The sequence below is a fragment of the Oncorhynchus clarkii genome, chromosome 8 (genome assembly GCF_045791955.1).
Source record: "Oncorhynchus clarkii lewisi isolate Uvic-CL-2024 chromosome 8, UVic_Ocla_1.0, whole genome shotgun sequence".
Classification (NCBI taxonomy): domain Eukaryota; kingdom Metazoa; phylum Chordata; class Actinopteri; order Salmoniformes; family Salmonidae; genus Oncorhynchus; species Oncorhynchus clarkii.
In genome coordinates, this window is record NC_092154.1 from 32,449,470 (window position 1) to 32,521,558 (window position 72,089).

General features: G+C 42.5%; 2 protein-coding genes across 2 annotated transcripts; one reads left to right on the top strand and one right to left on the bottom strand.

Annotated features, from left to right (window-relative positions):
- The first annotated feature begins 6,208 nt into the window (after positions 1-6,208).
- On the top strand, positions 6,209-28,887 carry LOC139415640 (potassium channel subfamily K member 10-like). The gene is made up of 7 exons (XM_071163754.1): positions 6,209-6,455; positions 8,842-9,227; positions 20,902-21,019; positions 22,398-22,558; positions 23,804-23,996; positions 25,461-25,603; positions 26,585-28,887. The coding sequence occupies exons 1-7, from the start codon at positions 6,401-6,403 to the stop codon at positions 27,263-27,265; spliced, it is 1,737 nt and encodes a 578-aa protein (XP_071019855.1). The 5' UTR covers positions 6,209-6,400; the 3' UTR covers positions 27,266-28,887.
- A 31,512-nt stretch (positions 28,888-60,399) lies between these two features.
- On the bottom strand, positions 60,400-63,165 carry LOC139415641 (B2 bradykinin receptor-like). Its single transcript, XM_071163755.1, has 2 exons — positions 63,074-63,165; positions 60,400-62,309 (listed from the first exon to the last, which is right to left on the bottom strand). The coding sequence occupies exon 2, from the start codon at positions 62,300-62,302 to the stop codon at positions 61,187-61,189; it is 1,116 nt and encodes a 371-aa protein (XP_071019856.1). The 5' UTR covers positions 62,303-62,309; positions 63,074-63,165; the 3' UTR covers positions 60,400-61,186.
- Between the last annotated feature and the right edge of the window lie 8,924 nt (positions 63,166-72,089).

Genomic DNA, 72,089 nt, shown 5'->3' on the forward strand with positions numbered 1-72,089 from the left:
AGCAGGGGACCACATGAACGGAACCTTGGGAGAGGTGAGTTTTGACAAGGGGAAGCCTGGCTGCTGTAACCCCAGATGAAGTGGCGATAGAAGTTGACGAAGACCAAATACCCATTGTGGCCACTGGTTGTGTTGAAGGCGGTCTTCCACTCATCCCCACCCGTATCCGCACCAGGCATTTCGTAGATCTTGCTTGGAAAACACGTGGCCCCCTGCAGCGGCTCAAAGGCCGAGGAGATGAGAATTAGCGGGTAGCGGTTCTTCACCATTATGTCATTGAGTTCCCGGTAGTCAATTCACGGATGCAGGTTCTTGTCCGTTTTCTCCACAAAGAAGAACCCTTTGCCGGCGGGAGAGGTAGAAAGACATATCAATCCTGCAGCTAGGGAGTCTGCAATGTAGGCGTTCATAGCCTTGGTCTCCGGTCCGGACAGCGAGTACAGTCATCCCCGGGGCGGATTGGTGGTAGGGAGAAGGTCAATCCCGCAGTCATATGGTCGGTGCGGCGGAAGCAAAGTTCCCGGGCCTAGTTGAACACATCCCGAAGGTCCTGGTACTCTGCGGGAATGGCGGAGAGATCCGGGGCACCTTCTGAGCCCCCAGGAAGAAGTCCCGGGGCTATTTGCGCTGACCTCAGACAATGGGAGTAGCAGAATGAACTTCAGTCCATGATGGTGTTGGGATAGATTTCTTGTTCCTTGTCAATAATTTTCTTATTGGTGAAATCAGCAATCAGACAATATCTTTAAGTAAATCAATCAAACCTTTATTAATGCAATTGCAGACAGAAGTTGACAACGGGAACATAGCACGCATGTTTCCGAGTAAGTTCTGCAAAATAAAAAAGGTCCTAGTTGCTTTAATATGCTTGCAGTCAACCCCTAGTGATGCAACTGACTACTTCAACACCTTCTACTTGTGAGAACAAACCCATGCATATACAGTTTACAAAATTGCAGGAGAGAACAATAGTTCCAGTGTTTTCTAAGGGCTCTGCAGTAATTTTCCACTTCCGTGTGGCTTACAGTGGTATGTCTGACTTGTCTCTTATCTATTTACTCCCCTGCAGGGTTCTGTGTCTATGTATCTCTTTTAGCCTTGAGGCGCTTTCTCACAGACACCCTGTTTTGACTGTAATTACTCACACATCTCTCAGACTGTTTCATATAATAGGCAGAGACTAGAAAATAACTTATGGAACAATATTAAACCTTATAATGCATATATATTGCTAATCTGTAGTCCAGGACCCTATAAATGTAGTGGTGGAGGGGTCGTATAGCCCTTCCCCTTCTATTAATTCAACATAAGCATAATCAATTATTATAATACATCAATCATTTGGTGCAGCCCCTATCATGACCCCAAGGTGACCCAATCAGTGGCACCAGTAGACGAGTTGATGATGGGATGGTGTCGCTGGAGAATCCCAAAATATGTCCGGCTGTTGTTCCCATACAGCAGTAGTCCAGGTGAGCGCCTTCCCGAAACATCAGCGTGATGAGATAGACTATCTTCGATTGATCCTGCGTAAGCAGGGCTCCTGAGAAGGTGGAGTGACCGATGAGATGGCGCTGCTAGCAGCTGGGTTACTGAGGAGCTGTGGGGTTACCACTGTGGTAGGCTGCCTCTCAGTCAACCCATGGAATTGCTCCAGCAAAATGTCCACTGCCCGGGTCATGGCATTCAGCTAACGTTTGGACCCCCCCCATAAGGCCACAAAGCAGTTCCTCGTGCCTCCCAATGGTAGCTCCTTGGGAGGAGATGGCGTTGCGCAGCTGGCCCGGGTCTGCTGGCTCAGACATGGCCAGTTCGTACGAACACGTTTGAATGTAAGACCCAGGTGCAGACAATGTCGAAGTAACAAAAGTTTATTTAATTGAAACATGGGCAGTCAACGGTACAGGAAGGAAGGCAGGCTCAGAGTCAGAGGTCAGTAATCCAGAGTAGTGGGGCAAAGGTACGTGCCGTTAGGTAGGCTCAGGGTCAGGGCAGGCAAAAAGGTAAAAAAAAAACTAGAAAACAGGCACTATAGACAGGACAGGAGCAAGGGGGGAAATGCTGGTAGGTATGATTGGACAAAACGAACTGGCAAAAGACAAACAGAGAACACTGGTATAAATACACAGGGGATAATGGGGGTGATGGGCGACACATGGAGGTGGGTGGAGACAATCACAAAGACAGGTGAAACAGATCAGGGTGTGACAGGGAGATTGTGGCATTTGAATTCTGACACGCATAGACATTACAAATAATACAGAGACCCAAATGTTTGTCATATTGTTGCAGGAATTTAATTCCTCTGTTTTAATTCCCAATTAAAATTAAACACTCTGTCAATTCATAAGAATTTGTATGACCCTTATTTTATAGAGATCGACAGAGCCCGGTCTTAAAGTCAAATAGCAGCCTTTATTCACGAGAGTACTGAATATGATACAGTTTACCACAGGTTATAAGTTGAAAATGACGTCATTAGTTTCAGCACCAACCCGTGCCATCTCCGTTCCAGTACAAAGGCAGTATCTCAAGTCTTCCCACCTCGTCTCCCTACCAATTTAATATAATTTATGGCTGAGCCAAGGTTTTCCGGTGTAGATAAGCATTCTAGCCAGTCTGAAGATTTAGTTCATTCATTTCTACCCAGGAACAGACCGTCATTGTTCTAATCCTTGATTCATTCACAAACATTATATTCCGTACTAAGATTAAGAAAGAAAATTCATACATATACAGTAACATAATAGTATTCTGATTAGTACATATACAGTAACATAATAGTATTCAGATTAGTACATATACAGTAACATATTACACATGCCCGGAGGCCTACTTAGACTGTAGATTGAGCAGAAAACAGTATAGCTGTAGAAAGGCCCATGGATTTGATGAAATCAACCTTTAATTCATGGACACCTGCTCAGCTGGGCTAGGGGCACTTTAAATAGGTCAGGTGGAAATGTCCAACAGATCTCAACCCATTAAAAGTATAAAATCGCCATCGCCCACCTCGCTGCTTTCTCTTCGTCAACTCCATCCAATCCAGACATTCTGTGCGTCCATGAATCAACGTACCTTTCGTCTGAACTATCTGTTGCGATCACGAGAGCGGGCCATCGGTTATTGTTCATAGATTTTACCACGGAGCGCGGCTTGGAAGGCAGCTTCAAACCTATTGTGTTATGTCAATGGGTGGCAGGGTAGCCTAGTGGTTAAAAATAAAATGTTGATAAATACAATTGTTAGACATGGAAATATACATATTCCTCTCTTTAATGCAACCGCTGTGTCAGATTTCAATTTTTTTTAACGGAAAAAGCAAACCATGCAATCATCTGAGATGGCGCTCAGAAAATAAATAAAATGATCCGCCATGTTGGAGTCAACAGAAATCAGAAATCAGAAATCACAGTATAAATATTCCCTTACCTTTGAGGGTAGCCTAGTGGTTAGAGCGTTGGACTAGTAACGGAAAGGTTGCACGTTCAAATCCCCCGAGCTGACAAGGTACAAATCTGTCGTTCTGCACCTGAACAGGCAGTTAACCCACTGTTCCTAGGCCGTCATTGAAGAATTTGTTCTTAACTGACTTGCCAAGTTAAATAAAGGTAAAATATAAAATGGACAATGATCACGGCCCTATAGATCATTACAGGCCAATTATGCCATTGACATATGGTTGAAATGAAATGACATGTACAAATGAAGACTAACCTGGAAGGATGAAGTATGTAATGCAATGATTTGCTGAATTGATAAATCCATGTATCAAACTGATTGAGATTGTAGATTGAATAATTGATAAGTGATTGATTTATTTGTATTATTATTCTCATTATTCTCCACTCCAGTTATGAGCCTAAATGACTCAATCACAATTCTTATTGAATTGAATTGCTGAATGACCTAATTATGTTAATAATGAGTGATTGTTATGATTTGACTTTTGTGATTATGAATTTGCTTGGATACATGTTATTATGTTTCATTTGTTATGCAGCACAGACCAACTACCCAGTAAATATACCACTTTGTTGCAGTTAAAGGAATTCCTGCCTCAGTCTCAACCATTCCTCTATCACCTGTTCACCTCCACTATTGTCAGTCATCCTACCTGTCCAGCTACCCACACAGATTCCAATAATCTTTCAATAGCTTTGTCTGAAATTCAAAGAGGTCTTTTTTTATCACCACAGATTCATTTGCTTTTTGTTTTTTAACTAGGCAAGTCAGTTAAGAACAAATGCTTATTTACAATGATGGCCTACCGGGGAACAGTGGGTTAACTGCCTTGTTTAGGGGCAGAACGACAGATTTTTACCTTGTCAGCTCGGGGAGTCAATCCAGCAACCTTTCGGTTACTGGCCCAACGCTCTAACCAATGCTGCCCCACATTATAGCACTGAGTAGTCATTATGATCACTCTCTCCACTGTGCTCAACCTGGTCTCAGAGCATGTCGTATTATTCTGTAAGTAAATCCGAGACCCCGAATTACAATTCGTATAAGTTACGAATTGCATAACGTACAATATGTTATTTTACGAATTCTAGCTAGTAGTAGTTAGGGTTAGGAGAAGGGTTAGCTAACATCCTAAGTAGTTGCAAAGTCGCTAAAAAGTAGTAAGTAGTTGTACAGTTGCTAATTATCTAAAAAGTTATCCGTGATGACATTCAAACTCCATACCTTTGGGTTGCTAGAAGTTAGCGTTATATCCACCCTACTTTAGTTTTTGCCTTATGGTACCATCTGTGTTATGTAACCATTACAAACGTAACATATGATACTAATTTAAGTCTCCTGGATTTATGTGTACTATGTTACATCTAGTCTGAGACCAGGTTGCTGTACTTGCCAATTTTCATGCACACTTGTCTCGCAGGACATTTGCATGTGAAGTACTCTGAAGTCTTTTAAGCTATTTAAAGACTACAAAGAATATTTAATGAAAAGCCCATGGTTCTGTGTAGTGCGTGTGTGTGTAGAGAGAGAGGGGGAGATATTATGAGAGAGCGAGAGAGGTTTGAACTACAGTATGAAGGTTCCACATCAGCGCACCATTCGCCCAACGCACGGATGAACTGTCCATGGTGCTGAAATAATGCGGCGGCATGTCCATTTCAGAGTGCTCATATTCGGTGTTCTACTTGACGCATGTCAATATACACAATCATGTATATTTCATGTATATTTAATGTAGTTACAACATAAAATACGCTTTCAAGTCATGAATTTATTAACATTGTGGGTATAATCATTGAGAAATATAATATATGCAATAGGCCAATAATTCAACAAAAGGCTCTAACATTTGTTATGCTTGTGACTCCACTACACATCAACAAGACAAAACGTGGTTTTAGGCACATGGAAAAACAATCCAGTATTTTCGGATCACAACATCATCCTTTTCAATTGACTTCCAATTATTTGCAACACGGTAATATGAATCCTCATGGCAATGCATTGTCTGACGCACCAAAACATACGTTTTACGCCCACAATGTTAACGTAACAGTACAACTTAAACAATGAGAAGTGGAAGAGGACAAGGATATCCAAATGTGATTGATTTATTCTGCATGTTTGGATGATGTAATGACGTGTCCCGAAGCACAGGTTATTATGATAAAGCTTTGCCGCAGGGACCACTATCTGCCAGTTACATGGGGGCTCCCGCATTCAGCCTCCCTTATAAAGAAGCTTTATTCCGTGAGCCTCATCCAAGTGTCAAGTTTTTTTGTAGGACGGCACACATGACAAGGTGTATTAGACAATGCCTTGCCTGTCAAAAATGCTAGCAATCCCGACTTCTTCATGCTGAACTTTGGCTGGCATATGCCTCATCGATTTGGAGTGTTGTCATAAGAATACGCCAGCTCGCACTACCATGAAAAAGAGCGTTAGAGACGCACGCGCAGCGCGACCGTTGGATACAATAGGCTTGCACAGCCCTGCTGAAGTCTTTGCTGCAGCGGTCAAGAGAGCAATTATTGAACATGTAATCGTCAAGTTCGTCAACGCTGTTGGAGCTCCGACTCCTCCTGCGTTTTGTCGTTGTTTACAATAATAAAAAAAAGGACAGGCGTGGACTGTGGTGCAACGAGCAATAGTGGGTGTGCGCTTTGCTCTTGTTCCTACTAGAGTCTGTTGCGGGGAAAGGGGAGCTCATAATTACGTTTTTACCCGGGTGTGCACGTCGCTCTCACTGACAAGAGCAAAAGAAGACACGGATGATGTGTTTTTACTCCCTACCGTTCTCTATTCTCTCTCGGTTAAAAACAAAGGATTCAATAGAAAGAGCGTTGAAAGATTTTACATAAAGACAAGGCTTTTTTCTTTCCAGTCAGTTGTTTTCGGCAAGGGTTTGGTCCATTGTGGCAAACCGAAAATCAAGATGAAATTTCCCACGGAGAACCCAAGAAAACCAGGGAATCCCAACCCTACGCCAGGTTTGTATTTCAACGTTTGGAACGTTTTGTCGGTAATCAATGAAAGCAGATCGATTGAGTTAAATGCTTCCAATATTGAGTCCATATAGGTTATTTCGTTTAATTGTACACACTCAAAGTAACATTTGTATCATTAGACTATAGGTGAAGTTGGAAATGTATTGATACACATACATTGGTGTTATTGACATAGACTAAGTCAATTTATAACTGCAGTGATTGAGTGCACCACAAACATGATCATGCATTGCATGACCAATGTCCAACGAGGAATGGCGCATACCACAGCTGTTTTCCTTATTATGAATAAAGCCTACCTTTAATAACACCTAGAGCCACATGTTGGCTATGGCTCTGATCCCACCCCTAAAGAATATAATACATTTATTGTTGATGTAGATACTACATTTGGTGGGCACTGATGTGCCTAGGGGAAACTGTCTGCCTGCAACGCGCCAAAGCAGCACACATTGTTCAGATAGATAAAGTAGGAGACATGGCGAGGGATAACGCTACCTGCCATTAATGAGCTTCATCTATTACATTTGATTTCGAAAGCGCACGGCTGTTTTGGTGATTGACATTCCAATCAGATTAGGTCCAGGGACAGGCACGACTCCTTGTAGCTAGTCTACCTCATGCTGGTAGCACATTTCCTATTGCCATTTTATGTATAAATGTATGTTAACATAATTTAGCCACCAATCAAGGTCTGATTCCTTGTTTATGTTGTTTTTGAGGGGAATTGACCATTGCCGGACTCTAGTCTAAAACATATCGGTTGAGGTGAAGGCGAAATGGCTAATGTGAACTGTCAGTCGGTAATATAATGTCATAAAGGAGCACTTGGTGTGTTACAGCTGGTGCAGTATTGTGATGCATTGAGAGATGGGGTAAAAACACATTACCTCATCGGATTTAGGTAGAGCTGGAGCTCTGCATGGGTAGTTCCCGCCAATCCTGCATGTATGGCACGTCAATGCGGCTGTCCTATTCTCGCTCACGATCAAATGTTTACCCAGCCGCATCTCCGGCCACCAGTGCAGCAGGTGCCTATCTGTTTTCATCGGTATGACCTTTTGGGAGAAATGTCAGCCGTGTTTTATGGTCTACATGCAGCCAGCAATGTGTTGAGCGTTGCTCTTCAAAATGATTTGCGCCTGCCGGACCAGTGTAGTGAATGTTTTTCCTCACAGTGTGGTTGAATGGTTACATAAATCACCACCACTAATTAATTATATTTGTTTTCATAATCAAAACCTAGTATACAGTGGGTAGGCACATGAGATGTGGCAGAACTTTGAGGACTCTTAACAGTACATCATGTAATGTTGAAAGTAAGCATCTTGAAGGTGTAAGCATGAAATTGAAGCAACACGGCTGGAAAACATGTTTGAATGCTTTGGCTGTAAATGGTGGATGTTTATAACTACTAAGGCATCACAAGGGGACAAACAGAAAACTTTTCTTCAAATATCATTCAGACAGTAGAGCATTAGGAAATCGTTCATCAACCAATGATTCTTTCATATATAAAGGCTCACTTTGTAATCCATTAAAAAATAACATTCTCAGCCTGTGCTTGGGGCTGCCAGCCATATATGGCCGGAGTATGTGAATCCACTGGCTGATGTAGTGTGCTGATGGAACACTCCATGCCACTGCTCTGAGATGCCTGCTCTTAAAGGGATACTTTGGGATTTTGGCATTCTTCTAGCATTAGCACAATGACTGGAAGTCCATGGGTATCTGCTAGTGTGCTAGCAGATAGCTAGCAGATACCCATAGACTTCCAGTCATTGTGCTAATGCTAGTTAGCAATTGTGCTAGCGATAGCAACTTCCTTCAAACTGCACGCAGACATAAAAATGGAATCCACGAGGTCATCTGACTCTGGGGAAGCAAATAAAGGGCCACATTGCCAAAATTGTGAGGTATCCCTTTAACAATAATGGGTTTTCAGAAAGCCCACAGAACACATTAGGGATTCACCCTCTCTCTCTCTCTCTCTCTCTCTCTCTCTCTCTCTCTCTCTCTCTCTCTCTCTCTCCCTCTCTCTCCCTCTCCCTCTCCCTCTCCCTTTCTCTCTCTCTCTGCTCAAAACCTCAAGCATCAAGACAAACTCCATTTATATTTCATTGTCATAGTCCTGTGGCTGATAGACGGAAATACATTCTTAAGCCCAAACTGCCCAGAAAAATCAAGCCCAGCTCCATGTAGAAGTTGTACCCAGACAATATAGTAAACTTATTTACATACTGTAGGGTTGTAGGGTTCTTTTAATTCCACCCATTTGCTTACATCTGGATTGTGCAGTATATGACTACATATTCACTTTTCCTATATTGCAGCACCTAACAATAACATTACATGTTTTTCTCTGCAGTGGCGGTCCAGACCAACCTGTTCCCCCCCAAGAAGGTCCAGCCAGGCATGATGAGTGCCAGCCTGGTCCAGGCCAGTGTGGCCACCATGCAGAACCCCATGGGCTGCACCGTGCCCCGGCTCTCTCCATCGCGACCTGCCAGCATGGTGGCCAGCATGGAGGCGGTGGGCGAGGATGGCTCGCCCCTTTTCACGGTCATGAAGTGGAAGACCGTGGTGGCGGTGTTTGTGGTGGTGGTTGCCTATCTGGTGGGGGGAGGCCTGATGTTCCGGGCCCTGGAGCAGCCTTTCGAGAGCAACCAGAAGGTGACCATCACCGCAGAGAAGGCGGCGTTCCTGCAGAAGCACCCCTGTGTCTCACCGGCGGAGCTGGAGGTGCTTATCAAGGTAAGGAAAGACAACAGCAGCCACTAGGTCAGTCTGAAGTCAATACTGGACCTCTCCGGTCTCTTTCAGCTCTGTCTGAGGTCCCTAGTGGGGACTCAGGTCAACTGAAACTTGAACTCTGTATCGAACTCTGTATCGATCCAATGTTATTTAAGCCCCCCCCCCCCCCCCCTCCCCCACCACACACACACACACACACACACACACACACACACATACACTATACAGTGAACACTGCCAGCCATCCTGAAATTGGATACAAACCACAATAAACAGGCTTGTGTATCAACATAACTATAGAGTCTAGCTGTGTGTCAGACTGAGTTGAAAGTTACCACTGACCACCACGTTGTGGGTGACTGTGTACAGCACTGTGATTGATAAACAGGGTACGAGTGTGTTATTTTGACCAGTATGCCCAGCAGTCTGAGTGCCAGCATGTGACGTCGTTCAGGCCTTGGCTGCCACTACCAAATGCTCCTAACTGTGATGCCTAAAGACACTCATTATTGCTAGCGCCTCACAGGGAATATGGTTGGCATAACAATGGCTCAGAGACACGACTGAGGAGAAGTGGAGAATAGATATCAGAATGGCCAAATGCCAACCATGCTTGATTGATCTTGCAGATTTGTGTTATCTCCACAAGCGAATGCCTAAGCTTTAGCTCAGGAGGCTAACACAGACTTAGTTTCAAACCTGTCTGTCACATATGCATGGCAATACTTCATCTGTACCATGGGATAGCTATGATAAATGCCCATACAATGAAGAATACATTATGTAACTGTCAGCACCAATATACATTTGTTTTTCTTTCATCAGGCCGATAGCTTATAGGAAAGTTGGCAGGGAACCCTGTCACTGTAATTGTATGCCTTTTACATTAAGTAATTCTATAGATTTCCTTATTTAGAGTCACCTTGATCAATTTGACTTGCAAGTCTTGAGCTCAGTCCAAGTTTGTCTCAATATAGACTAAAAGGGAGCAGGACTTGAAGAAATGGCAGGCATACCACCTGCCATTTCTTCAAGTCCTGCTCCCTTTTAGTCTATATTGAGACAAACTTGGACTGAGCTCAAGACAGCTTCCGGAAAACAACAGTTGCTACAATCTAAGGTTTCACCTCCTGAAAAAGAAAAAATGGAAATAGGTTAATCTGGATAGGAGGAACATCATAAACTGAGCATTTGACTTGTACTGTAGCACTCTCACTTCTGCAAGGGCCGACAGGGTTCTCAGGGCCGAATGCTTCCAGCTCCTCATAAAACAACCAGAGTGACACTCAAGTGCTTGGATGAGCCAGATATTGATGCCTCATCCATGAAAACCCTGGATGATAATGGACCAGGCCAAGTTTCTCCTGGCCGGCTCAACGACAATACACATTGAAACACACGGGTGCCAGTGTGAATTTTAATCATGAGTGAATTGGAAACACTTCGCTCACAATAACTCAAGGATCTTGGGCTTGGGCAATGATTGGATGTGAGAAGGTTTGTAATTGTTTTTGAACTGTTTTAACTGCGAAACAAGAGTTGGTAATTTATCTTAGTTACGGTAGAACTCTGAAGTAGTAGGGAAATGGGGGCAACCAAGGGGGCAATCAAGAGGGCAATCAAGTTTGAGATCACTTCCTCTCTGGAAAAAAAACGGTTTTGGGGAATAGAGGGATGCCAATGCAGTTGCTAATGCTCACCGCCTTTGTAGGGTCCTGCAGGGGCCCCGTAATGCTTGGAATGCAGAATGGATATTTTCCTGCAGAGAACCCGAGACAAAATAAGTAACTCAGCACTAATTCGCTTACATACAGTGCATTCGGAAAATATTCAGACCGCTTGACTTTTTTCACAATATATTACCTTACAGACTTATTCTAAAATGTATTAAATAGTTCCCCACCTCCCCATAATATACACACAATAACCCATTATGACAAAACCGAAAATGGTTTTTAGAATTTTTTGCAAATGTATTAAAAATAGAACATAGAACAAGTTATTACATTTACATAAGTATTCAAACCCTTTACTCAATACTTTGTCGAAGAACCTTTCACAGCGTCTACAGCCTCGAGTCTTCTTGGATTGACGAAACAAGCTTGGCACAGCTGTATTTGGGGAGTTTCTTCAATTCTTCTCTGCATCAAATCAAAAATCAAATCAAATGTATTTATATGGCCCTTCGTACTTCAGCTGATATCTCAAAGTGCTGTACAGAAATCCAGCCTAAAACCCCAAACAGCAAGCAATGCAGATGCAGAAGCAGGGTGGTTAGGAAAAACTCCCTAGAATGGCCAAAACCTAGGAAGAAACTTAGAGAGGAACCAGGCTATGTGGGGTGGCCAGTCCTCCTCTGGCTGTGCTGGGTGGAGATTATAACAGAACATGGCCAAGATGTTGAAATGTTCATAAATGACCAGCATGGTCAAATAATAATAATCACAGGCAGAACAGTTGAAACTGGAGCAGCAGCACAGCCAGGTGGACTGGGGACAGCAAGGAGTCATCATGTCAGGTAGTCCTGAGGCATGGCCCTAGGGCTCAGGTCCTCTGAGAGAGAAAGAAAGAGAGAAAGAGAGAATTAGAGAGAGCATACTTAAATTCACACAGGACACCGGATAGGACAGGAGAAGTACTCCAGATATAACAAACTGACCCTTGCCTTGACAGGAAGCCAGTGTAGGAAGGCTAGCACTGGAGTAATATGATACATTTTTTGGGGTTCTAGTCAGGATTCTAGCAGGCGTATTTAGCACTAACTGAAGTTTATTTAGTGCTTTATCCGGGTAGCCGGAAAGTAGAGCATTGCAGTAGTCTAACCTAGAAGTGACAAAAGCATGGATTAATTTTTCTGCATCATTTTTGGACAGAAAGTTTCTGATTTTTGCAATGTTACGTAGATGGAAAAAAGCTGCCCTTGAAACAGTCTTGATATGTTCTTCAAAAGAGAGATCAGGGTCCAGAGTAACCCCAAGGTCCTTCAATGTTTTATTTGAGACGACTGTACAACCATTAAGATTAATTGTCAGATTCAACAGAAGATCTCTTTGTTTCTTGGGACCTAGAACAAGCATCACTGTTTTGTCGGAGTTTAAAAGTAGATAGTTTGCAGCCATCCACTTCCTTATATTTGAAACACATGCTTCTAGCGAGGGCAATTTTGGGGCTTCACCATGTTTCGTTGGAATGTACAGCTGTGTGTCGAAACATGGTGAAGCCCCAAAATTGCCCTCGTCATCTCCCTGACCAAGGCCCTTCTACCCCGATTTGGACGCGGCGGCCAGCTCTAGGAAGAAACTCTGGGGTTCCAAACTTCTTCCATTTAAGAATGATGGAGGCCACTGTGTTCTTGGGGATGTTCAATGCTGCAGACATTTTTTGCTACCCTTCCCCAGATCTGTGCCTCGACACAATCCTGTCTCGGAGCTTTACGGACAATTCCTTTCAACCTCATGGCTTGGTTTTTGCTCTGGCATGCATTGTCAACTGTGGGACCTTATATAGACAGGTGTGTGCCTTTCCAAATCATGTCCAATCAATTGCATTTACCACAGGTGGACTCCAATCAAGTTGTAGAAACATCTCAAGGATGAGAAATGGTAACAGGATGCACCTGAGCTCAATTTCGAGTCTCATAGCAAAAGGTCTGAATTCTTATGTAAATAATGTATTTCTGTTTTTTATTTTATTTTTTTACAAACATTTCTAAAAACCTGTTTTTGCTTTGTCATTATGAGTTATTGTGTAGATTGATGAGGATATGTTTTTATTTAATCAATTTTAGAATAAGGCTGTAACGTAACAAATGTGGAAAAAGTGAAGGGGTATGAATACCTTCCGAATATTATCTAAGAATAACAAAGCACCACGAGGCCTTGTATTTAACGTGAAAGGTGAATATTCTGTGGCAGAGCAGAGAAAAGGGCAGATGATAATCATTATGAGGTATTGTGTATAGACTGATGAGGACGTGTTTTTATTTAATCAATTTTAGAATATGGCTGTAACGTAACACAATGTGGAAAAAGTGAAGGGGTCTGAATACCTTCCGAATGTATTTTTTAAAATTTTAATTTCACCTTTATTTAACCAGGTAAGCTAGTTGAGAACAAGTTCTCATTTGCAACTGCGACCTGGCCAAGATTTAATGCTTTAGTGCATAGGGAGCATCTGCATTCAGAGCATCTGCAATCCCAAATGCATTTCCACCTAAAAATACTACACTGACATTAGCTGAAATAGGAGTGTCAGACATAGATGTACTTTGTTTCATGAGTGGATCTTTGTGACTTGTATTCTGCAGCATGCAAGTTATTTTGTAATCTAACAGTTAACATGGGATTTCTCATTGAACCAATCATCTTCTGAGTGCTTTACGTTTGATAAGGATCTCCAGGCGTGTTTGTCGTTGGTTAAAGCAACAGTATCCCTTCTGATATATGCACAGGAAGGCTAAATTTAGCCGTAAGTCTTAAAAGCATCTGCTGGGGAGTCAATTATTCATTAAGGGACTATAGTTCTGAAGGACCCACGATGGATGGAGGTGTGGCTTGGGGAATGTCGACTGCTCTTCCGGGTCTCTAGTCTGGTGTGTTTAATGCTGCTTGGGATTAAACCGAGCACTCATTACAGTACCTTGTCCATCAGACCTTCAAAGTCCAGTAATGTTCCACATCGTGTTATAAGCATAGCTTGATGTACTAAAGCACCCACAACAATCTAGCGACAAGGTCTTTCCATCACACTGATTCTGGAGGATCAATAGACCTTTTTTTGAATATTTTCTGAAGCCATTGAGTTACTTGGTCTTTTTCTCTGACTCATTGTTTGGGTACTGGATATTTCCAGATTATATTGTTCTCAGCGACTGAGTCAGCATTGTCAAACATAAGGTAGGTTGCAGCCTGTTGTGTAGACTGTAGCAGGCTGGGGGACTCTCAGAGGGAGGGATTGGTGTGTTATGGTGTGTCACTCCATCCCACTGAGGTCCTACCATGGTGCTTTTACTAATTACCCAACACCAGGGCCATGATTCAGAGGTGTGGAGTGTGTCTGTGCGAGTGTGCATTGACTCACCCACTCACTTCCTCTTCCCCCGCTACCCCCTCTCTTTCTTCAGCATGTCTCGCTTGAGGATATGTTTATTCTTGGGTTTTCATGCGACTTCTGACACATTCCCTCTGCTGACACAGTGATGAAAGTTGCAAAAGGCCTTTAACATTGGGGGGGGGGGGGGGGGGGGGGGGCAAACCCAGCGGGCAAAATATGTCCCTACGACATTTAGTTGTCTGATAAGATGCGACCCAATTATAACTGCTCTTTGTTAAAACGGGGTAAAGATTTATTTTCATGACAAGATCAATACTTTATGAGAAAGACAGATAATCAGATTACAACCAGATAAAGATGTTTTTTCCCCCTGGTTGTTAAAAATATATTAACAAATGTCCTTATCTAACCAATATACAACCTGACCATAACCGTTATGGCATAACTTCATAAAATACATAATAATTATGTAATTGCATCTTGTTTAGTCCATACTCCCTTTTGACTATTACCACTTTAAATATTAATTTGGGACCTGCATTCATTTGCATACTTAATAATGAAACCTCAACTTTCCTATGTCCTCGGATTAGGGCTTGATTAAATCTGTGGAAGATCTGCATTGTAGCGCGGTTGAAATTTAAGGTGATTTCTGATTGAGCCAACATATGCAGCGTTTAATGTGAATGCAGTCTCTGCGAAAGTGCAGAGATCCTGTCCAATGTCAGCTAACATATGCCGTATGCACATATTCTAATCATACAGTATATCTAAGAATAACAAAGCACTATGAGGCCTCCTATTTAACGTGAAAGGTGATTATTCTGCGGCAGAGCAGAGAAAAGGGCAGATGATAAGCAGTTCTGGGACATGTGCCAGGCTGCTGCTTTAGTGTCTTAGCCCTGAGGTACAGCCTATTGGACAGGTAGGGCAGGGCAGGGCTTCAGCCAGACTACTGGGTCGGAGATGTATACCTATCTCCTCAGCATTCTCTGTCAGTTCTGTGCCGGCGACAGTGATAGCCTCCTCCTGTGAAACCTCTAGAATCGTTTTTCCTCCAGCTGTTTATGGGGTTAGGGAGTGACTTTGAGTATCCATCCACTAAAGAATCAAGTCATGTCTAGTCTCTTGCTGCGTTGCACAAGTGTCAATAACATAATGTGACAGTATAACTGTTTGCCAAGTCAGCTTGGCAGGCTTGCATACTTTACTGCATGTGGTGTCAATAGGTCCTGACAGTAAGCATGTATTGGTTAACTGAGAAAGCCTTCCACAAAAGCTACTTTTTAAATTAATATTTCAGAGTGGAAATACGGTGTTGGCTGCATCTGAGGAGATTACATTAATCATAGTTTTTTTTTTTGGGGGGGGGGGACTCGTTTAGGGTGTCCTGAAGCAAACCACATTCAGATAGAAATGCTGAACGCCTTTTATTTTTCTTGAATGCTGCAGCGCTGCCCCAGTGCCAAATCTTCACCAGTCCTCTGATCCAGGGATTCCCCAACTTGGTCCTGGGGGCCCCCCTGGGTATACGTTTTAATTTTTGGCCTAGCACTCCACAGCTGATTCAAATAACCAGCTCATAATCAAGCTTTGATTATTTGAATCAGCTGTGTGGTGCTAGGGAAAAAAACTAAACGGGCAACCGTGGGTGAAAAGAGTGAAAACAGGTTTTTTAACATTTTTGCAAATGTATTACAAATAAAAACAGAAATACCATATTTAGGTATGTTTAAAACCATACCTATATGGGAATATACAGTGCATTCGGAAAGTATTCAGATGCCTATTCTAAAATGGACTAAATAAATATTTATCATCCTCAGTCTACGCACAATATCCCATAATGACAAAGCGAAAACAGGTTTTTATATACATTTTTGTACATTTATTAAAAATAAAAAACAGAACTAGCTTATTTACATACGTATTCAAACCCTTTGCTATGAGACTTGAAATTGAGCTCAGGTACATCCTGTTTCCATTGACCATACTTGAGATGTTTCTACAACTTGATTGGAGTCCACCTGTGGTAAATGCAATTGATTGGACATGATTTGGAAAGGCACACACCTGTCTATATAAGGTCCCACATTTGACAGTGCATGTCAGAGCAAAAACCAAGCCTTGAGCTAGAAAGGAATTGTCCATAGAGCTCCGAGACAAGATTGTGTCGAGGCACAGATCTTGGGAAGGGTACCAAAAAATGTCAGCAGCATTGAAGGTCCCAGAACACAGTGGCCTCCATCATTCTTAAATGGAAGAATTTTGGAACCACCAAGACTCTTCCTAGAAACAATCGGGGGATTGTTTTTTCTTTGCTATATGGGGTATTGTGTGTAGATTTATGTGCAAAAAAAACGATTTAATCAATTTTAGAATAAGGTAACAAAATGTGGGAAAAGTCAAGGGATATGAAGACTTTCCATATACACTGTAAATGTAAATAATGAGCTGGGGAATAGGATGGAGCTCTTCAACCAAGGTGCATGAATTGAGAAGCAGAGATGCAAGACATTGGAAGTTGATCAAATACTTGTTTGTTGTTAAAGTCCCTGTGAAGTAAAACATTTACATTTTCTGTGTTCTATATATCTTTCCACAATATAAGGTTGGAATAATACTGTGAAATTGTGATAATGATAATGCCCTTCAAGTGTAAGAGCTGTTTGAAAAGACCGCCTGAAATTTCAACCTGTTTTGGTGGGATGGAATTTTGGCCTGCCTGGTGAGATCCCCATTTGCTGAATGTCCTCTTCACTTCATGTAGGATGGGGCTCAACATTTGTTATTTACATGTTATTTAAAGATAGAATCCTTAATAGAAACAAATAACACAGCGACACCCTACCTCTGTTTTGCTAAAAAGCTGAGGGATGGGCCTGGAGAAATGTAACCACTCTCAGATTAACAGACAGAGCTATGGATGCAAGGACTGACCATCCATGATATCAAAACTATAGTTTTAACATGTTTGGAGGCTATACAGTGTGTGTTTACATTGACATTATTTACAAACATTGGAGTAAAACAACATTTTAATTTGGGTTCTGATGGGGGTATGACAGATGAACTGAGATCATTAGGAATGTATATGTTATATTCTTCAAGAGTCAATGGGTATATATCATTAATTTCTAAGTCAAAAAATGGATGAGGCAACTAAAGATTCTAGCTTTAAACATCGTTTTACCAAATAAGTTGACTGAGAACACATTCTCATTTACGGCAACAACCCATTGTAGGGGAGAGGAGAGAGACTGAATGAATAGTAAAGTCTAATCACAGAAAAAAAGAAGCTATTTTGTACTTCAAAGTTTAGCGTGTCCAAAGATCTGAGTCAGAGTTCTTGCATTATATAAGGATCATTCAAACAAAGTGTGGGACAGATGTAAAGTAGACAGTGTTGGGTAGGTTAATTTCTAAATGTAATCCATTACATTTACTAGTTACCTGTCCAAAATTTTAATCAGTAACTTTTGGATTGCCCGAACTCAGTAATATAATCGGAATACATTCTGTTACTTTTTGATTACTTTCCCCTTAAGAGGCATTAGAAGAAGACAAAAATGTATGTTACCAATTGAACGACATCTGTTGCAGGATAAATCAGTGTTAAAGTTTACATAGCTGGCCATATATAGATGTTAAATTTTACTTTATGGGTTGGTTATGTAGGTTACTTTTAACCCATCGCTTTCTACAACATATAATAAATAATACGATTAAATTATATCTTCACATTAAAAACTAAAGTCTATCAGAATTCCAGTCATTCCAATAAATGTTATGCCACTTGATCTTCAGGAATAGGACTTGGAAATATGGAAGTATAGATTAGCCAAATTGTTTTACCTGAGCGTAACCCCCAGAACTAAGGACTTAGTAGCCAGCCTTACTCTGTTGTTTATGATTTTGTTGTCATGGAGGGCTTATTGTGCTCATTGATTCGAGTTGAAAAATAAATATTGCGCTCATGGAATGGCATGCTTTGAGCGCCACTGACAAGTGTCTATTTACATGTGAAAAATGAATGCCATATGCTGCATTTGCTATAGGCCTATTGTTTACCTTTTTGTTGGTGACACTTTGATATCTTTATAATATGCAGCTGTTGAAAGTGCAAATGCACTGATAAAACAATAACAAAATAGGCACCCCACCTCTGTTTTGGTAAAAAGCTGAGAGATGGGCCTGGATATATGTAACTACTCTCAGATTAATAAACAGAGCAATGGATGCGAGGACTGACCATCCATGATATCAAAATTATTGTTTTAACCATTGTCATGACTTTCCCTCCTGGGTGAGGATTAGAGAGAGCAAAGTTTGGCAGTTTTATGACAGTTGTAAATACTTTGCATGAACTCTCTCTCCCACTCTGCAGAAATTGAAGTAAAAAATCCCTTTGTTACAACAGAGAGAGACTTTGCAGTATTGCAAAATAAAAAGGTTGGACATTGAGACATTATTCCCAACACAAAGAATGCGGGAATTGGTCGGGAGGGACTTAAAGAACAATTATGTCAGAGCAGTTGTTGTTTTGTGATATCATTAAGGACGGTATAATCAAATAACAGTAACTCTACAAATGTATACATCCCATTTATCAGATTTACATCTAGATGTTGTGGAACTTACATTATTAAATATGAAACTATTTGTGAGAAGATGAAATGTGATTTTAGCCTTCTAAATAAGAATGGTCTTTCATGTAAAATTTTTACCCAGTCTGTAACCATGCCCACATGAGCACAGACATTATGACAAGAAGAGGGAATGCCCTTTTCCCCCAAATGTTTATAAAAGGACTCCTAATGAAATTTACATTAGACCAGACAGTGTGACCAGACCCGCAAAACACCAGTCTCAACGTCAACAGTGAAGTGGCAATTCTGGGATGCTGGCCTTCTAGGCAGAGTTGCAATGAAAAAGCCATATCTCAGACTGGCCATCAAAAATAAACAATTAAGATGGACAAAAGAACACAGACACTGGACAGAGGAACTCTGCCATCCTGGACTCGGCTCTTCACTGTTGACGTTGAGACTGGTGTTTTGCGGGTACTATTTAATGAAGCTCCCAGTTGAGGACTTGTGAGGCATCTGTTTCTCAAACTAGACACTCTAATGTACTTGTCCTCTTGCTCAGTTGTGCACCGGGGCCTCCCACTCCTCTTTCTATTCTGGTTTGAGCCAGTTTGCGCTGTTCTGTGAAGGGAGTAGTACACAGTGTTGGTCGAGATCTTCAGTTTCTTGGCAAGTTCTCACATGGAATAGCCTTCATTTCTCAGAACAAGAATAGACTGACAAGTTTGACAGACTGACAGCCATCCACAACAACCACAATCCGTAAAGCGCAAATAGCTAAATGAGAGAGCAGCAGTGTGATTCACATCAATACACTATGTAGATATCAATAGTAAGTGATATCCGTATAGCCGTAGACTACAACACTGCTGTCATCCTTACCTCCAAGTGTTTATTCAAGTTGCATAATCTTTGGATGCCGACACCAGTCCCATCATTGGAAGACATACCTTGGATTGTAGCCTACAAAAGCCTATTCCTGTGCTTTGCCCGGGATCGATCAAACACATTTGGTGTGTCATCATAGTGGTCTCTGACTTGTGGTCAGACTCGCTCAGGTGGAACAAACTTAAACTTGCACTTTTTTCAATGCTGATTTGAATGCATTAAGTACTCATCTAGTTTTTCAAAAGTATCTGTAATCTGATTACAATATTTTAGCTGGTAAACTAACGGATTACAGTTACTGATTTTTTTGTAATCCCTTACCACTAACGGATTACATGTCACACGTTACTCTCCAATGCTGAAACTAGATCAATGCAGTAACGGCTCATCTTAGCTATCAGATATCAGACTGTCAGTTTGGAAAGTGGAGTTGATTGCATGTGAAACCAGACAGATTTCAAACCCGGGTCTCCTGTGCATCCCAATCCTGTGTTTCCCCGCAAAGCTAAAGCCAGGGAATTTGCTCTGAGAGTTAGAGCAAGTCCTCAGGGCAAGGTTAGTTAACACTCAAGCATGGTTTGCCAAACCACCTCCGTTGTACTCGACCACTGGACTGTCATGGCCTCTCCTCCTCTGCCCTTGTTAATTTGTCCTTCAACTGTATCCACACACCTATCCCACCATCCCTCACACCCTGAGCTTCATCCTGTTGCTCGCCACTCTGAAGCTCCATCTGGCGTGCCGGATTCCTGCCGGGTAGACTGGCCGACTGGCGCAGAGTGTGAGGGCTGCTCAGGGCATGGTGGGCATCATGTGCCCCGCCCCCCCCCCCCCCCATGGTACCTCTCTCTCATTGTGGCACTGTCATGATGATTCACCATGCAGAAGCGTCATCAGCGGCAAGCTATACAGCAGTCATATGTTACTTAACCGGCTGCTTTAGGAAATCACATTGGAAAGTTTGATGGATCCCCTGAGAATTCATCGATTTCAAAATGCAACTATGGGATCACTAATAGACAGACTCTCAAGAGACTCTATACCACTAAAAATTGCTGCAATTTTGAACGTAGTGCTATCATCTTTACCCATTTGATGTAGTCTATTTTTTATGGTCTGATGAATGTCTTTGTATGTGTGCCCAGCACTCTGTAGATGCAGTGAATGCTGGGGTCAGCCCGATAGGAGACACATCCTATAACTCCAGCCACTGGGACCTGGGCAGTGCCTTTTTCTTCGCTGGAACCGTCATCACAACCATAGGTAATGGTTTTAGTGTTGGATTAGTACTACACACACCTGTTACAGTACTACATTGGTCAGTATTATTGAAACTTCATTGAGGCCTATGTGATCTGTCACATCTGTGGTTACTCTCACTGTTGCTTGTTATTCGTTACCATCCATTCAACCCTTTATTTACAATGGTCCTTTCAGGAATAGGCAATAGATCGTTCTCGCTGAAACAATAATAATAGTCCTGGCAATTCACCTTATTTACACTGCGGCCATTGACCAAAGTTTTTTGCAGGGTAGAAAGTGAAGTGCTCCGTTGAAACCAATTGAAAAACTATTTCTTAAGTGTGACCTGTAGACTAAAACCACTGCACACAGTAAAAAAATATTATTTGATTTGGGATACTCAGAAAAACATTGCTAGAGTATTGCCATTGTCATCTGCCCTGATTTGAAAAGACGGGACAGTTTATTAGCTACCCACGTTAGCTGGTAGAACGTTCAGCTGTGAATCAGGTCTATTCCTGCAAACTGCATTTGAAGGTTTCTTATATGAGATAGATATGGGATTGGTATGTGAGTGTGAGTCATCTGTCAGATGAAATGAAGTGAGCTGCTCCACTCCTAGGAATAAGGGGGTGCTGAGAACGTTTTGTTGATGCTCTACAGACGGCTATATCGGTCTGCTAATACAGGACTAGTAAAGGCCCTTTGCACTACTTTTTTCAGGGGGTGCTGCAGCAACCTCATCCCCTCTACTTTCCACAGCTATGGTAGTTATTGTACCAGGCAGTGTAGGTGTAGTTCAAGCCAAGTGCAAGGGCTGATGAAACATTCTGCCATTTCACCTGAGGTAATGCTGTTTACATTGACTAGAGACAATCAAGACTTTAGGAGCCAGTTTCCCAGACCCAAACTAAAAAGCATGCTAAATGGACAATGTCTATTAAAAGTGCTTTTTAGTCCAGAAATGTGTTTTATTAATCTGTGTCCGGGAAACTGGCCTTATAGTTTCTGTGTTAACTGTGTTGAAATCACATGATCAATCATAGCATTGTCTTCAACAGAACCTTCTAAACCATTAGCACTCTTGACTACTGAATGTCTTCAATTTGATGGATGGTGGAAGGAGGCATTTTACTTCCAATTCATTGGCATATTTGTGATTATATTAGAACCATACTAGCACCTCTGTGATTCCAAATGGAAAGGGACAGAAGCTTAGCTAGCAGACAGTATGTTAGCCTTTTGTAGATAGCAGCATGTGTATGCGTCTATGGTGGAAAGGAGATGGAATTGCTATTGCATAAACCCACTGTGGTTGTGTCTGCCATTGATAAGAAAGAGATTCAAGTCTCATCACATCCAGAAAACATGCCCTTCTCTTTCTCTGTTTCTTTCACAGGATATGGTAACATTGCTCCCAGCACTGAGGGCGGGAAGATTTTCTGTATCCTATATGCAATATTTGGCATCCCTCTTTTTGGGTTCCTGCTAGCCGGTGTGGGGGACCAGCTAGGGACCATATTCGTGAAAAGCATCGCCAAGGTGGAGAAAATGTTCCGGGTAAGTTCACAGCATACGACAACACAAATGGAAACAATAATGATGTTTTGATGTATTATGAAAACAGTTATTAATGACTGTTTCTATCATCACAATGACTTTAAATGTGAGATATTGATAGGCTAGAGAGTAGAGAGACCTGGGTTTATACCCAGTTGACCGCAGTGGTGTAGCCAGAAATGAGTTGGTGGGTGGGCCTGCAACAGCTAACTTCCTTACACATGTTGCCATGGGGCAAAGAGAAACATGTGCAGTTTTATAGCTGATCTTATGCTATTCAACACAGCTCATTAAAGTAAAAAATATATAGATGTGTTGACTGTGATAAAGGCACTTGATCATGAGCTGTTTTGTTGCGCTAAATGAACAAATGAAGTGGACAGTGGAATGGTGTGTGTAGCCATAGAAGCACAGTGACATGCCTCAATGGAGTCATATTGGTGGCTTTTTGGGGTGTGGCTTTCAGTTTTTTCTTCTTAGCAACACATCCTGTGAGAGTGAATGGCATTCCAATGCGTCTGTTCTGTTATATTTCATCAAATCTGACTCATCCAGTGCACTGCTTGCTATGAATTATATCTGATGGTGTTTGCATGTTTAGGTAAAAATACATAATGTTGCGTTTGGAACACTGACACTATGTAAAGGACATAAAATCTAAATAATAATAACAACTTTTTTTTTTCTCAATCTGAGTGGGTGGGCCTATGCCCCCAGGTTGAAAGTGAAAGTGTTCAGTACTGAGTAAGGTGTTATCATCTACTAATGATGTGTGGGCTCTACATTATGGGTTGTTAATGAGCAGGGGGTGATGGCTGTTGTGCTTTATTCTGGTTGGCCCAACAGTTGGCCTGTGGTGTGTTACAGTGTGTTTACATTTCTCAGAACAGGAACACCTAGTGTGAGAGCTGTACTGAGTGAGCTGTGCCTCTGTGACAGCCCACAGTCACAATCACCATTACGCCTCGTTTGAGCTAATCATGCATCTTATGCATCTTTAGCTTATCACCAGGCAGTGTCAGAGTGTGGAAATACTGTAGATGCCACCTTGTCAGAGTCATGAATCTCATCATGCAAACGCAGTAGTGACTCCACCACAGAACGACAACACATGGTGCACTCTGGTAGAATGGCCTTGGCCTTATGGCCTGTGTGTGTGCCTGTTCTTCTCTGTGTGTGTGTGTGTGTGTGTGCGCTGTGTTTGTTTGTGTGTGTGCATATGTGTGTCTTCTTCTCCTCTCCCAGCATAAACAGAACCAGATCAGCCAGACCAAGATCCGAGTGGCCTCCACGTTGCTCTTCATCCTGGCGGGTTGTATCCTCTTTGTCACCATTCCAGCAGTCATCTTCAAACACATAGAAGGCTGGACTGGACTGGAGGCCATCTACTTTGTTGTCATCACTCTGACAACTATCGGAATAGGAGACTATGTGGCAGGTGAGAGCTAGATTAATTATTAGTTCATGTTTCTGTTGTGAGTAATGCCATAATGAGATGATTATCTGAAAGAGATTCTTACTTGAATAACAGCCATTTTGAGTCAGTTTTCTACACTAAGACATCATAAAGGCTCATACAGTACATGCTAATAACAACTAATAACAACTCGCTATTGTTATTTTACTGCTGCTGTTAATTTATTTGTTACTTTTATTTTCACATCTATTTTTTACCCAACACTTATTTTTCTTAACTGCATTGTTGGATAAGTATTTCACTGTAAGGTTTGTATTTGTCGCTGTGACAAATCAAATTTGATTTGATTTAATACATCCTTTTAATTAAACAGTTACCAAAACTGTTGCGGCCATTCATTTTGCTTCAAACTTGGTTATGGTTGGACGCAATGACGTCCTGCACCCAAAAAATCTGAGGGGGCACAACTTACGTGAATAATTATTGTTAATTCTACGTAAAATATATCTTTTTTTTCTGCATATCTAAGCATACCTCTTGAACTGTCTGCATTCTCCTGGTGGTTCATTTGATAAATAAACTAAATATGCTTCTCTGGATCTCTGCTAAAATCTGTGTAAAAGAATGTGTCTTATTCAGTACATTTAGTTATTGCTTGCTTTTCTAAAGTCTATCAACCTTGCCAGCAGGCATGCCAGCTAAGCTACAGTAGTTGGTTAACTTGATTGATAGGTTTCCAGGCTACCAAGAAGCCATTTCAAGATATCTAGGCTAGCTAAAGCCAACTTTATTAAATTGCTAGGTGGCTAACAGTATTACAGAGAGAAATCGGCAAAATATTTAAATAGATATACGTGTATATACATTTTTTAAACGGGACAAATCTGAGGGGGCAATTGCCTCTGTGCCTCCTATGGGCATGACATTTCTGGTTGGAGGACCTACTTTTCAGACATTTTCCTAACACAACTTTGCAACTTGTGCTGTGCCATTATTACAAGGGCTCAAGATTCCTCCTTAATGGAGGGTGCTGATATTTGAGAAATGCAGTTGTTTCTTGTCTTAGACGTCAACGTTTAAAAAAAAAAAAGTAGTTGTATCAGGAGGCTCTCATTGCTTGATCTCACTGACCAAGCTGCTGCAACACCACACAGATGATTTATTTCCCAATCACTATTTGACATACAAGCGCTTGTCTGAGAAAATTAGCTTTGTTTGTTTCTGTTCTCTGGATTTTAGCCCATCAGCTTAAGATATTCAGGTAGAAAATGGGCCAATAGAATCAGTGTTTATCAGGGTAATGTTTATTAGTCACCTAAATTAAGAAAATGGACTGATACAGGGAGGGATTACCTGCACTTATCCAATAAGAAACCCACATTTTTGTTTAACATTTAAAAATGTTTTTTTTATGGTTAACTCTTCTAAACACGACCCATGTCTCTCATCATGCTGACTGTTTCATTGTTTGTTTACATCCTATAGGAGGGGACCGGAGGGTCGTGTATCGTAATTGGTATAGACCTCTGGTGTGGTTCTGGATTCTGGTGGGGTTGGCCTATTTTGCTGCTGTACTGAGCATGATTGGTGACTGGCTGAGGGTCCTGTCCAAGAAGACAAAAGAGGAGGTAAGATAATTTACTTGTATATGACATTATATGACCATACTACTATGGTATAGAGCTGTAATGGTATAGTTGAACACTACATGGGCTTAGTATTTTGTCAAATGTCCCATTAGAAGAACATTAATTCTTCAGGATTGGTGGGTCCCCTGCGGGACGGTTGAGCTAACATAGGCTTATGCTATTAGCAGGAGGTTGTAAGTAACAATAACATTTCCCAGAACATAGACATATCTGATATTGACAGAAAGCTTAAATTATTGTTAATCTAACTGCAGTGCCCAATATACAGTAGCTATTACAGTGAAATAATACCATGCTATTGTTTGAGAAGAGTGCACAGTTTTGAATATGAATAGTTATTAATAAACAAATTAGGCACATTTGTGCCGTCTTGACGCAAAACTTTGAACAGAAATACAATGGTTCATTGGCTCAGTCTAAAACTGTGCATATACACTGATGCTCTCTAGTGGCCAAAATCTAAATTGCACCTGGGCTGGAATAATACATTATGGCCTTTCTCTTGCATTTCAAAGATGATTGTTCAAAAAAAAAAAAAATAAACATTTGTTTTTTTCTTTATATTATCTTTTACCAGATCTAATGTGTTATAGTCTCCTATATTTATTTCAAATTTCCACAAACTTCAAAGTGTTTTCTTTCAAATGGTACCAAGAAAATGCAAATCCTTTCTTCAGGACCTGAGCTACAGGCAGTTAGAGTTGGGTGTGTCATTTTAGGCGAAAATTTAAAAAAAGGGTCCAATCCTTAAGAGTTTTAAAGGGTTAAAATAGACATTCAAATGGTTAAAACATGAAAATAGTTGTTGCTTTCTTACCTTGAAAGGAGAGACTGCAATCTATGCTTTCGTTTTGTTTACCTAGCTACTGCCACCAATTCTGTAATTTGGATTAACTATCCAATTGCGTTATAGTATTTTATCGTGTGGAATTACCTTGGATTTATTTTCACGTCCTCTAGGTTGGAGAGATCAAGGCCCACGCAGCCGAGTGGAAGGCCAACGTGCGCGCCGAGTTCCGGGAGACGCGGCGACGCCTGAGTGTGGAGGTCAGCGACAAGCTCCAGCGGACCGCCACCATCCGCAGCATGGAGCGCCGCCAGCTGGGCCTGGACCAGTGGGCCGTCTCCACGGACATGCTCTCCCCGGAACGCCGTGCCGCCTTCAACAGTCTGGACACCAACCCCTACAAGACCTCATCTCAGGAGAGCATCGACATGAAACTCAACAACCTGCGTCTAAGGGGGGCAGAGTGTGATCCGCGCCGGTCCGAAAGTGTGGCCTCCTCAGACGACAACATCTTTAATCGCCTGGGTTCCGTCACCAAGCTGGCCAAGAGAAACAAGAACCGCGAGCTGAAGAAGAATATCCCAGATGAGCTACAATGCAGGCCCTTTAGTACTCCGCCTATGGAGATGGGGAAGAGAAAGGAGGAAGAGGAGGAGGAGGAGGAGGAGGAAGATGAGGGGTTAGACAAAAAGTTCAACACCAGCATGTCCGATCTGCCGCTGTTCGTCGAAGTGTGCAAGCCCCAGAATGGTTTCACAGTACCATTCATACCACTACAGACCAAAGAAAAAAAGACTGATGGGGAAACACTTCAACTTGAAGAAAAGGAGCTGCGTATCCAGATGGATCCTTAAAAATGTTGGTTGTTCCTCTGAGGTAAAGGATGTTTTAAACGTCACCACCATATGTGCCTTACATTTCTGTCACGCCTTTGTGTGCTTGATATTGGGGGAACGGTTGTGTCCCTGTGTGCTATGTAATGTTATTCAATATTCACTGTGCCCTAATAACCTGAAGGAAAGACATTAACCTCATACGTTTCTACAATCACCTGGTAAAATATTTTTTAGATTTGAGGTTCTTGTGGTACCGAACAACCAAAAAGATGGTTTATTTGGAGTGAAAGACAAGATGGCTGCTATTCAGAAGAGTCGATAATAAAGCAAGTAAGATGCTTTGATGAGTCTGACTTTTATGTACGTAGTGGACTTCGACGAGACGGTGCTGCTCCTAAATACACATCCAAGGTCATTTTAGGACAAGAGAACTGAGCTGCTGAGAATAGAGCAACAATTGAATAAGAGCAACAACTGGAGACTCACCTGGATTTGGTTATTGTGAAATGTACGACTTTGTTCTCATTCCGTCACGACACATAAACTCTGAAAATTGATGAAAAAAGTTATAAAAAACAACCACAATTTTGTCTGTGCATGGTCCTTGAGCTAAACTGTCTAGAAGGTGTGTGATTACGCTATTAAGTTCTTGAACTTTCATTAACACAATCTCAGGGCTTGTGGTCCTAATGTTGTCGTTGAAATGTTTCTAAAGTATACTGCATTCACACTTTGTAGCATTAGAGGCGCTTTGGTTGCACTTAGAATTGCTTTTCTGAAGATGACAGCTTATGACAATGGAACGGAAGGTAAGCCATAATGCAGGAAGGAAAAATGGCCCCTAATGGCTTAGACAGGATACTGTCAAATTTGGGAGACTGAGTTTTTTTTGGCGCAAACTTGTATGATACATCGATACAATGATTTGCTTGAATACAGTGTGTTACTGTTAGCTGACATCTTTGTTATACTTGATTTAAGTGTACCATGTAACGTCTGTGAAGTACATTTATATGTTCATGTTACAGAGGAGAGGTGATGACACTGAGAACGTGCATGAGTCAAACGTGCACTCTGCGTTTTGACTGTGGTCTACTAATTGTATTACAATAATGTCATTACAAACCCTTTAAGGTGCATGGGTTAAATAACAATACCTCTACGCATCTCTCAATCTCTCTCACCACACACACACACACACACACACACACACACACACACACACACACACACACACACACACACCAAAAATGTTATGTATGTACACAGTCTTCCCATTATTTGTGTTTGCATTTATATGGGCGCAGCATTAGCCTAGTGTGAATGCAGCTATGAACTTTCAATCTATGTTTGTTATAAAGAAACGCTACAAAGAAATGCAACATTTAAAGCTTAAATAAGATTTAGAACTAAAAAGCATGATATTTTCCAAATATATTATCATGCTATTTTGGTGTTAGTTGTATACCACCACATGCTTCACAAGACGATGCTTAGCATAACGTTTTGTAACTGCCCATGTTGAGGTAGAATGGGCAACACCTGCTCAGTATTTGGACGTTGTTCACAGTATTACTTGTGCCACCATTACATTCAATGTAGTGAGTGCCTTTTGGAAATAAATATCACTGCTACTGGAAGTTTCTTGTTTCCCCTCTGAGTGCAGAGTTATTGTGTTGCCAACGTCTCTATTTCTCAGTCTCTACCTTTAGAGGTTTTCATCAAGCCGGAAAAAGGATGTCTCCGGCAGTGTATCGCTTTCGCTCTCATTGACATTGTTGTCGCTGAAACAAACCATACACTTTTGCAGTCATTTTTATCCGTGTCCGTCTCAAGAGACTGTTTCACCTCCAGGGCTGTTTCCTGTTCTAAAATCCTGTATAGACGCTAAAATAAAAAATCCACACTCTTTTATACTGATCAACACCTTCCGTCCCAGTGAGAAGGTGCAATTGTTCCTCTTAAACTGGAGGATAGAGTCTTGTGGAATAGCATCTTTGAAGGTAAAAATAGCACTAGCAAAAATAAAACATCAGGCTACATTATTCTTGATTGATAGATTGCATTTTGCCAGTCAAAAATACATATGCACACAGCACATACATTTTGTAAACATGACAGGGATAACAGTAAGTCTGACTTATTTCCATTGGGGGCTCTAAAAATAAAATGTAATTACAAGAACAATCTCAAAGATTATTTAAAAGAGCTAAAACAAGAATTAAGTAAATTGATAGTTTATGGGCTGCATGGACAAAGATCTTCCACGGAGGTGAGCGCACAGTCGTCCGCCTCACAGTCCTGCTCATCAGCAGGAGCAGTTGTTCAGGGAATTCCATCCCCTGTCGCTCTCTGTAGACTCTGTGATAAACCGCTCCCAAAACGTTCTGTAGCACCCACATTGGTGATGGAAATCGTCACTTCTGCGTCAGTAACAGTTCAACACCAGCAGAAGTGACCATACTAAAATAAAGACAAAACAAAGGAAATACAGGTCAGGACATGACAGTACCCCCCCCCCCCCCCCCCAAAGGTGCGGACTCCGGCCGCAAAACATGAAACTATAGGGGAGGGTCTGGGTGGGTGTCTGTCTGCAGTGGTGGCTCTGGCGCAGGACAAGGACCACACTTCACCACAGTTTTTCTCCGCCTCTGTGGCGACCCTCGTCACCGACCTCAGACTGGGGACCAAAGAAATGGGTCCCGAATGGACGGGAGACTCCGGCAGTGCCGGACAAGCGGGAGACTCCGGCAGCGCCGGAGTGAAGGGTGATTCCGGCGGCTCCTGGCTGGCTGGCGGCTCTGGCGGCTCAGGACAGACGGGAGACTCTGGTGGCTCAGGACAGACGGGAGACTCTGGTCGGCTCAGGACAGACGGGAGACTCTGCCGGCTCAGGACAGACGGGAGACTCTGGCGGCTCAGGACAGACGGGAGACTCTGGCGGCTCAGGACAGACGGGAGACTTTGGCGGCTCAGGACAGACGAGAGACTCTGGTGGCTCAGGACAGATGGGAGACTCTGGCGGCTCAGGACAGACGGGAACACCTGTAGGCAGAAGAGGGAGAGACAGCCTGGTGCAGGGGGCTGCCACCGAAGGGCTGGTGCGTGGAGGTGGCACCGGATAGACCGGACCGTGCAGGCGCACTAGAGCTCTTGAGCACCGAGCCTGCCCAACCTTACCTAGTTGAATGCTCCCCGTAGCCAGGCCAGTGAGGTGAGGTGGAATAGCCCGCACTGAGCTGTGCTCGTGAACCGGGGACACCATGTGTAAGGCTGGTGCCGTGTTTCTGGCCCGAGAAGACGCACTGTAGACCAGATGCGTAGAGCCGGCTTCATGGCACCTGCCTCGATGCCCACTCTAGTCCGGCCGATATGAGGAGCTGGAATGTATCGCACCGGGCTAAGCACACGCACTGGGGAAACTGTGCGCTCCACCGCATAACACAGTGCCTGTTCGGTCCCTCTCTCTCTCCGGTAAGCACGGGACGTTGGCGCAGGCCTCCTACCAGGCTTCGCCACACTCCCCGTATGTGCCTCCCCCAATACATTTTTGGGGCTGCCTCCAGCCGCGCTGCCGTGCTGCCTCCTCATACCAGCGCCTCTCTGCCTTCGCTGCCTCCAGCTCTGCTTTGGGGCGGCGATATTCCCCTGGCTGTGCCCAGGGTCCTTTGCCGTCCAGAATCTCCTCCCATGTCCAGGAGTCCTGTGTTCTTTGCCGCTGCTGCTGCTGCTGCCCTTTACCACGCTGCTTGGTCCTTTGTTGGTGGGGGTTTCTGTAACGGCATTCCTCCTCCTCTTCTGAGGAGGAGAAGATCGGAGGACCAATGCGCAGCGTGGTAAGTGTCCATAACGTTTATTTACAGACATAAACTGAACACTACAAAACAATAAACGTGAAACGAACGACAAACACTCACACGGAAACAAACACCCACCAACCAAAAGTGAAATCCAGGCTACCTAAGTATGATTCTCAATCAGAGACAACTAACGACACCTGCCTCTGATTGAGAACCATACTAGGCTGAACTCAAAACCCCAACAATGAAAAACACACATAGACTGCCCACCCTAACTCACGCCCTGACCATGCTAAAATAAAGACAAAGCAAAGGAAATAAAGGTCAGAACGTGACACTATGAGACTTGAAATTGAGCTCAGGTGTATCCTGTTTCCATTTAGCATCCTTGAGATGTTCTATAACTTGATTGGAGTCCACTCGTGGTAAATTCAATTGATTAGACATGGCTTGGAATGGCAAAAACCAAACCCTGAGGCCGAAGGAATTGTCCGTAGAGCTCAGAGACAGGATTGTGTCGAGGCACAGGGGAAGGGTACCAAAAGTTGTCTGCAGCATTGAATGTCCCCAAGAAAACAGTGGCCTCTAAAATTCTTAAATGTACAAAGTTTGCAACCACCAAGACTCTTCCTAGAGCTGGCCGCCCGGCCAAACTGAGCAATCGGGGGAGAAGGGCCTTGGTCAGGGAGGTGACCAAGAACCTGATGTTCACTCTGACAGAGCTCCAGAGTTCCTCTGTGGAGATGGGAGAACCTTCCAGAAGGACAACCATCTCTGCAGCACTCCACCAATCAGGCCTTCATGGTAGAGTGGCCGGACGGAATCCACTCCTCAGTAAAAGGCAAATGACAGCTTGTTTGGAGTTTGCCAAAAGGCATCTGAAGGACTCTCAGACCATGAGAAGCAAGATTCTCTGGTCTGATGAAACCAAGGTGAACTCTTTGGCCTGAATTCCAAGAGTCACGTCTGGAGGACACCTGGCACCATCCCCACCCACGGTGAAACACGGTGGTGGCAGCATCATGCTGTGGGGATGTTTTTCAGTGGCAGGGACTTTGAGACTAGTCAGGATCGAGGGAAAGAGGAACGGAGCACAGAGAGATCCTTGATGAAAACCTGCTCCAGAGTGCACAGGACCTCAGACTGGGGCGAAGGTTCACCTTCTAACAGGACAATGACCCTAAGCACACAGCCAAGACAACACAGTAGTGGCTTTGGAACAAGTATCTGTATGTCCTTGAGTGGCTCAGCCAGAGCCCGGTCTTGAACCCAATCTAAAATCTCTGGAGAGACCAGAAAATAGCTGTTTAGCGATGATCCCCATCAAACCTGACAGAGTTTGAGAGGATCTGCAGAGAACAATGTGAGAAACTTCCCAAATACAGGTGTGCCAAGCTTGTAGCGTCATACCCAAGAAGACTCGAGGCTATAATCGCTTCCAAAGGTGCTTCAACCAAGTACTGAGTAAATGGTCTGAATACTTATGTAAATGTGATATTTCAGTTTTTTGTATTTATAAATGAGCAAAATGTTTATTATGTGGTGTTGTGTGTAAATTTTTGAGGAAAAAACACTATTCAATCCTTAGAATAAGAATAAGAATTAGAATAAGGCTGTAACATAACAAAATGTGGAAAAAGTCTTAGGGTTGTGAATACTTTCCAAATGCACAGTATATATATAATCAATACTTATTTAGATAAAATAAAAAAGTTGATTGAATTAAAATGTACAGGAGCTCTCTGCTTAGGCTGATGCTAGAACGCAATTGCAACTATGTTATATCTTAAAGTAACTGTCCAGTGTTTCCAGATGTATATGACATATGACATATAATTACTTACAATATGAGTGAAATAGTTTTCCTTCCAATTATTATTATTTTAAGTATGTTTTTTTTCTGTGTTGGAATGGTGTGGACGTGTTCCTAACAACAGAATGATGTGGCCCTATACGATCGTTGAAACTATAAATTCATATAAAATCAATTCAACGTTTATTGATCACATACGCACAGATTTGCAGTTGGTACATCAGCAAAATACTTGTGTTTCTAGCTCCAACAGTTAAGTAATATCTAGCAATAAAACATAAATAAAAAATACACCTGTAATTCCAAAAAATAGAAACAGAAGTTATATAGGTTGAGCCATGACTAGAATACAGTATGAGGTTCAGGGCTGAATACTCGTGGTGACTGTTTAACAGCTAACAGTCTGATGGCCTGGAGATTGAAGCTGTTTTTCAGTCTCTCGGTCCCAGCTTTGATCCACCTGTACTGTCTTTGCCTTCTAGCCAGCAGCATACTACCCTACATCCCACTGTGTGCTTGCTTCTGAAGTGGGAGACCAGATGCTACTGGAAGTGGTGTTGGAGGGCCAGTAGGAGGCACCCTTTCCTCTGGTCCCAATGCCCCAGAGCAGTGATTGCCCTGTGTAGGGTGCCGTCTTTTGGATGGGATGTGAAACGGGTGACCTGACTCTCTGTGTTCACTAAAGATCCCATGGCACTTATCGTAAGAGTAGGGGTGTTAACCCTAGTGTCCCAACTAATTTCCCAATCTGGCCCTCATACCTTCATGATCACCTAATCATTCCAAGTTTACAATAGGCTCATTTGTTATTTATTTAACCAGGCAAGTCAGTTAAGCAGCCTGGATTCAAAGCAGGTGCTGCAGTGACACCTCTTTCACTGAGATTCAGTGTCTTAGACCACTGCACCACTCATTCATACCCTCTCCCCTGTAACTATTCCCCAGGTTGTTGCTGTAAATGAGAATGTGTTCTCAGTCAACTTACCTGGTAAAATAAGGGATAAATAAAATAGATGGTAGCGATGTGAACAGACCTTTGCTCGGGTGGCTGAGGTCCTTGATGATCATCTTGGCGAGTAGACCGTTTATTCTCTAGACTGCTGATTGGTCAGCTCATCCTCCTCTGGAGTATGACATAATACTCTATAAGGAAATGGGAAGCATTTTTTAAATGCTGTTTGAGAAAGAAGTTAGAAGTGTTTTTTTTAAGTGTTTCTTCTCAAATGTATGCTTTGGCCACTAATACAAGTATAGGACGAGTCAACAACATTATTTGAGTTTATTAACTTTTAAAGGTTCTGGACAGTTCCTTTAAAGCAGAGGATAGCTAAATTATTTATCAGAGGAAAGCTAAAAGATTTAGCAACTACAGAGTACTCTTTCTCTTACATTAAAGTTGTTTAGAAGCTGTGGAGAAAGATAGGAGATTGAATCAGGAACTTTGGCATTTTATTCCCTATGTTGAACTTTGAACATGGGCCAAAATGGCCAATGAGAAAACTACTAAGTGCATGCAGATCAACTGCAGGTTAATTGAAGAGGCTTAGTGCTTATGTACTGTAAGATGGATTGCGCTGCGTGGCTGTCTTTCTCTGCCGGGTCTACAGGGACACCTCCATAACAGACAGAGTTCTAGTGCCAGTGTTGGCAACTGTGTGTTATTGAGCCATGAAAAGCTCACAGGAGCCGGAACCTGTCAGTGTTATTGACATCAATGACCTCCATTGTTCTCGAGTTTGAATGAACTGAACTTAAGATGGAGATGTTTTTTTGTTGTTGCTTGCCTGATACTGGTCAGGTAGATCAACTCATATACAGCTTGAGTGAGCAAATTCTGAAGCATTTTAAAGTGACATTCTTAAAAAATATATCGGTAAACGCTACCGTTCAAAAGTTTGGGGTCACTTAGAAATGTCCTTGTTTTTGAAAGAAAGGCATTTTTTGTCCTTTAAAATAATATAAAATGTATCAGAAATACAGTGTAGACGTTGTTAATGTTGTAAATGATTGTAGCTGAAAATGGCTGATTTTTAATGGAATATCTATATAGGCTTACAGAGGCCCATTATCAGCAACCGTCACTCCTGTGTTCCAATGGCACATTGTGTTAGCTAATCCAAGTTTATCATTTTAAAAGGCTAATCGATCATTAGAAAACCCTTTTGCAATTATGTTAGCACACCTGCAAACTGTTGTTCTGATTAAAGAAACAATAAAACTGGCCTTATTTAGACTAGTTGAGGAACTGGAGCATCAGCATTTGTGGGTTTGATTACAGGATCACAATGGTCAGCAACAAAGAACTTTCTTCTGAAACTCGTCAGTCTATTCTTGTCATGAGAAATTAAGGCTATTCATGCGAGAAATTTCCAAGAAATTGAAGATCTCGTACAACGCTGTGTACTTCTCCCTTCATAGAACAGCACAAACTGGCTCTTACCAGAATAGAAAGAGGAGTGTGAAGCCCCAGTGCACAACTGAGCAAGAGGACAAGTACATTACTGTCTAGTTTGAGAAACAGACGCCTCACAAGTCCTCAACTGGCAGCAGCATCATTGAATAGTACTGGCAAAACACCAGTCTCAACGTCAACGGTGAAGAGGCGACTCCGGGATGCTGGCCTTCTGGGTGGAGTTGCAAAGAATAAGCCATATTTCAGACTGGCCAATAAAAAGAAAAGATTAAGATGGGCAAAAGAACACAGACACTGGATAGAGGAACTCCGGAGTCGCCTCTTCACTGTTGACATTGAGACTGGTGTCTTGCGGTTAGTTTTTGTACCCATTTCAGACAGATCTCACGCTGGCAATTTTCAAAGACACACATCCTCCTATGTCTATCGCAATTAACAGTTACAGAGCTGTGGTAACACTAACACTGTTTTGAAGGGACAGTAGTGGAGAAGGTGGAAAGTTTTAAGTTCCTCGGTGTTCACATCATAGACAAACTGAAATGGTCGACTCACACAGACAGTGCGGTGAAGATGGCGCAACAGGTCCTCTTCAACCTCAGGAGGCTGAATAAATGTGGCTTGTCACCCAAAAACCCGACAAACTTTTACAGATGCACAATCTAGAGCATCCTGTCGGGCTGTATCACAGCCTGGAACGGCAAATGCTCCGCCCTCAACCGCAAGGCAAACTACCTGCCCTCCATGACAACTATAGCACCCAATGTCACAGGAAGGCCAAAAAGATCATCAAGGACATCAACCACCCGAGCCACTGCCTGTTCACACCGCTACCATCCAGAAGGCGAGGTCGTTACAGGTGCATCAAAGCTGGGACCGAGAGACTGAAAACCAGCTTCTACCTCAAGGCCATCAGACTGCTAAACAGCAATCACTAACTCAGAGAGGCTGCTGCCTACATTGAGACCCAATCACTGGCCACTTTAATACCTGGATCACTACTCACTTCATACAATACACTCTAAATAATGCCATTTTAATAATGTTTACATATCTTACATTACTCATATCACATGTATATACAGTTTTTTTTTTTTTTTTTGGTTGCCATGGCGCCGACAGAGATGGCCGCCTCGCTTCGTGTTCCTAGGAAACTATGCAGTTTTTTGTTTTTTTACGTGTTATTTCTTACATTAGTACCCCAGGTCATCTTAGGTTTCATTACATACAGTCGAGAAGAACTACTGAATATAAGATCAGCGTCAACTCACCATCAGTACAACCAAGAATATGATTTTCGCGAAGCGGATTCTGTGTTCTGCCTTTCAACCAGGACAATGGAATGGATACCAGCCGGCGACCCAAAAAAAACGACTCCGTAAAAGAGGGAAACGAGGCGGTCTTCTGGTCAGACTCCGGAGACGGGCACATCGTGCACCACTCCCTAGCATTCTTCTCGCCAATGTCCAGTCTCTTGACAACAAGGTTGATGAAATCCGAGCAAGGGTAGCATTCCAGAGGGACATCAGAGACTGTAACGTTCTTTGCTTCACGGAAACATGGCTCACTGGAGAGACGCTATCGGAGGCGGTGCAGCCAGCGGGTTTCTCCACGCATCGCGCCGACAGAAACAAACATATTTCTGGTAAGAAGAGGGGTGGGGGCGTATGCCTTATGGCTAACGAGACGTGGTGTGATCACAGAAACATACAGGAACTCAAATCCTTCTGTTCACCTGATTTAGAATTCCTCACAATCAAATGTCGACCACATTATCTACCAAGAGAATTCTCTTCGATTATAATCACAGCCGTATATATTCCCCCCCAAGCAGACACATCGATGGCTCTGAACAAACTTTATTTTACTCTTTGCAAACTGGAATCCATACATCCTGAGGCTGCATTCATTATAGCTGGGGATTTTAACAAGGCTAGTCTGAAAACAAGACTCCCTAAATTGTATCAGCATATCGATTGCGCAACCAGGGCTGGAAAAACCTTGGATCATTGTTATTCTAACTTCCGCAACGCATATAAGGCCCTGCCCCGCCCTCCTTTCGGAAAAGCTGACCATGACTCCATTTTGCTGATACCTGCCTACAGACAGAAACTAAAACAAGAAGCTCCCACGCTGAGGTCTGTCCAACGCTGGTCCGACCAAGCTGATTCCACACTCCAAGACTGCTTCCATCACGTGGACTGGGATATGTTTCGTATTGCGCCAGATAACAACATTGACGAATACGCTGATTCGGTGTGCGAGTTCATTAGAACGTGCGTTGAAGATGTCGTTCCCATAGCAACGATTAAAACATTCCCTAACCAGAAACCGTGGATTGATGGCAGCATTCGCGTGAAACTGAAAGCGCGAACCACTGCTTTTAATCAGGGCAAGGTGACTGGTAACATGACCGAATACAAACAGTGCAGCTATTCCCTCCGCAAGGCTATCAAACAAGCTAAGCGTCAGTATAGAGACAAAGTAGAATCTCAATTCAACGGCTCAGACACAAGAGGTATGTGGCAGGGTCTACAGTCAATCACGGACTACAAGAAGAAATCCAGCCCAGTCACGGACCAGGATGTCTTGCTCCCAGGCAGACTAAATAACTTTTTTGCCCGCTTTGAGGACAATACAGTGCCACTGACACGGCCTGCAACGAAAACATGCGGACTCTCCTTCACTGCAGCCGAGGTGAGTAAAACATTTAAACGTGTTAACCCTCGCAAGGCTGCAGGCCCAGACGGCATCCCCAGCCGCGCCCTCTGTGCATGCGCAGACCAGCTGGCCGGTGTGTTTACGGACATATTCAATCAATCCCTATACCAGTCTGCTGTTCCCACATGCTTCAAGAGGGCCACCATTGTTCCTGTTCCCAAGAAAAGGTAACTGAGCTAAACGACTACCGCCCCATAGCACTCACTTCCGTCATCATGAAGTGCTTTGAGAGACTAGTCAAGGACCATATCACCTCCACCCTACCTGACACCCTAGACCCACTCCAATTTGCTTACCGCCCAAATAGGTCCACAGACGATGCAATCTCAACCACACTGCAAACTACCCTAACCCATCTGGACAAGAGGAATACCTATGTGAGAATGCTGTTCATCGACTACAGCTCGGCATTCAACACCATAGTACCCTCCAAGCTCGTCATCAAGCTCGAGACCCTGGGTCTCGACCCCGCCCTGTGCAACTGGGTACTGGACTTCCTGACGGGCCGCCCCCAGGTGGTGAGGGTAGGCAACAACATCTCCACCCCGCTGATCCTCAACACTGGGGCCCCACAAGGGTGCGTTCTGAGCCCTCTCCTGTACTCCCTGTTCACCCACGACTGCGTGGCCACGCATGCCTCCAACTCAATCATCAAGTTTGCGGACGACACAACAGTGGTAGGCTTGATTACCAACAACGACGAGACGGCCTACAGGGAGGAGGTGAGGGCCCTCGGAGTGTGGTGTCAGGAAAATAACCTCACACTCAACGTGAACAAAACTAAGGAGATGATTGTGGACTTCAGGAAACAGCAGAGGGAACACCCCCCTATCCACATCAATGGAACAGTAGTGGAGAGGGTAGTAAGTTTTAAGTTCCTCGGCATACACATCACAGACAAACTGAATTGGTCCACTCACACAGACAGCATCGTGAAGAAGGCGCAGCAGCGCCTCTTCAACCTCAGGAGGCTGAAGAAATTTGGCTTGTCACCAAAAGCACTCACAAACTTCTACAGATGCACAATCGAGAGCATCCTGGCGGGCTGTATCACCGCCTGGTACGGCAACTGCTCCGCCCACAACCGTAAGGCTCTCCAGAGGGTAGTGAGGTCTGCACAACGCATCACCGGGGGCAAACTACCTGCCCTCCAGGACACCTACACCACCCGATGTTACAGGAAGGCCCCCACTAACATTGAGTGGCTGCTGCCAACACACTGACTCAACTCCAGCCACTTTAATAATGGGAATTGATGGGAAATGATGTAAAATATATCACTAGCCACTTTAAACAATGCTACCTAATATAATGTTTACATACCCTACATTATTCATCTCATATGTATACGTATATACTGTACTCTATATCATCTACTGCATCCTTATGTAATACATGTATCACTTGCCACTTTAACTATGCCACTTTGTTTACATACTCATCTCATATGTATATACTGTACTCGATACCATCTACTGTATCTTGTCTATGCTGCTCTGTACCATCACTCATCCATATATCTTTATGTACATATTCTTTATCCCCTTACACTGTGTATAAGACAGTAGTTTTGGAATACTTAGTTAGATTACTTGTTGGTTATTACTGCATTGTCGGAACTAGAAGCACAAGCATTTCGCTACACTCGCATTAACATCTGCTAACCATGTGTATGTGACCAATAAAATGTGATTTGATATCATTCGCATTTACTGAACTTCAGCTTTTTTCATGTGAAGTAAATGCTTGCTCGAGATATAGCTAGAACTATAGCTAGAACTTGGGTGAGACGTTCAATGATCAGTAATTGTGCATGTGTCTTTTGATGTAAACCTGGCTAGGTTATGATCACAGGAATAGGAAGAAACAATAAAAACAGGTTGTGATGATCTAAGCTTTCCTGTATTTTATCTGCTGTATTTTATTGAGCTGTTAAATATGTACAGTTGAAGTCCAAAGTTTACATACACCTTTGCCAAATACATTTACACTCAGTGTTTCACAATTCCTGACATTTAATCCTGGTAAAAATTTGCTGTCTTAGGTCAGTTAGGATCACCACTTTATTTTAAGGATGTGAAATGTCAGAATAATTGTAGAGAGAATGATTTATTTAAGCTTTTATTTCTTTCATCACATTCCCAGTGGGTCAGAAGTTTACATACACTCAATTAGTATTTGATAGCATTGCTTTTAAATTGTTTAACTTGGGTCAAACGTTTCGGGGAGCCTTCCACAAGCTTCCCACAATAAGTTGGGTGAATTTTGGCCCATTCCTCCTGACAGAGCTGGTGTAACTGAGTCGGGTTTGTAGGCCTCCTTGCTCATACACTCTTTTTCAGTTCTGCCCACAAATTTTCTATAGGATTGAGGTCAGGGCTTTGTGATGGAAACTCAAATACCTTGACTTTGTTGTCCATAAGCCATTTTGATTAAAGGTGACAAATTCCACCCTATCTCTAACATGGAATATTAATTATATATCTGTACAGGTATTACTGAGTTTCATTACAGGCCTGTCATTGCCTTGTCTTCAGCCACAGGAACACAGATGGGTAGCTTACTGCAACAGACATGACAAATGGAGGAAAATCACAGGTTATTAAAGGAGACGTGTTGTTGAATAAACCACAAACTCCCCAGCCTGCTAAGGATAAATCCGTACAGGCAATCAAATCGAATAGAATATTTGTCATCAGTAGGATGATTGAAAGTGTTGCCGAACTTCAAAACACTACCTAAAACAGTCCTCTCGCAGGCTCACTGGCCACAGTGTCAGTCTATCTGTGACTACTATAAATGTCCTGCAAGTCAACGACCATGACTTCCTGGGTGTTCTCCTGGGTTCCCCTGAGTATCACACAGAGATATTGCCTTGGCAGTGTGTCTGAACTCCCACCCCACCTGTCACTGTGATCTCAGGAGGACAGGCAATGATGCAGGGTCTCCGAGGACGGAGGGAATGTCACTGAACATTAAACACACACAGGGACACACACACGCCAACGCACGTATTTACATACATGCATTCACACAAACAAACACACTCAAAGACCCAAGCCACTGAGCACAGAGGTCGATTCAAGTTAGTTCTACATAATTTCATTGAAATGACGTGGAAACCATGTTGATTCAACCAGTGTGTGCACAGTGGGAACCCGTTCAGTGTTAATGATTTATAGAGGCTCAGCTATTCAGGATATAACTTTCAGGCCAGTCTTCTATACTTCTGTTTTAGTTTGGCACAAACTTCTACTGTAAATGATATCCCCAGTCCGTGATGACTTGAGCACCCTTACCCTTCATATCGTCTCCCTTAGTCACTCTGGCCAGTGCCAGTCAGGCAGACTGAAGACCAGCTGTGTTATTCTGCAGTGCCATATGGTCACCTCAGGCCGTCTCCTTCACTGATGCCCCAAGTCTCATAGTGATGAATGAGTAATGATCTTTACCAGCTTGGCCTGGGGTATTTTCCTTCTATCAAACTCCAGGATATCTGTCAGTAGGGGAACAGCCATAGAATCACAATTGCCTTTGCCAGTCATGGGTGTCGCCAACTCTGACAGTGTTATGATAGCACTGCGGCAGTTAAAGATTGGTCATGTGACTAACTGGGAAAATGTTTCAAGGATCAGTCCGCTGAGAGTAACATTGACTTTGCTGCTTAAGCCCGTAGCTTGAACTGTGTCTTACCTCAACAACTGTGTATGTTCTACAGCGTTACCCTCTAACAGGGACACAATGCATTGACTCTATTTGATTCTATTTGAATTTATTTTGATTTAGTAGAGGAGTACATGGGGTACAGATTGAAGAGGAAGACGACATACACACGCGCTTGTCATACACAAATACACACACACACTCATGCACTTCGCTCACGTGCAGACACACAGGGTTAAGAGTCCTTGAGAAGATGGGCCAAACGAATCACACAATGTGTAATGCGGCACGGTGAGTGGTTGCCATGGAAACCGTTGTCCTTGTAATTGAGCTGAGTGAGTTTCTGCATGTCCATGATCGGCCTACAAACTAACCATCCACCCACGCAAACACTTTCTACGCAACAGTTTTTACATTTTTTTTTAACAGGCTTCTCAATAGCCTGTTAGACGAAAGCGTCATGTAAGAAAATCAATATAGTGCATTGCATATAATAGCTGTACTGATGCTGGCTCTCGCCTCGTCACACGTGAGTCTCAGCGGACAAGATGTTCTCTGTCGCTGTAAACAATAAAGTGTCTATCCGGGCCTCTCCCCCATTGCTGGTAGGCCTATATGAGCTGATAGACAGAGAGATGGATGGATGGACGCACAGACAAAGAGACAAACAACACAACAAGCTTAGGGCCAGGGTCCACCCCTTCTTCTCGGTCGCTCCCCTTTTCCTCACTCCCAAAGAGGATCAATAAACCTGAAATTACAGAGATTTTCCATGTTTACTCTCATCGTACTTCAACCGTCATATCAGATTATTCCAAACAACAATTTTGATTAGAGTGTACAGATGCTGACATACTGATGCAGTTACTGATGATAAACCATCCTTAATGCATGTACAGTATAGTGTACTCTGCTCTCACCCTCACGCTGTTAGAATGGAGGCCGGAGTGAGTATGACGTGATGAAGAGGTCTTCCTCTCTGCACAGTAAATCAATGGAAACTAGAAGAGGCTCATCCTCATCTGTATTTGAACAAAGGGAGCTGTCCTTTGTAGTTAAGCCATTTAGCCAGAGGAAGAAAACAAGAGAAAGTGCTTTGGAAAGATATTCCGGGGAAACAACTTCAAAGGATAAAAGCCACCGTCAGCGGGATGAAAGTGAGGGAGAAGGAGGTTAAGGGAGAGGGCCAAGAACCATAGGAACAATGACGAAGAGAATGGGAGGGCGAGAGAGAGATCCACAGAAGAACAAAGAAGGGCAAAGAATGGAGAACAAAAATGTACATCCGTCCATCTAGCTTGGCAGAACACTCCTGGGCTCTGACCAAAAGAGTTTCTGTGGAAAATGTTAACATCCGAAGTCCATTCATGAATGACATGTTTTGTTGTAATTATGCAATATTGTCTTAGCCTAGTACCAGATCCAAGGAAATGTCCCTACCCTGGGATACTTCAATACATCCGGGAAAATAAAGAAAAAGGAGCACTGTTTCTGCATAGGTCTGAGTTTATTCACGGGGAAAACAAACCAAACAGGTATACGTTTTGGCGTAGGAAGCACTCATCAGACCCTTGGGTAGGAAAAGACGTGAGGCAACAGCCGCGCAGGGGTTTGTCCCAATAGAAATGTTGATGATCAAGGACTACAGACTATCATGGACTACAAAGGCAAATCCAGCTGTGTGGTGCCCACCGAAGCCTCTCTCTCAGACGAGCTTTACACATTCTACCCACTGGGCACAAGCTGGTTGAATCAAAGTTGTTTACACAATTTCAACCACCAAAATATATGTGAAGATCTTGAATCAACGTGGAGAACTGATTGGATTTGAAAAAAGTTATCAACATAAGAACATTTAGTCTTTAAGGGAAATTCTTGATTTATTTTGTTGATTTCACATTGAATTCACATTAGTTGACAACTCAACCAAATGTACTGTAAATCAAAACTAGATGTTGAACTAATGTCTATGCTCAGTGGCTATGCTCGCTTCGAGGCAGACAATACTGAGCCATCCAGGAAGACTAAGATTGCTCCTGACGACCAAGTGCTTTCGTTCTCCGAGTCTGACTTGTGAAAAACTCTCAAAAGAGTGAATACTGGTGTTACCTTTCCTGCCTCGCCTCCAGACCGTTGTCGGGACGGCTCAGGGGAGCCTTCACTTGCTAGCTCCAGGGGCAGAGCAATGTAGGGATGCTCTGGGGTAAATCCCACCTTTGTGGATCTTATCCGCTGCTAATGACGAGTTAGTCTGGAATTCCACTGAGGTAGTTGACATTTATTAAGCTTGTACACCATGTGAAGTAGTCTGATTGACAAAATAAAATAGTGAGCTAACGGAGCGAAAAGAGTGTGGCTCACAAATTGGCTACATTTTCGTACTACAACAATTGCATCAAAATGAAAGTGAACTTACTATGTTACCCATAATGCACTTCGGTGTTTTAGAGCTATACCCCTACTTCAGCACTCTGGATGGTGATTAGATCTAACACCACTCCAACACTCATACAAAGGCGCGACGCACAATGGTTTTCATTTCAGTTACATGGACCACTTTGGTCTCTTGAAAGTTTTTTTTCCCTTCTTTTCAGTCTATTAAGATCATCAAGGACAACAACCAAACGAGCTACTGCCTGTTCACCCCGCTATCACCCAGAAGGTGAGGTCAGTACAGGTGCATCAAAGCTGGGACCGAGAGACTGAAAAACAGCTTCTATCTCAAGGCCAACAGACTGTTAAATAGCCATCACTAGCACATTAGAGGCTGCTGAATATATACACAGACTTGAAATCACAAATGGAACACTAGTCACTTTAATAATGTTTACATATCTTGCATTACTCATCACATACTGTATGTATATACTGTATTCTATACTATTCTACTGTATCTTAGTCTATGCCGTTCTGACATTGCGTGTCCATATAAATCTAAGTAAAGGAATGGGATTAAGAATATATAAATATTATTTATATATCCTTAATCCCGTTCATTGATACTTAGATTTGTGTGTATTGGGTATATGTTGTGAAATTGTTAGATATTACTGCACTGTCGGAGCTAGAAACACGAGCATTTCGCAACACCCGCTATAAAATCGGCTAAACAAGTGTATGTAACCAATAAAATGGTACTTCATTTGATTTGATTTAAAGTCTTCTGAACTTGTCCTGTTCAGTGATAACTCCACTTGACGGAGCAAACAGTCTATGCAGTCCGTTAAGACAGTTAATGTTCCTTAATTTCCCAAAAGCACATGGAGTGGTGGATAGCAGAATACAAAGGCTGTTGGTTTAAGATGAGGATACCTAGAGAAAGGAAGGCAAGCCAGTGGTTCCAGTACCTAACAGTCCATTAAGGGGCTTGCACATGTATTTAAAATAAATATTGAATCTTTATTTAACTAGGTAAGTCAGTTAAGTACAAATTCTTATTTACAATGACGGCCAACCCCGGACGACACTGGGCCAATTGTGCACTGCCCTAATTGTGCACTGCCCTATGGGACTTCCAATCACAGCCAGATGTGATACAGCCTGGATTCAAACCAGGGACTGTGGTGATTAGTCTTGCACTGAGATGCAGTGCCTTAGATTGCTGCACCACTCGGGAGCCCTGTTATTCCAGTGTGAATGCAGGTTCCCAATTTATCTCTCCTGAAAAGGATAAAGGTTAACCTTGCAACTTACAAGAACTGTTCTATTACAAGAATGTTACTTTCTGTTTACAAAAATACCTGTCTTTCTTCCAATACAAAATAGCAGAGTTCTCAAAACATAAATGGCCCATGACTCAATGCATAGAATATAAAACTTTACCGTCCCATTTACTTCAGGGTGCTCAGCAGTAATAACGCAGCAACGTCTCAGAACAGTTTCAAGGAACCACCCAATCACCTAGTCTGTTAAGTGGTCTTTTGTTCCTCTTGGGCCTCCGACTGGGTGTCTGACACAAGGCAGGGTGAGTAACAGTCCATGCTTGGTCTTGTTGCATTATGCTACCCCCACTAGACTGAACTCCATCTGGTGTCGCAGACACACTCACAAAAGAAGAGGTATCAGAAGAAAGTTCTGCGTCCTTCTCACTTCCACTGTCACTGTTTTGATCGTCAATTAACAGGTTGGGTAGATCCAGATCAGAGTCGTGGAGACCTGCATCCAGAACAAGTGACAAGACTTCTGCAGGGTGCCATGCTTTGGCGTGTGTGAACACCCAGCCGTTGTCTAGTCATGCAGGAGTTGTACGGCTTGAGTTTGTCACGATGAACAACCTTCACCTTTGTTCTCAGACTCTTTTGGATCCGGTTAACCAAGTTGTCCAGCTGTCCCAGTATGAAGTAAGGACCCTCATGGGATGGTAGGAACTTCCTAACTTTGTCTCGCACTCATTTTATTCCTTAAATGAAGTACCATAATGTGTCACCAACATTATAGTGTATCCTCGCAACATTCTTGTCATATTGCTTTTTGGCACCCTCCACAGACCCAACGCTTCCCTTGCAATCTGGTGAGCAAGTTCCAATCGGTCTCGTAGCTGTGCAACATGCTGTGGAGGGGTCTTGGCATGCTCATGATCGGGTGGCAAGCCAGCCACCAGGTCGAGGGGCTCTGTTACTTCTCTTCCAAGGAGCATCATGTTTGGAGTGAACCCTGTTGAGCTGTGCTTTGTTGCTCTATAGGCCATTACGGCGAATGGAATCAGGGGGTCCCAGTCCCAATGACAACATTCTGTGGTGGTGGCTAAGATCTTCTGTAGAATGGCATTAAATCTTTCGACTTGCCCATGAGATTGTAATCTGAAAAGGGGTTGTGCGAGTCTTTTGATTCCTAACAGATCACACATTCTTTGGAAGACTTCAAACTTGACGTTGGAGCTGTGATCACTGTGGAGTGTCTGTGGTTCTCCATAGAGACACACCCATTCAGCGGTCAGAACTTCAGCCATTGTCACGGCTTGATCATTGGGCACAGGGTACGCACCCACCCACTGTGAAATAGTCTTGAACCACCAATATGTAGCGATTGTAACGTTCTGTCTCGTTCATGGGGCCCATGAGATCAATGACGATCCTCTCCATAGGTACTCCCACGCAGACAGTGATCATAGGTGCTTGGGGCTTCCTAGACGTCTGGCTTTAACGGCACAGCTGATACAGTGCCTTGCGAAAGTATTCGGCCCCCTTGAACTTTGCGACCTTTTGCCACATTTCAGGCTTCAAACATAAAGATATAAAACTGTATTTTTTTGTGAAGAATCAACAACAAGTGGGACACAATCATGAAGTGGAACGACATTTATTGGATATTTCAAACTTTTTTAACAAATCAAAAACTGAAAAATTGGGCGTGCAAAATTATTCAGCCCCTTTACTTTCAGTGCAGCAAACTCTCTCCAGAAGTTCAGTGAGGATCTCTGAATGATCCAATGTTGACCTAAATGACTAATGATGATAAATACAATCCACCTGTGTGTAATCAAGTCTCCGTATAAATGCACCTGCACTGTGATAGTCTCAGAGGTCCGTCAAAAGCGCAGAGAGCATCATGAAGAATTTAAACAGCCCAAGGAGCACTGTGCAAGCGATAATATTGAAATGGAAGGAGTATCAGACCACTGCAAATCTACCAAGACCTGGCCGTCCCTCTAAACTTTCAGCTCATACAAGGAGAAGACTGATCAGAGATGCAGCCAAGAGGCCCATGATCACTCTGGATGAACTGCAGAGATCTACAGCTGAGGTGGGAGACTCTGTCCATAGGACAACAATCAGTCGTATATTGCACAAATCTGGCCTTTATGGAAGAGTGGCAAGAAGAAAGCCATTTCTTAAAGATATCCATAAAAAGTGTAGTTTAAAGTTTGCCACAAGCCACCTGGGAGACACACCAAACATGTGGAAGAAGGTGCTCTGGTCAGATGAAACCAAAATTGAACTTTTTGGCAACAATGCAAAACGTTATGTTTGGCGTAAAAGCAACACAGCTCATCACCCTGAACACACCATCCCCACTGTCAAACATGGTGGTGGCAGCATCATGGTTTGGGCCTGCTTTTCTTCAGCAGGGACAGGGAAGATGGTTAAAATTGATGGGAAGATGGATGGAGCCAAATACAGGACCATTCTGGAAAAGAAAACCTGATGGAAAACCTGATGGAGTCTGCAAAAGACCTGAGACTGGGACGGAGATTTGTCTTCCAACAAGACAATGATCCAAAACATAAAGCAAAATCTACAATGGAATGGTTCAAAAATAAACATATCCAGGTGTTAGAATGGCCAAGTCAAAGTCCAGACCTGAATCCAATCGAGAATCTGTGGAAAGAACTGAAAACTGCTGTTCACAAATGCTCTCCATCCAACCTCACTGAGCTCGAGCTGTTTTGCAAGGAGGAATGGGAGAAAATTTCACTCTCTCAATGTGCAAAACTGATAGAGACATACCCCAAGTGACTTACAACTGTAAAAATACAGTTTTATATCTTTATGTTTGAAGCCTGAAATGTGGCAAAAGGTCGCAAAGTTCAAGGGGGCCGAATACTTTCGCAAGGCACTGTACATGTACGACACCATAGTGTGACATCCTCTCTCATTAAGTACCAGTAGTATCTTGTCTGCAGCCAGGTAAGTGTGCGTTCCACGCCAAAGTGACCTCCTACTGGGCTGTCATGCAGTAGAAGCGCCATAAGAGAATGCCGTCCTTGACATACAGTCTTTTCCACTGGCTCCTATAGGCGTTCCTGTCCTTCCTCGAGCCATCTCTTGACGGGGCCCATGTCAGAGTCAGCCATCTGAGCTTGACGTAATTCCTCAGTAGCCCATCCATGGAACAGAACAATGTTACTTGCATCAGTCAGGCAAATCTAGTCCACGTCCGACATGTCATCTTCACTGTCCCGATTACCTGACTCCACGTTGAAGGCAGCTCCAGCAGCTCCAGCAGCTCCAGGGAGTGCAGGCTGTAGGCTGGGGTCCTCTCCTACTCCCACTGAGAGGAGCTTCATATAAGTATCTTCCACAGAGTAATCATCTATGCTTGGGGCCGAGGTCAGACTGCACTTCCTGGTGCCGGAAACGGTCATTGTTCTGGGTAGAGTCGTATGTAGTGCAGGGGAAAGTCTGGCGGCAGGGCCTCCTAGACAGGATGTCAGTATTTCTATGTTGTCGTCCTGGACGATGTATGACCTTGAAGTTATACTCCCCATTCTTCTCGAGCCAACTCGACAATTGACCTTCTGGCTGCTGTGGTCGGTGCGCACGATGAACTGTCTTCCGAGCAGGTATTGACTGAAGTGTGTAGTGAACTCCACTACTGCCAGTAGTTCCCTCTGTGTGGTACAATAGTTTTGCTGGGTGGAGGACAGCCGCCGGCTCCCATACGCTAGTACCCGTTCCTCACCGTCCTGAATTCGGGACAAGACTGTTCCAATGCCGAAGTTGCTGCCGTCTGTATCGAGGATGAGGTCGGCGCTATTGAGTGGATAGCCCAAGATGTGGTGGTGAGTAGCTTCTTTAATTATTTGAATGCCTCCTGACACTCTGGCGTCCACCGGAAAACAAGCATGCTTCTTTGTAAGCTCATGAAGGGGCTTGGCTACAGCAGCAAAATCCTTGACAAATTGTCGGTAGTAGGAGGCCAGGCCGACGCACTGACGGACTTCTGAAACGCAGGTAGGCTGGGACCATTCTTGGACTTTCTGAATTTTCTTGCAATCTGTGGCGATGCTGTGTTCGGAAACAATGTGTCCAGGGTAGGTTACTTGTCGGCGGAAGAGACAGCACTTGGAAGGTTTCAATTTCAGGTTGGCTTGGCATAGCCGATTATTGGAGCATCTCCGTGACATCCCTTCCCAGGATGACGATGTCATCTAGATATACTAGGCAGGTCCTTCCTGCTGCAGAAAGTGGCCACCTTATGAGCCCTGGGAGTAAGCTCTACCTGCCCTTAGTCTGACGTTAAGTCCAAAGTGCAAAACCATTTGTCCGATGACAGGGTCTAGAGTGTTTTGGATACGAGGAAGTGGATATGCATCCTTAACAGTATGCTCATTGAGATCCCTGCAGTCCACACATAGACGGTATGTCTGGTCATTTTTGCGTACCATTACTATTGCTGAAGCCCAGCTCCCAGTGCATTGAGTATACAGCATTTCAGTAGTTGGTTGAAACACATTTCCAGAGATAGCATTTTCAGCTGCAGGCATAGTTTTGGTTGTGATTCGTTTCCACTGTCACTCAACATTTCCATTTTTCACGAGACTTGAACGGATAAGTTTCTTTCCTTGGCTGTTGAGGAGACATCTTTGACTCACGGCACGAGTCAGCCATATTAGCTGCGGCTGGCTGCAAACTAGCTACATCTGAACTTGGCATAAATGGATTGCAGTTACGGTTAGCATTTGCAACATCAAATTCGAACATCCAGTTGAGATTTGTGATTTCATGTCTTCATTCACTGTAGTTAGCGACATGAATGCGTTTGAGTAGCACATAGATTGTTTGTCGTAATAACAGATTTCCTGCGTGTAGCCGCCATTTCACAACTTTAGCTAGAATGTCAGCCACTACGACAATGATAATTAACTTTCTTTTTTTTTTAAAGGTTGATTTCTCTTTGATATTCCGGTAGAATGTGAATAACTCACCGATTCAGGATGGATAAATCCCGGACGAGCTCCCAGTGTTACCTTTCCTGCCTTGCCTCCAGACCGTAGTCGGGACGGCTCAGGGGAGCTTTCACTTGCTAGCTCCAGGGCCAGAGCAATTTACGGATGCTCTGGGGTAATTCCCAAATTTGTTGATCTTATCCCCTGCTAATGACACTCACCCATACGCACACAACTGCTGTTACCACTCTTATTATGATTGCTACATACTGCACAATTTAAACACTTGCCTCCCAATCCCCCCTTCCCCAAAACATGTGTAAATATTGGAATAATAAATTGTGCCTTCCTGTATTGTACTTCTATATTTTTTAAATGTATTCTATTCTACTGAGCCATTTACTTTATGTTCGTATTCTTATCTTTTATTATGATGTATTATTGTTGTTGCATTGTCGAGAAGAAACCTGCAAGTAAGCATTTAGTGTTTTAAGTATTTGATCACATTCCACCTATTCCGCTCTAGCCATTAGCACAAGCCTGTCCTCCCCAATTAAGGTGCTACCAACAGACGACTAATTGTACAACTGTTGTACAATGGACTATGTTCTAAGCATTCATGCACAGATACAGGAAAACCTATAAAATATTTCTTAAAAATAACAAGTGTTGATGTCTCCCCACAGTTCTGGTTTTGAGGCTTGGGCATCTGGGGGCTGCAGATCATCTGTCTAATCCCCTGCAGGGAGAGATAAATGTATTTAATAATATTACAATAGTGTATTCATTTTAATTGAATACATATTCCTGTTTGATATGCATTCATATAAAGAAATTGTACATTGTCCTTTACAATATGCCAGTGTTTATTTTGTATCCAATGCATTTATCTTACATTAGGATTAATTAGTCTAGGCCTTCTAGTTGTATTGCATCATATCGTCTATAATTTAGTTATTAATGCGTAAGGCGAATATAAAACCAAGCTATCATGAAAAGCAGTGTCATTTAATCATATGCATGGGTGTTATAGTTGTATGAATTTCTCAATGCAAACCTACTCATTGTAAATAAAACACAAGCAGTACTAATGTAATGCAATATTAGCTTCACAGTGAAACACCACTATTCTGGCTATTTATTATTTATAAACGGCAAGCAAAATCTGTTTTTTAATTTGTACTTTTAGCTTCAGCATCTGTACAATACCTTACCTGTCATATGTCCACAACGATGTAGCAGCAGACCAAGCAATTTGCGAGAAGAGGACCCTGCGGAAAATTATTCTGGTCGATGTCAGCTTAATTCACTAACAGGTACTGAGAAAATCGATTCTGTTACTTGTTATTCATGTTCACATTTTCCATTCTGGGATAGAGACATAAACAGGATATCAAACGTAATTTGTCACCTTCCATGGAAGTAAAAGTTTTAAATGCATTTATTTTGCCAAAGCTAGCTGGCTAGCTAATAGCCAGTGGTAAAGAACATGCTAGCTAAACTAAAAAGAACTATGCTACCACCTAACATGTTCATATAAACATTTATTCTAGTTTTAGTATGTTTCTCTGACTCCTTACCAGTAAAAAAAAGTGTAATATTAGCAGTACTTCAACTAGCTAGCTAAACTGCCTGCAGCCATTTCCTCAACTGCCAACTGTCCACTGTGACCAAGATGTCACATGACTATTCGTCTTCTTGTTGTAAATTGTAAAGGAGAGTTTAAAACACTTTATAAATCAAATACTATCTAGCTAATATACAAAATGATGTGCACCAGTCCCTCCTGCAGCAAAACACCCCCATAACATGATGCTGCCACCCCAGTGCTTCACAGTTTGGATGGTGTTCTTCAGCTTGCAAACCTCCCCATTTTTCCTCCAAACAATACAATGGTTATTATGGCCAAACATCAGACCAGAGGACATTTCTCAAAAAAGTACGATCTTTGTCCTCATGTGCAGTTTCAAACCGTAGTCTGGCTTTTTTATGGTGGTTTTGGAGCAGTGGCTTCTCCCTTTCTGAGCGGCCTTTCAGGTTATGTTGATATAGGACGCGTTTTACTGTGGATATAGATACTTTTGTACCTGTTTCAACCAGCATCTTCACAAGGTCCTTTGCTGTTGTTCTGGGATTGATTTGCACTTTTTACATACGTTTTTACGTACGTTCATCTCTATGAGACAGAACACGCCTCCTTCCTGAGCGGTATGACGGCTGCGTGGTCCAATGTTTTTTATACTTGCGCACTATTGTTTGTAGAGATGAGCGTGGTACCTTCAGGCATTTGAAAATTGCTTCCAAGGATGAACCAGACTTGTTGGAGTCTACAATTTGTTTTCTGACGTCTTGGCTGATTTCTTTTGATTTTCCCATGATTGTCAAGCAAAGAGGCACTGAGTTTGAAGGTAGGCCTTGAAATACATCCACAGGTACACCTCCAATTGACTCAAATTATGTCAATTAACCTAACAAGTTTTAATGACACCAGCCTAAGTGTATGTAAACTTCCGACTTCAACTGTATATCAAAATCCTGCAGGTTTCGCGCTGGGATTTCTTGGTCCTGCAGGAATTGCCATGTTTTGCAGGAATATCGTGCATATCGTGCAGGAATATCAAAATCCTGCAGGTTTCAGTCCTGCAGGATTCCTGCAGGAATTGTCATGTTTGTGCATGATTTTCAACATTTCTGCAGGTAAGTCATGCTTCTGTAGGAGTCCTACAGGAGCATCAGGACACCTGCACAATTCCTTCACAAAAGATTGAATTCCTGCAGGATTCCTGTAGGACTTTTTGTAAGGGCAGGGCTATGAACCACCATATGACTGGGCAAAAGTGATTAGCGAGTAGTGCCCAGTAAACTGCACCGCCTGGTCATACTGTCAACAAGACAGCAGGGAGCCATGTTCAGAAACACACACCATGTATTTTACATCAAATATATGTCACAATGAAAACGCTATACCACCAAGGCTAGTTTAATCGAATTGCCTTAGTAATACATGCCAATAGTAGCAAGTAGACATGGGTTGATCTAACAAGTAAATATACAGTATATCACTGTATGTGAAGTGCCAATCTAGGCGGTGGAGGTGTCAGTGAGGAGGCAGACAAGTAGCACTCAAAATAACAAGGCATTAATCATGCCGGTCTCCTTAGCAGAGGAATGACAGGCATGCCTATTCTCCCAGTATTGCCCTCATCCGGGGTGTGTTCATTCAGACCAAGACCGTAGCAAACAGTTGCAAGACATTTTCACAGAAACCGTTTACTCCAAACAGAAAACGTTTTGCAATGAAAATGAGAGTTTATATTGGACAATTTCAGGTAAAAGGGTATCATCTTGGGCGTCTCGTTGGAAATGTACTCTTCAGAGTTAGCATGAAGATGCCAGGAGTAGTTGATGCATGTTGCCTGAACCGTGTAATGAATGGAATGAAAAATCTGTTAGATACTCATCAAACATCAATAAAACCTATAGGCTTTCCTCTCTCTTTCCATCCACTATACTGTTCAGGGGACGTGTTGTTGAAGAATCATATGATCTCCCAAATCCCCGGAATGCCCTGCTGGTGGCAAGGGTCAGGGCTGTCAAGCAGGTCTCCTACAGGGAGGTCGAAGGAAGTATTTGAAGGAGAGAGTGGAGCTGAGGAAGCTATGACAGTGTATGCCCTCAGCCTATGGAGATTCAGAATGTCGTTCACCAGTTGAGGGAAACTGACACACTGATCATGCAGGAGGTGGAATTTGTGGCATTTATTGCGCAGGTGATTAATTGTACTGCCTAAACGAACAGGAAGTCCAAGAAACTGGACAGAATTCTATCTGCGGCTGAAAGGTTTTTCTGTCTTCAGGAACTAACAGCTGAGACAATGCAGAGTGAATACTGCCTGAAGATGTTCCCCCCTCCCATGCCCCTGAGGGATGTGATCTTGACTGGACTGTAACTGAAGGAGCGGGATGGGTTTTTGATTAATCTATTGTAGTTTCTTGTATGTTGTCGTTTTATTTTTCTCCAGTTCACTACCCCGTACAGAAGTTGGGGGCAATACAATACAAGGTATAGGTTGTAGTCAGCCATTAAATCTCAAAGAAGAACAAGAAGTAGCTCTGGCTCATAGAGATAGATGGAGGACTCATCTTTACATCTGTGCCATTATAGTGTCTGTGACAGCAAGGGCAGCGCTATTGAGGCTACAACCCCAGGAATTCCCAACCAGTTAACTACTTTGACTACTTTAAAATGGCATAAGCATGGTGGAAGCCCTCAGTGGCGCTGCCCATACTAATACTGACTTTTGGCCACTAGAGGCCTCTATCATTCTCTATGCTCTGGCTAGCATCCCAAATCCTCCACTTCTCCTTCCCCTTCACCTTCACCTTGCTCCTCCATTTGCACATTCACTCATACTTTTGCCATAAGCAAAAGTATTCAAAAGCTGAGGCAGTGCAAATCATGGAGGGTGTAGGGGCTAATTAGACCTTCTGATAGCCACTCTGACCGAGTCAGCTACGCTGCCGGTTTCAAAAGACAGGCGTGCCTAATTATTTGTTCTGATATTGAGGCTTCACACATGCAACATATGAAATACCTCCCAAATTAAATGTTTATACATTTCTGAGATTTATATCTTGCAAAATTACAGGGAGAATTTTTGCTTTTGAATTTCATGCTTGTTTGATTATTTAAATGTGGTACTTGAATTGCAGCATTCAAGTCATGAGTGTGTCCCGAAGTTGATTGGTTTATATAATCCCCTCCACACTCTTGAAGTCATCCTGTGTTTCGTCAGCAACGTGACGACAGAGGGCCCTCTGAGCGAATTGGTAGGGGCGAAGGACTGACTTGGGATTTAGCTTCTGTTTGCCATCCGAGGACGGCAGGAAGGACCAAACAATTCACTTCTTAAATTACGAGCAATAAAGGTAGCCTACGTTTCCAAGAATTTGTAAATATGGAAATAGCGATCTCAATCCCAAAACATGTGCACCTGTAGTGGTTACATTAGGCTAATACACAAATAAAAGTATGATAGTACAACATTAGCAAAACAAATTAATGAAAGATGGAGTCCAGCTACAAACTTCTTGCCATTCAACTACAAACTTCTAAGTTGGGACTTTGAATACACAAAAAAAAACAAAAGCTGATATTATCTGAAACACTAACAAATGGTTAATCCACTAAACTAATGAATGTTGGCATCCAAAATGTATTTGGGTATGCTTTCACTCCCCTGGTTCCAGACCTGTTTGTGCTGTCTTGTCAACTCCTAGGTCATTGTCAGAACTGGGACCATAATTGTGTGACTTTACATGGCTTTTCATTTGTTTTTCAGTTAAAAGTGCAACGAGAGATTAGTGACAAATCTGGAATGGAATAACAATTTAAATGGACATGATTTTAGCCAATCAGACAAGACTCTGTCAATATTGGAGGACTCTAGTGGATTATTACCCCACCAGGCATCCCAGCACTGTGCTTTTGGAGACTTTCTCAGCCTGGCCTGTGCTATATATTTCAAATAAATAATCTAATAAGTGAAGAGGACAAATCACTTGGATTAGGTTTAGGTAATGAGAATCCTTGATGCGCCATGTTGCATTAGTCTAGATGACTGATGAATGTGAGTAAAGCTAGATTGGTTTTTTGATTTAGTCAAACTCTGTTTGCCTGCGTACACCTTTTCCATTGCTGCTAGTGGAGGAATATGCTGTTTCTATTTCATGAATACCTTTCTTGCTCTGATTCAGTCATCCTCCACTTCCTGCATGTCATATGCATTCAACTGGCTAAGATATGCAGCAGGCTGCACTGAGCAGGTCAAATAATCACATCTCTGGTGTCATGTCTAATTCAGGTTACACTTGTATTTAATTGTAGATTTGGAAGGTGCGCTGTCTGTTTTATTAGGTCAGTTATTGTCTATCTGGTCCAATGCTCATGTCCTTTGTCACAGTAGGATTAAGAAGCTTTGCTGGCAGTGGGCTTTGTGACAGTCTTCTCTTCGTCTGGGTTACGGTGAGACAGACCTGGGTTCAAATAGGCTTAGTTTTCTTCCAAATACGTTAGCTGTGCTCGATTGAGCTCGTCTGGCACAGTGGAACCCGATGGACTAGCAACCAGTGCAAACCTCAAACCTCGTCCACCTGGCTCTCCAAGCAGGCTCAACCAAATGCTGAAAGAAAACAAATGCTATTTAAAGCACAGGTCTGCGGCTGTGTGGGGAGCACATCCCACAGGCTTCTGTTGCTTCTGTCTGTCTCCAGCTGAGGCTCTTCTGCCAGGGATTAGGCGGAATGTATTACCCATCATGACTCACTCTCTTGGTTGTTGACAAAAACAGACTAGAAACAGTGGCTATTTCCATATTAATAACCGTATCCAATTCAGACCCGTTTTTTCTCTGCACTGTAATAATGAGGGAGAGGGGACAGGAGCCCCAGCACCGAGGACTGGAGGAGCAGAGGAGTGGATTTAAACAGGGCTTTATAGTATGAGTCAGGATTTCTCTTCAGATCTATACTTTCTGTTTGATGTCAGTAAAGAGACTCATGTCCCTTGTCAATAATCGAAAAAGAAAGTAAAGGCCACAACAGAGTATGGAGAAATACTCCCCTGAATTCCCAGCAAACTGACTGTACAGTACAAAACCACCATTGAAATAGGTTATACATTGGATAGGTTGATTCATAGGTCCATAGAGATTAATGAATATCTGCAAGTAAAGATCTGAAAAGAGAGGGAGCATATATGAAAAGGATTAAAATGTATATTACTCTCAAGGCTGTAGAGACAGAGAGTTCATTCGCCAACGAGCAGTGACAACTTTCACAGCTCTGAAATCTGTTTAAGATGATACGCCAGACATCTGTGTATTGTTACCAAGGCAACTGAAGCCTGGTCGTCTGGCATTCATAGTGTTTTGTGGCGATGTCTGTGTCCAACAGCTTACTGCCTCCAGAGAATGGTGGTGGTTAGATACACGAGCTTCATAGCAAACCTGTTGAAATAATGTGAAGTTCAAGAGCTCTAGACCACTAGATGCATAATTTGCATTGGAAATACTTAGGAATAAAATGAATTGTCTCTTATGAGTCCAGCCATGTCTATATGTCTAAAAGAAAAGTATATACTGATTGAACAAAACATTATGAACACGTTCCTAATATTGAGTTGCACCCCCTTTTTACCTCAGAACAACCTCAGTTGGTTGGGGCATGGACTCTACCAGGTGTTCTAAACGTTCCACAGGAATTCTGGCACATGTTGACTCCAATGCTTCCCACAGTTGTGTTAAATTGGCTAGATGCCCTCTGGGTGATGGACCCTTCTTGATACACATGGGAAACTGTTGAGCGTGAATAACCCAGCAGCGTTGCAGTTCTTGACACACTCAAACCAGTGCGCCCAGGACCTCCTACCATACCCCGTTCAAAGGCACTTAAATCTTTTGTTTTGTCAATTTACCCTCTGAACGGCACACATACACAATCAATGTCTCAATTGTCTCAAGGCTTACAAATCCTTCATTTAACCCGTCTCCTCCCCATCGTCTACACATTGAAGTGGATTAAACAAGGGATCCCGACTTTCACCTGGATTCACCTGATCAGTGTGTGTCATGGAAAGAGCAGGTGTCCTTAATGTTTTGTGTGAGAAAGTAATGTTATGTGAGAAAGTAAATGTATGACTATCACACATACTGAAAGTGGTTTCATCTGACCACCTGCTCTGATTCTCCACACCTTAGCACACATCACAACTGCTGCTACCAGACTGGTATTATACCGCTCAATTTATACACTTGCTCCCCCTTCCCCAATACACGTGTATTATGTTTATTTTCAAAATGTATTCTGCTGCCATTTACTTTATGTTCATATTCTTATTTTTTTACTAGTTCTTATTGCTGTTGCACTGTTGATAAGGAACCTGCAAGACAGCATTTTGTTCGATGATGTATACCATGTGTATACCATAACATAGGACTAATACAAACACTTTAAACTTGAAAGCTATTTCCTGATGTAGCCAATACTATGGTATCTCTATAAGCACTAGGGGGCAGCATATGCTGTCTAAATGCCCATTTTCTTCCAGTGGGGCAACTGGTTATACAAGTCGAATCAAATCAAATGTTTTTATGTAGCCCTTCTTACACCAGCTGATGTCTCAAAGTGCTGTACAGAAACACAGCCTAAAAACCCCAAACAGCAAGCAATGCAGGTGCAGAAGCACAGTGGAAAACTCCCTAAAAAAGCCAAAACCTAGGAAGAAACCTAGAGAGGAACCAGGCTATGAGGGGTGGCCAGTCCTCTTCTGGCTGTGCCGGTGGAGATTATAACAGAACATGGCCAAGATGTTCAAATGTTAATTGATGACCAGCATGGTCAAATAATAATAATCACAGTAGTTGTCGAGGGTGCAGCAAGTCAGCACCTCAGGAGTAAATGTCAGTTGGCTTTTCATAGCCGATCATTATACAGAAGTAAATGTCTTATGATGTGCTAAAGCCTGATTGGCTGAACTAGGTGGTATGTGACATCAGAGCTAAGAATACCAGGAAACACAGAGAGGCCCTGTGGAAGTCTATATTTAAAGTCATAATTGAAATACCTGATCATGATCAAACCATTGATTATACCACCACAATGAGTAGACCATTATGAACAGCAAAGTCATGAAAAACAGTTGCAGTAGTTCTGATTTCTTTTGTGATATGAGTTGTTATTTTTGGTACATTTCTGCAGCGAGTGTGTGTGTGTGTCTTGCTTTCAAATGCATATAAGGAATATAACCTTGTTTTCCTTTGTGCAATGTATGTAAGTAGTCTGAACATAGTCATTTACAGCATAGTTGTTATTCTTTCTAACATAATTTATGAGTGCGTTTCAATGAATTGCAATCTGTGGTAACATACTGACCTCTTGTGGCTGCCTTCTGAACGGTCGTCAGATCCAAGTCCATCTACACTCATCAATGTACTAACATCAGGGTCATGCTCAGTGGGGCACACTGTAGCATAACATTTAGCCACGAAAGACAAAGATCTGTATTCTTATTGGACATGTTCAGGTAGTACCACCACATTTCACTCCATTTCAAAACATTTAGTCCCGACTGAACAAAACCCAGTTTATAACCCAGCACAACTACCTGCCCTGAGGGAGCTCATTTTATTCATGTATTCTATCCATAACAGCCTAAATGATCAATCCAATAGCTGTGAAGCAGAGTGAGCCCCAATGTTACGGTTGTTGTTATTTCCAGATGCGCATTATCTCTAATGGCAGTATCATGGCAGACTCTTCCAACATCATTATCTGTCCATTAAAATGTCATAATGGCCAGTGTGTCACCCCAAGGGGGCATAGAAGGAGGTTAGTCTATTCCTGGTTAGCATGTGAAGATCGTAAGAACCTGATCATAGGCAGATTGATGGGCTATTATTATAGCTCATATTTTCTCATGCAATACAATGAGCAATGGAGCAGTGCCATGCTATGTCTATGGGGTAGTGTGTTTCTTTAATGTAAATATACTTGTTTGAGTTAAACAGTATTTCACCCTGATTAGAGGTGAATTAAACACATGCATCGTAACCTATGCCAATCTCTATTAGACCTCTTGAAAGCTATTTGATGGCTGCCATTGGCAGAGCCAGTGTGCCCATTTTACAGTGGCCCTACTGAGCCTGTGCAGAACATTTCAATCTGCAGGACAACAGAGGAGAAAGACCTTTCTGGTAATTACTCTGTGACCTCCTTTAAACAGCTTACAGCCAACTACAGGTACATTGGGATGTTTCTTAATAAGGTTCATTTAAGTTCAGAGAATGCATCATGGATTGCATCTGAAATTGAGTCCCACAGGTTTTCAGTTTATGCTCAACATCCACTATGAAGGGGGACAAAATCTAAAATATGTTGTCTAACACTTGATGAATGTATCATTAGAGGGATGTCATAGAGGGTGTACTTACTGTAAGTAGCCAGAAGAATTGGGAGAACAGTGTGGTCTGAGACAAGCTGATTGTTGGTACAAGCAAAGTGATCCAAACAGTATATCAGTGTTAGGAGTTGTCATAACACAAGTATTAGTCTGGGTCAAAAGAGCACAAAGATTACTGGGTAATAGAGCTCTGTTGAGTACTCAAACCCCACATTGATTTATTTACGTCATCACGGTAGTGGACAACATTTTGATACATACAAAAGTTGTTTTTATGCAATAACAAAAAAATGTTTTCACAGGATTGATAAGAAATACAGACCTTTCAACCAGAACCTCATTTGATTTAGTGGCCAAGAAGAAAAAATGATATGAGCTTTTTAAAGGACAATATGACCTTTTACATTTAAATTAGTTCACAGTGCAATACGTCCCATTCGTAGTCCTGCTCTGGGAGAATCATTTCTCATAGTGGCACACTCCATCAAAATGAAAAGGGTCTCAATGACAATAAAAGACTTCATAGATCACATTTAGATGAATCTTCTACACTGGACAGTCGTAATTTAGTGCCTATATTACAGCATAAATCTTCAGTGTCGTGCACCCGAATGGAGTCTGTAGTCTGAATTTCTCCATAAATCAACAAAGGAACTAAAACAGGAGTTCGATTGCTTACGAGGTAGAATATTGTCGACAGATAAATGGACTATTTGTATTAATAAAGGTCTTAATGATTCGGAACAGATGTCCTCCGGTAATTACAAGTTTAACAAAGACAGAAATCATCTGGAGGTCCCTGATCACTTGTTCACCTCATTTGGTCTCACACAAACGACTGACGGATATCGATCCGATTAGAAGAAAGAACATATTTACAATTTAAAAGTAAAAATAGATGAAGATAAAATGTTCAGTCTGGATCAGTTCAGATGGACGGACGGATAGACTTCAAGACAGACACTTGTCACGTCACAGTTTGTTTCACTAGTTGTTTACATTGTATCCTTTGAGTGTCCAGTTTTCCACTTGAGGTGAAATTGACCGTCAGGAACGATTTCTCTGTCAATCTGCGGTTTAACATTGTCCTGAACACTTCTTTTGCTCTCTTCCTGAAGTGTCTCCCCACAATGACATACAGGAAAGGGTTAATGGCGCTGTTGGCGTATGCCAGGTATGTGGACAGCTGTATGCTAATGTCCAGAATGTGACCCCAGAGGCAACCTGGAGTGACCTGGAAGTAATCCAGCGTGTCCAGGAAGCGCACCACCTGGTAGGGTGTCCAGCAGATGAGGAAGACTGTGAGGACAGTCAGGACCAGTTGTGTGGCCTTCCTCTCTGACCTCACACCAGGAGTTTTTCTGATCTGACCATTTTTCAGAGCGATCACAATGTGGCGACTGCAGTATGCCACCACTATCACAGGAAGCAGGAACCCAACCACGTTATTGGTGATATTGCGCTGAATTTCCCAGTCCGGATGGGGGTAAGCCAAGTAGCAGGCTGTCACCCCCGCCTTGGCCACGTATTTCACCTTGCGGAAGAACAGGATGGGCAAACTCAGCAGGAACCCCATGATCCATATTCCCAGGCAGATGCGCTTGGCCCAGGACGCCCTCCGCAGTCGGCTTTGGCACATGGGCCGGACAAGAGCCAGGTAGCGATCAACACTAACCAGCACCAGGAAGAAAACACTACAGTAGTAGTTCATGGAGATGGCCACGTTGACCAGCTTACACATTGGCTCGCCGAACGCCCAGTGGTAGTTGTTAGCAATGGTAGCGGCCCAGAAGGGTAGACAGGACACTATGACCAGGTCGGCAGCGGCCAGGTTGCCCAGGTAGACATCGGCCACGGTGCATAGCTTTCTCTGCAGGCAAAAGACATAGAGAACCAGGCCATTGGCCAACACGCCCACCACACTGAGCAGAACCAGGTAGGCTGGATGGTAGGTGGAGAGCCAGTCCCAGGCTGCAGTGTAGTTGTACAGTAGTGTACAGTTATAGGGGTCCAACTCGGTCCAATCCAGCTCTGAGTGAGGGTCCTCAGTGGGGAGGAGCCTCTCGGTTGTGTTCCTGAACATTGGGAAACTGGAAGAAAATAATGATTTATCTACTAGTCATATTTCCACGTTTGTTCACACAGTGTCAAACATTTTTGAAATCATTGAACTTCAACATCCTAAGGAAAAGGAGACACAATTTGAGAATCCACATAAGGGGTGACATAAGGACTCATGGGTTTTTCCTGCCCGTCCTGAGTCATACCTGTACTTTTCACAGTGGAAAATGTGAAATACTGTACATGACTAACAAGAAACAGATACCATCCCACTGATGGGAATAGACTACTGCTCAGCAATATGAGTAGTCTGCTAACATTACTAGACCTTGATTCATTCTGATAACAAAAAAGAGTAGTGCCCTGACTTGTGCTGGTACATTCCATAACTGAAGCAATAGCACATTTTCAAAATTATGTAAAAAAAATAAATAAATAAAAAAAAAAAACTCAGTTTGTCCTCTGTTTAGCTTCTGCGTGTGTTGTCTATCTGTGCACAATGTTTATACAGTATTCCTTTGCCTGACCATAAAAATGGTCCTTACATTATATGTTGAGATGTGTATCCAACCTTTTTAACTTGGATCCGTCCCAATTCAGCCACTTTGAATTATATCTCTTCACGTCCTTAGAATAACTTTATCCATCCTGCCCAAATGTAGCATGCACCTCATACAATAAGCGTAAAGCACATAAAACCCTGCCGTTAATCACAACGAAATGAAAACGAATCCCCCCCCTCTTTATCTTTCTCATTCCACGAAGATCCCAGTTGCCCTTGAGGCTAACTCACCTTATCTCCAGTGCTTTGTGGTCTCAGTCAAGATGTGCTCTTTCTCCGTGTTCATTCCCATGTATTATCATCATCACCATCTGGCCTCCTCTGAAGAGCGTTCTGGGAGGATGGCCACTCTTATATGAGCCGAACACAGATCATCACAATGTCGTCACTTGGCCTCCAACACAAACCAGTTTTTCCCCTAAGTAGGCCTACTTCTTTCTGGCTCAACTATTTATCAAAACCATAACCCACTGTTGTTTCATTGGAGAGATATAAAAGGAAGCACATTTACAGTAGGAATGTTTTGCAAGTAAACGGCATTGCGCTACATCCATATAAGTGTGGTAAAGTCCATTAGAGAAGTAAACATATTTTGAATACATATATCCAGAGTTAAACCTTGTCCTATTTTTGTTTGTTTCCATCTGAGGATATTATAAATTGGCTGTGGAGCTTGTTTCAGTTCTCTTTCCAGCAAACTTGCCAGATTAATTTCACAGGGTACACTAAAAAGTCTATGTGACTGATGAAACACACGGTACATTTTGGAACTTTTTCTGTCGCGTTCAATGTAAATTTGGTTGGGAGTTTGGACAGTCTTTCCAGCATTAATAATGAAACAGTTTCATCAGAAAACAGCCATGGCTAGGCTGTAGGACTGTATTGCACTAAAGCAACCAGCCTCCTAAATGTTTCTGGACCAGTGGGAACACTGGCCTTTGAATCCCCTGAGCCCCTGGGCTTCTACAGCCTAATCTTGTAAAGTACGGCCAGCATCCCCTGATATAATTTGTTTATCATGTTCGCACAGAAAAGCTATTAGATTTGCGGAACATAAGGTTTTCTCTCCTTATAAAGCCTGTCATTGTCTTTAGGGTATATATTTTATGACCTTGGTTTGGACTTGAATCTAGGTAAATGTCACTACAGGGATCAAATTTACTTGCCTTCCTTGCTCTTTTTTTTGCTTCTAGGGCATTGTTCTATAATATTACAGAGAGTAGAGTAGAATACATAAGTATTCACCCCTTGGATTTCTTCAATTATTTTTGTGTTACAAAGTGGGATTAAACTGGATTTAATTGTTATTTTTTTGTCAACGATCTACACAAAATACTCTAATGTCCCCCAAAAATATTTTTAATGAAAAATAATGAATATATCTTGAGCCAGTAACCAAAGGGTCGCTGGCTCGAATCCCTCAGGTGACAAGGTGAAAACATCTGTTTCTGTGCCCTTGAGCAAGGGACTTAACTCCCGGGGTGCTAGACAATGGTGACTCCGGCTCTGACTCCACTCCCTGTGGGGGAGTTGGGATATGCAAGAAACACACTTCCCACTGGGCACACACTGGTTGAATCAACATTGTTTCCACGTCATTTCATTGAACCAACGTTGAATTGAGTTGTTTGTAACAGGACAAATATATGCACTTCCCAAATTATTATGATTTTGTCAGCGATTACAGCTGAAAGTATTTTTGGGTAAGTCTGTAATAGCTTTGCACACTTGGATTGTGCAGTATTTTCCCATTATTCTATTCAAAATTCTTCAAGCTCTATCAAGTCAGTTGTTGATTATTGCTAGACAGCCATTTTCAAATCTTGCCATAGATTTTCAAGCAGATTTAGTGTAGAGTATTATCTTGCTGAAAGGTGAATTCATGTCCCAGTGTCTGGAGGAAAGCAAACTGAACCAGGTTTTCCTCCAGGATTTTAGCTGTGCTTAGCTCAATTCCGTTTATTTTCATCTGAAAAACTCCCAGTCCTTGCACACTAAGGAACATGGAATTATTATGTGAATTGTTAATAAGGCTATTTCCTGAACTTATGTAGGCTTGCCATAACATAGGAGGTGAACACTTATGCAACCAAGACATTTGAGTTATTAAAAAAAATGTATTTGTATACATTTACAGCATTTGCTATTCAATTTGACATTATGGAGTGTGTTGTTCTTTCATAATGGTGGCATTTGTTCCTGGGATTTTGGAGAGAAAAAAATACCCCATTTTTTATTTTATTTTCTCTTTATTTAAATGTATTTGGGTACATCTTCACGTTCTAAATCATCCTTTAAAAAACATTTACTAAAGTGATATGATTAATCATTTTGCTCAACCTCCGAAGTCGGTCCTTGTTCGGGCGACGTTCGGCGGTCGACATCACCGGCCTTCTTGCCACCGACGATCCACTTTTCATTTTCCATTTGTTCAGTCTGTGTCTTACACACCTGGATTCACTTACCCAATTACTTGTTTATTATTTAACCCTCTGTTCCCCATGTTTTGTTTGTGAGGGATTGTTCTTTGTCCTTCGATCCATTTTTTTGGGCTAGTGATTATTTGCTTGTATTGTGTCATTTTTGAGTAAAGTACGTTGATTACTCATATCTGCTGTCCTGCGCCTGACTCTCTACACCAGCTACACATAGGACCATTACACAACCAGTGGATGTCGTTAAGTGTTTAAAATACCTAGGGACACAAATTGATAACAAGCTGAGTTTTTACAGAGAATGCAGACTGTATTTTTTTTTAAAGCAAGCCAGCGCAAGCTTTTAAATCAGGAAATTGATGGGGTATGGCCTCAGCCAGGATGTTCTGGAAAGCAGCTTGGTGGAAAGCATCCTCACGTTCAATATGGTATGGTATGGTAATCTGAGCGTGAGGAGAAAAAGTAATTGGTCAACCACAGACACAGGAGCAGTTTGTTCTACAAGGCAACCAAAAAGAAGGCCCTGGCTGTCGTTGGTGAACCCTGCCAACCTCTACACCCTCAGTTCGAGAGGCTTCCCTCTGGCCATCGCATCAGAATGCCCATGGCCAAAAAGAATGTGCTCAAACATTAACTTGTTCCTTGCTACTAAATGCAATTGGATCGGTATATGTACTTATCTATCCAGTGCAGTTGGGGCAACAGTTAGTTGTGAGTGAATGCATCAATGCACTCCATAATTTTAGTGTATGCAGTATGATGGACTGACTGGTATAAATGTGTATAATGTGAGAATGTATGTAAGGTGATGCCTTTTAATGTAAGGTGATGCCAAAGTAACATTTCCATCCTGGATGGACAATAAAGTTACAGTCTATTTTATTTCCCTTCATTTAAATTCAAATGACACTTTGGATTTATACACCAAATTATTAACGGAATCCTCAAATGTATGGCATACTAAAAGAGTTTGACTAGCTAATTGTTTATTTTTTTCTTCAGATAGACCCCTGCCCCAATAACGGTTTGCCACTGGAGAGAATGCTCAAGGTCCTTGCATATCTTTGTAATCAGTGTTTTTCAAAACAAAATTGTATTTTAATAGACATTTTGCTTTAATTGATCTATAAATATATGAAATACTTTTGCTCACTAGCATTCAAAATAATAGATAGCTCTCTCTAAATCCCCAAAACATGTCACTACACCTCCAAACATCAACAGTGGGACAAGTCAATTTGCTTGTCCCCTGTTGTTTCTACAATGCATACAAATACAGTGCCTTCGGAAAGTATTCAGACCCCTTTACTTTTTCCACATTTAGCTACGTTACAGCCTCATTCTAAAATTGATGAATTTGTTTCCCCCCTCATCAATCCAAATACAATACCCCATAATGACAAAGCAAAAACAGGTTGAGACATTTTTGCTGATTCATAAAAAACTGAAATATCACATTTACATAAGTATTGAGACCCTTTATTTACTTTGTTGGGCCACTCAGGGACATTCAGAGACTTGTCCTGAAGCCACTCCTGCAATGTCTTGGCTGTGTGCTTAGGGTCGTTGTCCAGTTGGAAGGTGAACCTTCGTCGCAGTCTGAGGTCCGTTCACCTTTGCCACAATCCTGACTAGTCACGCTGTCTCTGCCGCTGAAAAACATCCCTACAGCATGATGCTTCCAAAAGCAAAAACATCCCCATAGCATGATGCTCCCACCACCAAACAAATCCCCACAGCATGATCAAAATCAAATCAAATCAACTTCACCTTACAGTGAAATGCTTACTTACGAGCCCCTAACCAACAATGTAGTTTAAAAATAAAAAAAATACGTATAAGAATAAGCAAAAAAAGTAACAAGTAATTAAGGAACAACAGTAAAATAACAATAGCGAGACTATATACAGGGGGGTATCGGTACAGAGTCAATGTCAAGGTGTTTAGGAGTCTTATGGCTTGGGGGTAGAAGCTGTTAAGAAGCCTCTTGGACCTAGACTTAGCACTCTGGTACCATTTGCCGTGCGGTAGCAGAGAGAACAGTCTATGACTAGGGTGGCTGGAGCCTTTGACAATTTTTAGGGCCTTCCTCTGACACCACCTGGTAAGAGGTCCTGGATGGGAGGGAGCTTAGCCCCAGTGATGTACTGGGCCGTATGCACTACCCTCTGTCGGGGGCCGAGCAGTTGCCTAACCAGGCAGTGATGCAACCTGTCAGGATGTTCTCGATGGCGCAGCTGTAGAACCTTTTGAGGATCTGAGGACCCATGCCAAATCTTTTCAGTCTCCTGAGGGGGAATAGGTTTTGTCATGCTATCTTCACGACTGTCTTGGTGTGCTTAGACCATGTTAGTTTGTTGGTGGTGTGGACACCAAGGAACTTGAAACTCTCAACCTGCTCCACTGCAGCCCCGTCGATGAGAATGGGGGTGTGCTCGGTCCTCTTTTTCCTGTAGTCCACAATCATCTCTTTTGTCCTGATCACATTGAGGGAGAGGTTGTTGTCCTGGCACCACACAGCCAGGTCTCTGACCTCCTCCCTATAGGCTCTCGTTGTTGTCTGTGATCAGGCCTACCCCTGTTGTGTCATCGGCACACTTAATGATGGTGTTGAAGTCGTGTCTGGCCGTGCAGTCATGCGTGAACAAGGAGTACAGGAGGGGACTGAGCACGCACCCCTGAGTGGCACCTGTGTTGAGGATCAGCGTGGCAGATCTGTTGTTGCTTAGCCTTAACATCTGGGGGCGGCCCGTCAGGAAGTCCAGGATCCAGTTTCAGAGGGATGTGTTTAGTCCCAGGGTCCTTAGCTTATTGATGAGCTTTGAGGGCACTATGGTGTTGAACGCTGAGTTGTAGTCAATGAATAGCATTCTCACATAGGTGTTCCTTTTGTCCAGGTGGAAAATTGGCAGTGTGGAGTGCAATAGAGAAAGCATCATCCATGGATATGTTGGGGTGGTATGCAAATTGGAGTGGGTCTAGGGTTCCTGGGATAATGGTGTTGATGTGAGCCATGACCAGCCTTTCAAAGCACTTCATGGCTACAGACATGAGTGCTACGGGTCCATTTAGGCAGGTTACCTTAGTGTTCTTGGGCACAGGCACTATGGTGGTCTGCTTAAAATATGTTGGTATTACAGACTCGGACAGGGATTGGTTGAAAAGCCCTGCCACATCCGATGAGCGTCAGAGCCGGTGTAGTACGATTCGATCTTAGTACTGTATTGACGCTTTGCCTCTTTGATGGTTCATCAGAGGGCATAGCGGGATTTCTTATAAGCTTCTGGGTTAGAGTCCTGCTCCTTGAAAGCGGCATCTCTAGCCTTTAGCTCAGTGTGGTTGCCTGTAATCCATGGCTTCTGGTTGGGGTATGTACGTACAGTCACTGTGGGGATGACGTCATCAATGCACTTATTGAAGGAGCCATTGACTGATGTGGTGTTCTCCTCAATGCCATCAGAGGAATCCCAGAAGAAATTCCAGTCTGTGCTAGCAAAACAGTCCTGTAGCGTAGCATCTGCTTCATCTGACCACTTTTTAATTGATCTAGTCACTGGTGCTTCCTGCTTGAATTTTTCCTTGTAAGTAGGAATCAGGAGGATAAAATTATGGTCAGATTTTCCAAATGGAGGGCAAGGGAGAGCTTTGTATGCATTTCTGTGTGGAGTAAAGGTGGTCCAGTTTTTTTCCCTCTGGATCATTTAAACCTGTTATGGCAAGGTCTTACCCTAGGGGAACTCCCCCCCCCCCATTCAGCTGAAAAGGTGGCGCGGGGAATTAAAAAATATTATTTCGAAATATTTAACTTTCACACATTAACAAGTCCAATACAGCAAATGAAAGATAAACATCTTGTTAACCTTTTGTAACTAGGGGGCAGTATTTTCATTTTTGGATAAAAAACGTTCCCATTTTAAACAAGATATTTTGTCACGAAAAGATGCTCGACTATGCATATAATTGACAGCTTTGGATAGAAAACACTCTGACGTTTCCAAAACTGCAAAGATATTGTCTGTGAGTGCAACAGAACTGATGTTACAGGCGAAACCCAGATAAAAATCCAATCAGGAAGTGCCACATTTTTTGAATGAGCTACGAATGAGATTACGTTTTCTATGTATTCCCCAAGGTGTCTACAGCATTGTGACGTCTTTTTACGCATTTATGTTGAAGAATAACCGTAAGGGACCAGATTTAGCAAGTGGTCACATGATGGCTCCCGCAGAAAGTCTTGCGTAAAGTACACAAGTAGCAGTTTTTCCAATCGCTTCTTATGAGAAACCAATTGTCCCGACGGATATATTATCAAATTGTTATGTGAAAAACACCTTGAGGATTGATTCTAAACAACGTTTGCCATGTTTCTGTCGATATTATGGAGCTAATTTGGAAAAAAGTTTGGCGTTGTAGTGACCGCATTTTCCGGTCGATTTCTCAGCCAAACGTGACGAACAAACGGGAGCTATTTCGCCTACAAAAATAATATTTTTGGAAAAAAGGAAGATTTGCTATCTAACTGGGAGTCTCCTGAGTGAAAACATCCAAAGTTCTTCAAAGGTAAATTATTTAATTTGATTGCTTTTCTTATTTTCGTGAAAATGTTGCCTGCTGCCAGCAGAGCCTAGCATAGCATTATGCCATGATAAACTTACACAAATGCTTGTCTAGCGTTGGCTGTAACGCATATTTTGAAAATCTGAGATGACAGTGTTGTTAACAAAAGGCTAAGCTTTGTCTCAATATATTTCATTTGTGATTTTCATGAATAGGAAGATTTTGTAGGAAGATTTATGCTGCGTTATGCTAATTAGTTTGAGGCTATGATTACGCTCCCGGATCCGGGTTTGATAGTCGCAAGAAGTTAATCTACCCATCATGTCCACTTTTTAAAATGTTTTACAGCGAAAACACAACATATGTTAGACCACTACCAAATAAAAAAAAAACTGGCATTTTCCCCAGCCAAAGATAGAGTCACAAAAGCAGAATTAGAGATAAAATGAATCACTAACCTTTGATAATCTTCATCAGATGACACTCAAATGACATGTTATACAATACATTTATGTTTTGTTCGATAATATGCATATTTATATCCACAAATCTCGGTTTACATTGACGCCATGTTCAGAAATGCCTCTAAAATATCCGGAATAATTACAGAGAGCTACGCCAGATAACAGAAATACTCATCATAAACTTTGACGAAAGATACATGTTCTACATATAATTAAAGATACACTGGTTCTTAATGCAACCGCTGTGTCAGTTTTTTTTTTTAAACCTTACGAAAAACGCCTACCATGCAATAATCTGAGACGGCGCTGAGAGGTAAATATATTTTTCCGCCATGTTGGAGTCAACAGAAATACGAAATTACATCTTACATATTCCCTTACCTTTGATGATCTTTCATCAGAATGCAGTGCTAGGAGTCCTAGTTCCACAATAAATTGTTGTTTTGTTCCATAATGTCCAATACTAGTGTCCGATTAGCTGCATTTGCTAGCACTTTCAGCTCACGTGCACAAAAGCTGACGCTGGTCCAGGAGAACTCGGACGAACACTTCAAAAATATATATTCCAGGTCGAATAAACTGGTCAAACTAAGTAGAGAATCAATCTTCAGGATGTTATTTTCATATATATCCAATAACGTTCCAACCGGAGCATACGTTTTCATCTGCAGCCAAATGGAACGATGGTGATATCAACAGACAAATGCTCAACAGGGAAATTAATTTCTGCCAGGACAGTGACTCATTCCCCTCCCATTCGGTCAAAGTTCACACCAGAGGCTCCATTCCACGTTCTACTGAATGAGGATATCTAGTGGAAGGCGTAGGAAATGCTAACAGATCCATATCTTATTTGGAAGTGAAGAAGCGATGACTTAAAATTAGACCCGCATTCAGAATTTCACTTCCTGTTTGGAAGATTGCCTGCCCTATGAGATCTGTTATACTCACAGACATAATTCAAACAGTTTTAAAATCTTCAGATTGTTTTCTATCCAATAGTGATAATAATATGCATATATTAGCAATCTAGGACAGAGTAGGATTCAGTTCACTATGGGCACGCAATTCATCCAAAGTGAAAATACTGCCCCCTATCCCCAACAAGTTTTAATATGCTGATAGAAATTTGGTCAAATGGATTTAAGTTTCCCTGCATTAAAGTCCCCGGCTACTAGTAGGGCCGCCTCTGGGTGAGTGTTTTCCTGTTTGCTTATGGTGGAATACAACTCATTCAATGCTGCTTAGTGCCAGCCTCTTACTGTGGTGGTATGTAAACAGCTACGAAAAATACAGATGAAAACTCTCTAGGTAGATAGTGTGGTCTACAGTTTATCATGAGATACTCTACCTCAGGCGAGCAATAGCTAGAGACTTCCTTAGATATCGTGCACCAGCTGTAATTTACAAAAATACATTGTCCGCCGCCTTGTCTTACCAGACGCCGCTGTTCTATCCTGCCGGTACAGCGTATAACCAGTCAGCTGTATGTCGTCGTTCAGCTACGACTTCGTGAAGCATAAGATATTACAGTTTTGAATGTCCAGTTGGTAGTTTAATCTTGCGCGTAGGTCATCTATTTTATTCTCCAAAGATTGCATGTTTGCTTGTAAATGTACTCGTTAAGGCAGGGTATTGAATTAAAGCTACACTCGCCTAGCCTCAGATTTTTAAAATGCTTTTCGGCGAAAGCATGCCTCCTCTTCACGCAAATCACGGGGATCTGGGCCTGTTCGCGAGAAAGCAGTATATCGTTAACGTCGGGCTCGTCAGACTTGGTATTAGTAAACG

Bases quoted from the DNA above. Each gene is read 5' to 3' on its own strand.
- LOC139415640 (XM_071163754.1), top strand. From the start codon at position 6,401: ATGAAATTTCCCACGGAGAACCCAAGAAAACCAGGGAATCCCAACCCT. The intron at 21,020-22,397 runs GTAATGGTTTTA...TTTCTTTCACAG, and splicing joins AACCGTCATCACAACCATAG to GATATGGTAACATTGCTCCC. The intron at 25,604-26,584 runs GTAAGATAATTT...CACGTCCTCTAG, and splicing joins CCAAGAAGACAAAAGAGGAG to GTTGGAGAGATCAAGGCCCA.
- LOC139415641 (XM_071163755.1), bottom strand. From the start codon at position 62,302: ATGTTCAGGAACACAACCGAGAGGCTCCTCCCCACTGAGGACCCTCAC.